At 35.8% G+C, this 60,725-nt stretch overlaps 4 protein-coding genes across 7 annotated transcripts; 2 read left to right on the forward strand and 2 right to left on the reverse strand.

Annotated features, from left to right (window-relative positions):
* The first annotated feature begins 4,042 nt into the window (after positions 1-4,042).
* Positions 4,043-15,613, forward strand: LOC110693257 (MLO-like protein 11). Its single transcript, XM_021870410.1, has 15 exons — positions 4,043-4,916; positions 5,237-5,294; positions 5,442-5,671; positions 5,837-5,953; positions 6,385-6,445; positions 8,732-8,826; positions 10,749-10,823; positions 11,256-11,341; positions 11,558-11,607; positions 11,903-11,943; positions 12,431-12,601; positions 12,706-12,741; positions 13,006-13,073; positions 13,158-13,218; positions 13,799-15,613. Exons 1-15 carry the CDS (start codon positions 4,779-4,781, stop codon positions 14,189-14,191), a joined length of 1,680 nt encoding a protein of 559 aa, XP_021726102.1. The 5' UTR covers positions 4,043-4,778; the 3' UTR covers positions 14,192-15,613.
* A 551-nt stretch (positions 15,614-16,164) lies between these two features.
* On the forward strand, positions 16,165-28,456 carry LOC110693258 (putative nuclear RNA export factor SDE5). 3 transcript variants are annotated; one of them, XM_021870413.1, is made up of 13 exons: positions 16,165-16,459; positions 17,224-17,294; positions 18,298-18,864; positions 19,589-19,614; positions 23,336-23,413; positions 24,674-24,738; positions 24,934-25,175; positions 25,673-25,755; positions 26,115-26,171; positions 27,303-27,370; positions 27,462-27,559; positions 27,645-27,715; positions 28,127-28,456. In XM_021870413.1, the coding sequence occupies exons 3-13, from the start codon at positions 18,300-18,302 to the stop codon at positions 28,241-28,243; spliced, it is 1,470 nt and encodes a 489-aa protein (XP_021726105.1). In that variant the 5' UTR covers positions 16,165-16,459; positions 17,224-17,294; positions 18,298-18,299; the 3' UTR covers positions 28,244-28,456. The 3 variants fall into 3 exon arrangements, with proteins under 3 accessions (XP_021726105.1, XP_021726103.1, XP_021726104.1); XM_021870411.1 differs by having other exon boundaries at positions 16,166-16,459; positions 25,667-25,755; XM_021870412.1 differs by having other exon boundaries at positions 16,166-16,459; positions 17,224-17,275; positions 25,667-25,755.
* Positions 28,457-28,853: 397 nt separating this feature from the next.
* Positions 28,854-40,233, reverse strand: LOC110693259 (choline transporter protein 1-like). Of its 2 annotated transcripts, none has more exons than XM_021870415.1 (11): positions 39,815-40,233; positions 39,029-39,195; positions 36,835-37,193; positions 36,513-36,658; positions 35,641-35,824; positions 35,445-35,518; positions 34,012-34,125; positions 32,851-33,207; positions 31,699-31,959; positions 29,815-30,042; positions 28,854-29,322 (listed from the first exon to the last, which is right to left on the reverse strand). In XM_021870415.1, the coding sequence occupies exons 2-11, from the start codon at positions 39,178-39,180 to the stop codon at positions 29,137-29,139; spliced, it is 2,061 nt and encodes a 686-aa protein (XP_021726107.1). In that variant the 5' UTR covers positions 39,181-39,195; positions 39,815-40,233; the 3' UTR covers positions 28,854-29,136. The 2 variants fall into 2 exon arrangements, with proteins under 2 accessions (XP_021726107.1, XP_021726106.1); XM_021870414.1 differs by having other exon boundaries at positions 39,830-40,231.
* A 13,549-nt stretch (positions 40,234-53,782) lies between these two features.
* Positions 53,783-54,668, reverse strand: LOC110693309. The gene is made up of 3 exons (XM_021870466.1): positions 54,374-54,668; positions 54,166-54,296; positions 53,783-54,025 (listed from the first exon to the last, which is right to left on the reverse strand). The coding sequence occupies exons 1-3, from the start codon at positions 54,666-54,668 to the stop codon at positions 53,783-53,785; spliced, it is 669 nt and encodes a 222-aa protein (XP_021726158.1).
* Between the last annotated feature and the right edge of the window lie 6,057 nt (positions 54,669-60,725).

A 60,725-nucleotide genomic window follows, 5' to 3' on the forward strand; every position in this document is an offset into this window, starting at 1 on the left:
TCCTGGGATAGAGGCCTAGATGTATGTGTTGACTTGACGGGGTTTTCTCTATTGACACAATCTGGGTTGTCTGACTTCGTTCCTGGTCGTGTTGTGTCGGCTGCAGCTCAGCGGAAGCGAGACAAGTATAGGGCGCGTTGTAGGGCTATTGGCTATAGTTTTCTTCCTTTCTCCTTTTCTTCATTGGGGGAATTAGAGAAGGATACTGTTGCATTGCTGAAGCGGGTTCAGGCGTTTGCTAGGACTCAGGATATTGGTGCTCGTGCAGTTGCTCACATCTTCAACGGGATTGGGTTCGCTATAGCTAGAGGGGTGGGGGCCCAGATTGTATCTTGGCTCCCCACTAATTTCTTGTAAATCAATTGACTTTGCAGGTTTTTGTTATAATAATAATAATAATAACAATAATAATAACAATAACAATAACAATAACAATAACAATAATCTGTGAACCAAGAGCCATCTACCTGCAAAGACCATAAAGTAGACCCTTGGTTGAGTAATCCAAGATGAGCTATATAAAAACTAGGCGGGAAGAAGCACCACCATCAGCCGCCGCTGCAGAGAGGCTGCTTCCAGAAGCTTCCAGCGTAACAAAAACTGCATGTGAATCCATAACCTCCGCAAATTGCGAGAAAAGGGCCGTATAGCAGTAGAATCCCTAAAGATTCTGGAATTCCGACATAACCAAAGACTCCAAAGTGTACCAATGAAGGACCTAAGCGAGTACTAGAAGGCCCATCCTGACTAATAAAAAGACGGATATAATCTTGGATCCAATCTGAGAGAGAAAGGTCTCCATTAAATTCTGAGCGAATGCCGAGGCATCCACCCCTCCAAACTGTTCATGCACTAACGCACATCCTAAATAGATATTGTAAATCCTCTGGTGCTGAACTACAAAGATCACAAACACACATTTTGAATCGGTACACCCTAGTGATGAAGCTCCACCTTAACTGCGAGAGCACGATGTGGTAATTTCCCTAAAAACAGCTTCCATTTAGGTTGTAATTGGAGCGACCATAGCAATTTCCAGAAGTTGCCTGAGCTAGGATGCGCGAAAGTAGAAGGAAGTTGTTGTTGAAGCATAGCATAACCTGTCTTCACCGAGTACCTCCCCGAAGGAGTACTTGCCCAGTAACGGAAGTCTTCTTTTGTCGTATTCGGTAATTCCATGGCTAAAATTGTAGGAGTGTCCGCAGGAACAAACCAAATGACAATTTTGTCAGTGTCCTACCCATTTGTCAGAGGATGGAGGAAAAAACTAACTACTGTTTAGTGATATGCCAGGCTTGAACTCTGGAATGCGATCATTGATTAGGGGTGAAAGTTCGGTTTGCGGTGTGGTTTATAGCCCAAACCAAAACCAAACCACATTAATTCGGTTTTGAGATTTTTCAAACCACACTGCACCATATTACTATTGAAACCGAACCAAAGCACACTGTTTTAATTTAAATTCGGTTTTTCAAAAGAAAACCGAACCACACCAAAATTTTTCATCCTCTTCCTTTTTGCTCCATCTAACTGGTCATTCACTCCAACATTGCCCACATTGGTTGACAATCTAGGACATAAGAAAACACAAGTTTTATTATTTTTTGGCTTTATATATGTAGGTTAGACATTAATATTGGGCTAGGATATATTTTGGATATGGGCCATAATTCGGTTTGGATTTCGGTTTTTGGTTTTTCAAATCTTAAAATCGAAACCAAACCATATTAATTCGGTTTTGGGATTCCTCAAACCGCACCGAACCATATTAGAAAAAAAACTGCACCACATTTCCAATTCGGTTTGGTTTGCGGTTTGGTTCGGTTTTAAACTGCATTAGTTTCACCCCTACCATTGACCCATTTAGCTAAGCCGACCAGAGTAGAGCGACCATTACCTATTTTCCAGTTACAACCCTGTTGTAAAAGAGTATCCGCCCTAAGTAACCCTCGAAGGCCGTATGAATGGCGACCAGAAACCCTGGATCGGTTGTTAGAATTGCTTGAAAGAAAAGTAGTGCGCGTAGTGAAGACTTAGAAACTAGTAGCTGTGGGTTTGTAACAAATCTCCACACTTGCTTCATTAGGAACGCCTTGTTGTTTAAGGAGGACAAGCAATGAATTCCCAAGCCACCCATACCACAAGGAGATGCATGGTATCCTGATTAACGCAATGCATACCCTTAGAATCAGAATGCGCCCAGAAGAAGCGCATGAGTAAAGAATCAATTTTCCCTGTTACAGAGATCGGAAGCTCATAGCAAGCAAGAACATGTGACGCCATAGCTACCAGAATCGAGTTGATAAAAATTAACTTTTAAGATTGAGAAACCCGTATAGCGTTTAAGCAATTTATTCTTCCGATAATTTTGTCAATGATAAATTGGAAGTGGTCCTTCTTTTTGCCGACGAAATCAATTGGAGCTCCCAAATGGTAATTGGACACCTGAACATGCTTCATTTGGAATATAGATTTGAAGCTCTCCTGGGTAGGAGGAAAGACATTCGGGCTAAATTAATCAAAGATTTTGAAAGGTTAAGTTCCTCCCCCGAAATCTTAGTAAACCGTTAAATGATCTGCACAAAATTAGTACACGAAAGAGTAGTTGCCAGGAAAAAGATAAGAGCATCATCCGCAAAGAATAGATGCGAGATAGACAAAACTTGTTCTAGACAGTTTGATTCCTTGAAACAACTTCAGATCTTGCCCTAGGTGTAGCAAACGAGAGAAGATATCCATGCAGAAAAAGAAAAGGTACAGAGAGAGTGGATCACCTTGAAGAAGACCACATGGTGGTTAAAAAGCGATAGAGGTAGTACCATTGACAAGGGACTTATAAGAAACTGTCGAAAGACATTATTGAATCATCTCTAACCAACGATTCGGAAATCCATAGGCTCTCAAGATTCGCAAAAGAAAAGGGATGGGCTGGTGCTTAGATAATGATGATCCGTTGGATGGACGAATCATTGGCGGAAGTAACTTCGGGGTTTGTACTTCAGCCTTACATGCAGAGGCGATGGCTTGCATGTATGGGCTGCAATGGGCTTCTGATCGGGGGTTTCATTCCATCACGGCGTTTACGGATTCCTATAATCTTGTTACCCTTCTTCGTGGGGATGGTCAAGGAAACATTGATTACCTTTGGTTTATTCGCAAGATTAAGCAATCCGACTTAGCGAAACCTTCCAGTACTGTAATGTTCACAAGGCAGATTGACAGCGTGTTCATCGTGCTCATCAAATCGCTGCAGAAGCTGCTGTTCATTTAATTTGCTTTAGTATTAATATGTAGTGTGTTTTATCCTTTGTCAATAATAATAATAATAATAATAATAATAATAATAATAATAATAACAAAATAATAATAATAATTAATAATTAAAGATAATAATAATAATTAAATATTTAATAATAATAATTATTTATATTTAATAACAATAACAATAATGCCATAATAATAATTATAATAATAATAATAATAATAATAATAATAATAATAATAATAATAATAATGAAATCTGCTCTGCTTTGCTCTGCCCAGAAGCTCAAAAGAATAGGGCCTAAGCCAATTATCAATCATGTTATTAATATGTAAAAAAAAAAAAAAATTATATAAGTGCAAACCACAAGGTTCAATTAAAAATAAAATAAAAAACTCAAAGAATAACTCAATTTTGGTTTTACAATGGCAGTTGCAGTTTTGAAAAGTCTTTAAATTTTTTTTTATCGATTACACGTCTATAATAGTAGCAATCCGGGGCAACGCCAAGGCTACTCAGTACTCACTAGATGTAGCCCAGTACATACACCAATGGAGTAATACTCTGTATTCTTTAAAGAATTTAAACCTTGATTCACTACGTATGTGAGTATGTGGCAAATTTAACCCATTTGCATGTGACAACGTTCTGGAAATCCGTCATTGACAGCATCACTTCTCTAATATCCTAACTAATAGCACAGAGATCAACGGGCCATTCATTATTCATTAATTATTAACCAACAATTTGATCCATTTTTATTCAAATAAACTAATCTAATTGTAAGTATTATGCACAAATCAAAGGACCTTTCTATAACCTGTCGGGAGATCCATATGGTTGGGTAGTTTCCTGTTGATCCCAACGAGAAGAGAGAGAGCACACAAAATTTTATTAAATTCTCTGCATCTTCTATCAACTGAATCTAAACTCTTTCACATTTTCTGGGTTTATTTTATTCTTTATTTATTTATATTTTAATCACATTGCTCTATGAATTAAGTGATTCATTCTTCAAGAACATTGAGATTATAATTCATTTCTTGGGTTTTGATTGAAGTTTCTGCCACATTTTTGGGAGTTTTTGTTGCACTGTAGGAGAAGGCAAGGGAAAATAGGAAGTGGGTTTGATATATTTCTGGGTTAATATTCTGGATAATTTCAAAATTTTCTGGGTTTTCAAGGAATTTTCTTTTTGGTGGAGGTTAAGCTAAAAAAATTCCAATTTTCTGGGTTTTTGTTTTGGTTGAGAGAGAACTAAAAAATTCCCACATTTTTGGTAATTTTTAATTTGCACCACAAAGCTGTCCATTTCATGAATGAATAGTCGTGTGAAATCATATGTCTACTAAGAAGGAAGAAAAGGTGACATTTGTTTTAAGTGGAAGGGTCCTGATGTTTTGTGTCATGGGTCTTGGAAAATAACATGTTACCTAGCTTTACTGGTACTGTAATGGTGATATTGGTCTAAAACTGTTTCGAGAACTCGAAATAACCGCCATTTTTGTAGGATTGTATGGTCATAGAAATGGAGGATAAGAATGAGGAAATGCGCTCTTTGGCTTTAACTCCAACATGGTCTGTTGCATCTGTTTTGACATTCTTTGTTGCAATTTCTTTGCTGGTTGAAAGATCAATCCACTGGCTGAGTAATGTGAGTTTTCATTCAATATTCAAAATTTACTGAATTTTTAGATTTTGGGCAACTTCTGTTATTAATTTCCTGTTTATGTTTAAGTGTTGGTACTGAAAACAAGTTGGTTTGAATCCGGTTATATGTAATTATAACTAGTCTTGAGTTGTTTTCGCTGTCAACTGATTACATGTTTGCTGACCTGAGAATCTATTTGTTTAGTAGTCAAAAATCACCTTTTGATCGAATATCTAATTTGTTTCAACAAAAAGAGGATGTTTTTCATGATCTTTTGTAACTAACTGCTGCAATTTTCACCTGCTATTGTTCTTATATTCCAGTGGCTTGATAAAACACGTCGAAAGCCGTTGCTTCAAACTGTCGAGAAAATGAAAGAAGGTACTTGCAATAATGAATGTTGGTGCTTTGTTGAAGAGTTAATATTTTCGTGATGAATGTCTGAAAGGCAATGCTACAGAACTTTAGATGCTCTTTGTATAGCTTGGGGCTTATCTCAAAACTTACTAATTTTATCTCTGTATGCAGAGTTGATGCTCCTCGGCTTTATATCTCTTCTTCTAACAGCAACTTCAAGCACTATATCCAGCTTTTGCATATCTTCAAAGTTTTTTGGTGGTGTATTTTCCCCGTGCTCTGAATCTGAAGTCCATGAAGCTTCTGAAGAGGATTTATCCGAAGGACGTAAACTTTGGACATCATCTCCTCAAAATTTCAGGAGATTGATGAGTGTCCTTCATCAAAATAAGTGTCCTGAGGCATGTGTTTTCTTATGTTTATTTTATTTTAAAAGCTAATAGAGTTGTTACTTCACTAGAGCACCTTTCATAAATGATGCTCCTTATGTCTTTTGAGTCACTGATTTCACTGTTTCCAGTTTGAATAATTGGGTTTTGAAATTTATCTGCTTGTTTTGCGTGTAGGGTAAAGAACCATTTGTATCATATGAAGGCCTCGAGCAGTTGCACCGATTTATCTTCATCATGGCAGTGACACATGTATCTTATAGCTGTTTAACAATGCTGCTTGCAATTGTGAAGGTTAGAGTCATTGTTCCTTCCACTTTTCATATACTCTGTTTAGTTTGGAACTAAACAGAGTATATGCACCTAATAGACGTTATGATCATCAATGTCAGTCATTTTAGTTTTCCCTTTCAAAGTAAGGATTGTTTCCTGGGATGTGCTTGGTAACTTTCCATTCTCATCCTACTGTAATTTAGTGTAGTTAAGGCATTTGGAATTGAGTCACTATATAGTTTTCTAGGATGAAAGGTAAGGTTGTCTTATCCAGCTCTTCCCACAGGATTATTGCATGTATAACAGACTCTGTTCTGCTGAAACATGTGTCTGATCTGTTGACTGTCAATTTACTTGCTTTTTAGTGATAACCAATCACTTGATTTACATTATCTTAAAACTAGCCTCTTCTAAAACCTCCCCTTCTTTTCTTGCTGAATGTTTATTGCCAGATACATAGTTGGAGAAAATGGGAGGACCAAGCTCAGTTGGATCGGCATGATGCACTCACAGGCAAGTTGTCTAGTTTCAGCTGAAATAACGACTATCTGATGGAAGTTGAATTAAATGTAAACTTGTGTTAGTATTAGTATATGTAGGCAGCGTGATGTATGTGTCAGAGATTAGCTTTGGTGATATTGGTACCCTATTGTCAAATGGTTAAGCCATCCCAGATCCTATTGAGGTCAAACTAATACTTTTAAATGTAAAACCCATCTGATACCCCCCAATGGACAACTCTTAAGTTCCTCACGATAAGAGTAGCATTTAGCGTAAAAAGTTCTATAGGAAGAATATAGATGTATAGGTTGCAAATATGCAGGCAGCCTGCCATTCCATAACCTGTTTCTTTATTTATCGTAATTCTGTGAATGAAAAGGAGTAAGTATAGAGTTGTAGGAGATGATATCAGACATTAAAAAATGAATAAATGTGAAAAATTACATGGGCCTTTTTCGTATTCTAAAAGAGTTAAAAAAAAAAAAAAAATACCTTCAGTGAACAGATCCCTGATAACATCTTGCAATAGCTGAATAGCATTTCTTTCCCATTGCAGCTTATTCCTTGCAATATCAATATATGGGTGTATCCTATCTTTAGCAAGAACAAATTTTGGATAGACCTGTGCCCTCATTGCGACTGATTGAGCTGTAAGCCCATTTAGTGTACAAATTTCTTTCGTAGGCATTCTAAGATGCCAGAAGAGAAGAAGGCATATGCATCAACTGTAGTGAAAATCTTTGATAAAGATGGAATAAAAGATTTGGTTAGCCCATGCAGAGTAGTCGTTGAAAGAAAGATTTGGTTACATCTGCTCTTCAATCAAAATTAGCCATATATATTACTAAATTATTATGTAGTTAATATGACCTGTTATTTTAAGTAATTACTCATTTACTAATATATATTACTGACTTATATTTGATAAGTTTAGTATATTATATATGCAGTAGAAAGAATACTGTTTAATTTAGTATATAGAAAACCTTTTAATAGAATCTAGCTGCTTCTGTTAGAACTTGACCATTGCTGCAATTTTTTTTCCATGTATCAATCACCTCCATGACTCCACCTAGGATCTGAATTGTCTTTTTAAGTTAGCTAGGATTCTTGATTAGTTCCTGAGCAGTGCATGAGGCTTCAACAAGGCAAAGTGGAAGGACATCTAATATCTAAATTCTTTTCCTCAATCCTTTTGGAGAGGTGATTTTGAGACAAGCTAAACCTTAATTTTTGAACATGACCAAGATCTGGAAGCAAGCTCTTTCAAATGATGCAATGTGTTCCTTATGTGAACTTTAAATTTGAATCTTCATGGCTGAAGATTGTTCTTGGCTTATTTGAGTTCAAAGAATCTGTTTTCTTGGTGATCCATAAGATACAGCCTTGTTACTTTGATTTTACCAGTTCGAAAGACTTAGTAATTTAGGATATGCTTTATATTGACTGATAAATATACCTGGCTAATAGAAAATTCCTCCTATTCATAATCATTTGTCACCATTTGTAGTGCTGAAAGCTTTTCTTACAGTCCTCCTGGAATAAGTTTCTTTTCTGTGTCGTAGGCTTTCCTACTCTCAAAATACCAATAAAGACACACTGAATCATACCTCCTCTTCTTTAATTATTGCCACAATTGGGATTTCATGCATTCCAGTGCTCTAATATAATTCAATTTATTTTTAAGTAACAATTTTAGAATTTTGATATTATGAAAGTATACTTCGAGACGAATTTACCTCACCAGACTATATTTCCCCTTACGTAAAAATCACAATAGATCATCACATGGTATTGTGTGATTAGTGTAAAAATTTAATTGTTACAATAATTAAAGAACAAAAAAAAATATTTCTTATAGCTTTGATATTATGAAATTATAATTCAAGAATAAAATACCTCACCTGACTATATTTTTCCTTACGTAAAAATAGCAATAGATCATCACATGGTAGGCGTGTGAATAGTGTAAAAATACAATTATTACAATAATTAAAGAACAAAGAAAATATATCTTATTGCAGTACTGGCATAGTTGATTCACGATAAGGTTATGGGCTATGCACCTTTTCCATTTGCACCAGTTTATCTTTATGTGCTGACTAAAAACTGACTTCTTTAGCTTTCTTAATAATTGGGACACTCCAAAAATTGGACGCACTGGAGCTGATATGTCTATATTGAATTTCCAAATGCTGAAACACAAACATACTATTATATATATGTACTGATATTGGTATGGCATAGCTTGCTGAAATGATGACATAAACGGATAACAGTCAGCTTGTTTTTCAACAGAGATCACAAGGGAGTTGGTAATGCGAAGGCAATCAAGCTTTGTCAAATTTCAAGCGTCAAATATTTTGACCAAGAGCAATTTCTGGATTTGGGTGGTAAGCATGAATGTTATGCTTGATTTTCTGTTTATGTAGATTTCAACCTGAAATATCTTCTTTGTGGATAAATAAACATGTAAGGCTTTGTACATCTTGACATTGCTCTCAGCAGGATGCACATTGTCTTGTACATATTGGTTGGTGCTGTTTCATAACTTTCTCAACTTGATAGTTCTTGTACTCAGTGAGGTCTCAACTGTCCCAAGCCTTTAATAACAAGAAAAGAAAAGAAAAAAGAATAGAAGCATGGATTCAAGATAGTCACGACCACCATATTCTCCAATTAATCCCTATTGGGAAAGTTTTCAATAGGCCTGGCCTGGCTTTGATGTATTTTCACTGTGTTATAAGCTTACATTTGGCATCATATGTTCTAGGTACCCTGAAGCTCAGTCAATTTTAACAGTCTATTAACTGATTCTACCCAATAATTAGATATCATTTTCTGATCTTAGAAAGTGACATGTTGATTTTTTTCGATGTATGAGCATTATAGGGATACTCATTAGTCCAAAATTGGGTAATAAATCAATATATATCTGCACCATATTTTTTCATGTCTGAAAAGTAGTCTACTAGGATAGAGGGTAACTTGTGAAAAGACTCTAAAATACAAAGAATTAAAGCATGGAATTCTTGATGAGAACTTTTCAACCTTTCCATTTACATAGAGAAGTATATCTAAAGTCAGTATTGTATATGAAGTTTAGATTATCTAGTTTACATGTGTACAGTGTACTATTAATTATGTTACTGTTGTCATAGGGAAAAGTATACTAAGTAGGGAGGACTTAAGATATTTGAAGTGACGTAAATTGCAAATCTCAACTCTCAATTCATCACTTTGGAATTTGTCTGTAATTATGTGCTTCTTTTATACTAGAGATGGGAAAATTTGCTTGCAGTGTTAAGATATATATGTTCTATGTTAATCCGGTGGGATCATTGTTAAGAGAACGAGATGTGGCCCAATTAGTTGAATTGCTGCCACCATTTTAATACATGGGCCTGTGCATTGAATTTAGTTCAAGCTCATTGTTTTGACATAGTTAGGGTGTCTTTAAACTTATCTTAACTGATTACTTGATTAGACTTTTATAGAACTTAATCATATCTATTAGCTTTTGACCAAATTATTTATTAGTTTATCTATCATCATTTAAACAGCAACGAACAAAAATTATTTAATCAATCCAAATAGATTGTAAAGCTTTAATGCATTTGATGGGGAAAAGGAAAAATTATCGGAATTTTAATCTTATATGTCCTTGAATCTCAAAATTGAAAGATAATCAGTTTCAGCTATTTGGAATGACTTATAGGCAGAATCCACAATTCTTTTGTTAGTTGTCCATTCAATTAAAATTAAATAAGTCATATGTTCATTCCTATAAAGTTGCAAGTACATCTTTGTAATAATTAGTTAGATGTAGGATTGAGGAGCTAAGTTAACAATGTGTTTTTACATTTGTTTCTATCTCAACTTATTTACAATTATCTAAATATACATGTCGTTTATGATATAAAAGGCACATCATTGGTCATTATTTTAGGCCAATTTTTCTTTATTTTTATTTTGTTGTTGCCGTAGGTTAAAAATATTGGTAGAGGCTTAGATAATGCTTTATTTACCCGACATGCTTTATTCTAATATGATGCTTTATAATATTTGTGTTTTTACTTCATCTTATTCTATACAATATATAGTTTTTTTACTTTTATTTTTCAAAGGGGTGGGTGGATGTTGTATCAGCATGTCTGCTGATTTTATGTTCTTCAGCAAGCAAGAATTTGTTATTTTGAAACTCCTTGGATGAATCTTCTTGGAGAAGGTTTAGCTAAAACTTTATACTGTTAATGCTAGACTCAATTGTTGGTTGTATCAAATCTTCTAAACTGACTTTTTAATTGTATGCCAGACATGTTTCTTCAGGCAATTTGGACATTCAGTGGTTCGTGCTGATTATCTTACACTACGCAAGGGATTCATTATGGTACTTAAATAATTAAACTGAAAATTTGTGTCTTTCTATTATTTGATTGAAATAGCATGCTATTAGAAATTTGCTTGGAGACAATTAGACAAATAAAGATGGATTGTTGCATGGTTGAGAGCTAAAGATGGTGCAATTTATGGCTTGTTGTTTTTAAGTACACTTACTTATAGTCCTCATAAATTCAAATTTTGCAGTAATGCTCTCTCTTGTCATCCATAACTAATCCTGTTATGCATTTTCTTTGAGCCCACCAATGAAAATTTTAATGTGCATGTCCAGCTCTTCTTGAGCTTTAATGAAATTTATTGGTGCTTTTGTTGTTATTAGGACGATTTCCTGCCAAAGCAATAGCTAATTTCAAAATGTCGAAATTTTCTTCTTGTGCTCTAGTTTTTCAAATATTTAAACTTCTTTTGTTATTCTTGACAGAACCATAAACTTAGTAGAAGATATGATTTTCACAGCTATATGGTTCAATCTATGGAAGAAGAATTTCAAAGAATTGTTGGTGTGAGGTAAGCTAGAAGATGTTTTCCTGCTGCATTTTTTCTTTAATCTTTGGATATCTATATTAAACTTTTTTGGAATTGCATAGACATTATAAGGAGAGTTTCATCGACTTGTGAAGTTATGCCATTTTCTGTTGCCTTTATCTTTATATCTTTTAATCACAATTTTATCAGACAATAATGTACTATCAATTTTCTGAAGCACTGCTCTATCTTTTGCAGTGGTCCACTTTGGGGATTTGTAGTTGCTTTCATGCTGTTTAACATAAGAGGTGAGGATGTTTAATGCATTTAAGGTGAATGTTCTTTATTGTGAACCATTGGGGAATAATTGTTGTAGATTATAAATGTTTACCTTTCTGTTTTGTAGATCTTCAAATATTGGTATACTCTATTATTTTACTGATTACGCCTGTGTACAATTAGATAAACCAATATTTCTTTTACCTCGTTGAACTAAATTGCAGCACCTTTGTGCCATAGAATTATAACAGGAGTGCCTTCCTTTTAGATGGGGCTGACGTCGTTTGAGGAACTATACTAATTGGTTTTCCTTGTTATTTCCAGGATCAAACCTATACTTTTGGATAGCCATATTACCTATAGCAGTAAGTCTGATTTCATTTGTATGTTTAGGTCTTTGCTTTCAATGCATTATTTACCTGTAGAGCTGTAGATGTATGGATGCTCCTGCATCAATACCTTGAAAGTTGCCATGGCATATATCATACTTCTGACTATTGAATAGAGCCTTGACTTTTGTTTCTCACTCCCTTCCAGCCCCCCAAAAATGAAGTGCATCTCATGTTTACTAGTTTTGCTTTTTTTTTTTTTTTTTTCCCCTCACCCTGTGGCAACCACAAAAAGAAGAATAGATCTTACCCAAAGCAGGGTATAGGGAGGTCCAAATGTATGCAACCTTATGGATGATTTGCTTACACTGATGGAGAGACTAATACTAATATGTGGCAACATTGAATAATATTATTTAAATTGCTGTCAAGGGAAAAAGCAAAAGACCTCCTATTCTGGTATCCTTTATTGATTGCTTTGCTTATTTTCATGGATAACTTGGTATCTGCGTTGAAAATGCAGCTCGTTCTTTTGGTGGGTACTAAGCTTCAACATGTTATAGCAACCTTAACGCTTGAGAGTGCTGGACTATCAGGGTTCTTTACGGGAACAAAGTTAAAGCCTCGTGATGATCTCTTTTGGTTTAAGAAGCCAGAATTGCTGCTATCCTTGATTCACTTTATACTTTTCCAGGTAGGAAAACTTATATGCCAGTTACCTTCTGTTTATTTTGTTTGAGTTAGTTATACACTCTGCTGTGTAGCCTCTTATTATTTATTCCTTGTGCATTTTTGCAGAATTCCTTTGAGCTTGCTTCTTTTTTCTGGTTTTGGGTACTTCCTTTTCTCACCTTATGTTTATTTTATTATGTTGTCAAAGATTGTTGCTTTATGATGATAAAGAATGAAAGACAGTTATTTTGAAAGTACTTTTTCTCCTTCCTCAAATTGCATCCCACCGTGAATGTGATTTTAGGATATCTATATGAAATAGATGTATTTAGTTTTGGGCGAAAAGGAGAAGCATAAGTTTTTTTGTCGATTTTCTTTTTAAATGGTTAATGGTTGTCACTGATGATATGATTATCCATTTTACAGTGGCAGTTTGGATATGATTCTTGCTTTATAAGTAACCATCTTCTGGTCTACTTGCGGCTTTTATTGGGGTATGTTTAGCTGTTTACCTTAGCTTTGAAAATACATATTAGCTATTAGGTAATTAAAGGTGTTGCATGGCTATCTTATTACAGATTCTCTGGGCAGTTCCTCTGCAGCTACAGCACTTTGCCACTGTATGCACTGGTTACTCAGGTAAATGGAAGCTGCTTGGAAAATATGGTCTTTTTTTTTCTTTTTATTTATTTTTATTTAATTGTTTTTTTTTTTGGTTGGTACTTCTTCAACTGAAAACTGTGATGTAACTAATGGGGAAGAAAAAGAGGAGAGAGAGAGAGAGAGAGATTAACATTCTTTGAACCTTGAAGGTTATATTTATGCTTATGGCTTCTATTATTATAACCTATCAACTTATCAAATGCAATATTGAATATTGTTATGATGTTGAGTTTTGTGGGACCCTTAAAATTTTTGGTTCCTATGGAACTATGGAAGTAGCGATTGAATATTTTCAATAACATTGCTGATAAATATGGAAATCAGCTACTAATGTGTGATTAGTTTTCTCATATGTAGCTATATGTTTACCCATCTTCCTTATGTTTTTTGATGTATCTTTTCTTTAAAACTATCACTATAATATACTTCCTCATGGTGACTTGACTTTGGCTACTCCCCTTACCCCAGCAACATGTATCATATACTTTAGGTTCGCATGTTTCCATTATCCTCTACTATTTTTCTTTACTTTGTGCTTCTTTTTGGCTTGTCTTAGATGGGAACAAATTACAAGGCAGCATTAATTCCTCATAGAATTAGGGAGACTCTTCATGGTTGGAAGAAGTCTGCGGCAAAGAGAAAGAAGAGGCTCGGTATGTATGGTGATGATTCAACCGTACATACAGATGCAAGCACGGTAATTTCATTAGACGAAGATGACAGTCACATGCTTGATATCCCTGTTTCTGGGGCTGCTACACAGTCTGAAATTGAGCTACAATCACCTTCCACAGCAGATGCAAGTCCACCAGTTGCCAATGAAAGTTCCAGTCGTGTTGGTACTCCTCTCCTCAGACCATCTGCCTCTATATCTGCAAGAATACCGAGTTCTCAGCAAATTGACATTCCACGGTGTTCTTCAATGCCAAATAGAAGAACTGATCAGTAGTTTAATGATAGGATCATAGTATTATGACATAACGGGAGTTTGTAGAGAATCTTCCTGTTTATAGGTTTTCACACGATTTATACAACAAATAAATCAATAGGTTATAGGCTTACTATATTGGATTCGGATCCTCTCCAGAAAGTGGACCGTCTAGTTACTGGTGGATTAGAGAAGGTATGAGGGGTGGAGGGTTTTTTATTTTTTTTTATGTACATGTATTTTTTTTTTTTTTAATTTTTCCTCTCAGTCTAGTAACTGAATGGTCCATTATTCGGAGAGAATCCTGTCTAGATTGTACTTTTGTAACATGATGACATTCTCAAAATGCTAATTGATGGACATGATTATACAGAAACAATTTTTTTTTTTTATTGCAGTTATTGCTCTGTGTCAAATAAGAGAATTGATTCAAAGTGACGGAAAAGAGTTTGTCAGATATATGCAGTTTATTATCAGAGTTGCACTCCAAATGAGCTTTTATATTGTAATACCATTGCTATGAGATCATTTATCACCAGGATCAGGCTCATTAACTACCCCAACATGTCCTGGATGATGAAAATTCTTCTGTGGATGAAGCATATGAGTCGGATTCATTGATTCCAAGCCTTGAGCAGCATTCCCTTTGATGAAATCCAGATGAAATGGAGGGGGGGATTTTGTATCACAGGTGTAACAAAAATCCCCGAACTGACAACACTTGACATTTCCACCGTAGCAAGGTCCACAATTACCATCAATCGAACAACATCCTTCTTGATTTGGATCATGGCGGGGAATGTAGGAAGCTAGAGATACCCTGTGAGCTAATGAAAGGTTCATCCATGGTGAGAGTAGAAGAGAGAAGAAACACAAGTAAAGGGTGTGTATCGATTTTATAGCCATTTTTTTTAGACTTGCTTTCTGCTATTATCGAGTAGGTCTTTGCTAGTGTGCTGGTTTTATAATTATTTATGGAGCATGCATTGTAGTGTGATGCTGGTTGTGTAAATTCTACCGTCATTCTATACTCAAAAATCATGCTACTTGTGTGAGTAGAAATTTTGTGTTTGTTAGGCTTCAAAAAATAACAACCTAGCTTATGCAAAAGAAATTTAGGGCAATAAGTATACTGTGATGGTTTTGTATGTAGGAATTGAAGGTGAAAAAGGAAGTGCAAATTCATGTAAAAGACAATGTAACGTATACAGTTATGTTAAGATCAACCCCATTAACTAAATTAAATAAGGAAAAAAAATTAAGTTACAAATGGTATGTTAAAAAAAATCATGTGTGGAAAACTATCAACTCGTGACAAATACTTGACCAACCCGCATTAGTCGAGGCATATGGAAATCGGAAAAATCGCTAGAGAGATCAAATATTAATGAAATTTATTTATTTATCTATTTTTATTTTATTTTTGAAAGGAAAGATACAAAAATTAGGTAAGTTTTCTCTCAAAACTATACCCTAACTTATCTAAAGAAATTAAATAAGAAAAATTAGCATCTACATTGGATCAATGTTTACATAGTCTGTAATTTTATGGCATACAGTTGCAACATAATCTGCTGCACGATTGATTTCTCTATACAAATGGCACGAAAAAACAACCTCTAAGAGCCAACAACTTCTTGACATCATTCATTAGCAATTAAATTTTCCAAGGACAACTAAAAGGCTATCACCTTCAATAAAAAGTTGTCGTATATTATGTTCAATAGCTACTAAATGACTGTTACAGAGAGCTGTAGCTTCTGCAATAATAGGAGTCGATGTACCAAGATATGTTAATGAAATACGTAGTACTCCCTCCGTCCCATAATACTTGGGACGTTGGGGTTGACACATAGTTTAAGAAAATTAGTAGTGGATCCATTTAAAACATTTGTTTATTATATAATAGATTCTCTTTTGTATTTTTATATTGCAAGAAACAACAAGTGAGGGTGAGGTGGGATTAGTGAGGAGAGAGAAAATGTGAAAAAATATTATTTTATTTATAATCCCATTTCATATTGAGTAACGTATCAAGTATTGTGAGACAGACGAGAATGAGAACTGTGTCAAGTATTATGGGACGGGGAGAGTAGATACGAACTTTCACTGCACACTAGCAAGTCCAAAGTAGAAGAGGAGCGCCAAAAATAGTACTCATACGTACCCCCAAACCACGTCACACAATCTGCCTTCATTTTAATTTCTTCTTCAACAATATTCTTCTCTCTACTTCTTCACTCTCTCTCTCTCACTCTTTCTTCATTGAAGAATCTCCATATTCTCTCTGTAAGTTCTCTTCAATTTCTTCTTATACTAAATTTCAAATCTTTAATTAATCTGCATTGTTCTTTTGTGTTGTTGATAATCATCTTTTTGTTGAATGCTGATTCTTGTTTCTTTAGTTAATTTAATTTTTTTTGATGTTTGATGGTCTAAAAATTGCAGAATTTGCGATTATGAGAGAATTACTGGTTCAATATATTGTTATTTATTACGAATTTTGTCTTTGGTTTTTGAAAATTTTAAATTTTGGGGTGTTTATTATTTTTTTCAAAATTTGTGAAATGTATGATTGAAATAGTTTGTCATTAAAGTTGTTTATAAGCTATGGTGCTCAAGCTCTTCATTTCACCTGAATTACCTGTGTTGGATACTCGACGCTCTGAAATGGGTATGGACACTTGACACTTCATTTGGGGCCAAAATTAAATGAGAATTTCAAAACATTAGCCGAGTTGGAATCTAGATGTTTCTTTTGTATTCAGAAATTGTATTATCATCTATAGTACCGTAGTTTTTGATGTATTGTCGTATGTACTCATGGACAAATTGTCCCTTGATTAATAATATGCACTTGTCTGATTTGTCTCAAAAAACAAAAAAAACGTAGTTTTTGATTTATAATAGTTGAACGAAGTGAGTCAAAGTGACTATTTGGTTAGTTATGTTATGTGGTATTTGAAATGATTAGGGATAATTTTATTTCTCTTTTATGAAAATCTATTTGGTATGACAATTTTAATGTATTTTTCTTGATGTTTACCTTCCAGGTCTCCAGGATACAAGTAGCTGCTGGTTTAGGACTATATTTGGTGATCTTTCGTAAGCCTTCCATCACCATGTACACCTCCTACTGTATAATTGGCCATTTTTGACATTTGTTCTCCCTTGCTTGAATTAGTTTGTGTGATATGATACACAGGATATCTTAAATTGAATGAATTTTTGTTGATATATATTCTGATGGTGCATGGAGATTGAAGAGCAATGAAAAAACACATATTAGCTTGATGTTGATGTTTGGTATTATGGGTTTATTCCGTGATATTTTGGAAATTTAATTACATTCTGACGACTCTTGAAGCTTATGACAACTGGAAAACATGTTTGCTTGCGTTTTTTCCCCTTGAAATGGTCATGACCTCTATGTATTTTTTTAGTTCCATAATTACTTTAATTGTCACATGCTAACATTTGTTTGGGGAGATAGGGAGAAAAGATACACAAAGACCTTTAATTCGTTATTCTAGTGGCTTGCGACTTTGTCAGAAAGGGGCATCTACCCAGAGGGATGATTCTAGTTTTTTTTTTTCTTTTTTTTGAAGGTTTAATGCTTGTGGAAATGTGATTAACTATTATATTCTGCATTTTCCTTACTCATATGGCTAGCTCAAGCCTCAAGGTTATTTTCCTCTAAATTTTACAAGGGGAAGCTAGATTCAAATTTAAACCCTTTTTTTTTGTTCACCCAACGGAGAGGTGAGGCAGCCAGGCAACCCTGTTTTTCTCTTAATTCTTATGTCATGCCATCCAAATGAGATTCTTTTACATATCTTCATGCAAGAAAGGGAAGTAAGTGGTAGGTTAGTACTTGATACACCTGCTAAAATTTGTTACCTGCGTGCATGTTATATTGTGTAACAACTTAAACCCTCCTCACCTTTAGTTAATTCCACTATTAGATTTAGACAATGACACTTTAACAATATCTGGTAATATTTCTGCATTGTTATTGCATGAGCTTTCTTCTGGCTTAGGTTTTTTTAATCTAAAAGACCATTAATGCATCATGCCTTTTTTATATTACTTTTTGAATGGTTTTTCAATTTGTTGTTCATCCCCAGACATGGAGGCGGCCAGCTCTTGCAATTCATCTTCCAGAGATTGTAACAGGGATATGGAGCTGCTGCTTGAAGCTTTCGGTTCCACTTTTTCACTGGAGACTTTAGCTTCTGCTTACTCTCAAGCAAATAGTAATGTGGACTTGGTTGGTGTCATTCTTTACGAATTACAGGGAACTACTGCAGCAACTCATAAATCCAAAGATGGCATAAATGCAACTTCTTTATCATCATTAGATTTATGTGCTGAAGGTACCTCAAAGTATCTATGTATTGATGAAGGAAATGGTAAAGGTGCCGCAAACAACTATGTTACTGGAAATTCTGGAGGAGAATGTCTGAAGTCAATAATGGCAACAAATGAATCTACAAAATTTCAATCATCTGAAGTTCACTCAAATGAATCTATTAGAATTCAATCATCTGAAGTGCACTCAAATGAATCATTTTCTGCGTCATGTAATAATGCTGGGAAGGATGATAGCTTGCATGCAGACATCGAAGACTTTCTTTTCAAAATGCTTGGAGATGGGTTTCAACTTGACACGCAAATGATCCATCAAGTTCTTGGTGAGTTGTGTTTTCAGTTCAATCACTCCTTTTGAATTTCTGACGTATGTTAATCACATGATCTTGTATTCTAGATGCTGCTCTACACAACTCAAATGTTATTTTTTCTCAAATGTTTATTGTATTAAAGGCTGGCAATGGGTGACGGTGGTTTTTTTTCTCTTAAAATTGATTAATTTCTAGACATAAAGTTTTGTCAAAACTCCCATTGTCCCACTGAATATCTTAACTATTCTCATGGCAAAAACTCAGTGTAAACTGACGCTCCTAGTGGGTTAAAGCTTCATATAGATATCTTAATAGTAAATGCTACTTGGACTTGGTTTTTTGGCTAAACACACCTTTTTGAATCCAACACAACAAAAATATGAGGAATCCATCAATTATCCTTTATTGTTAACTTCATGCCACTTTGAATAACTAATAAAGACTAAAATTGATCTGAAGGCTGTGAAGAGATGCTTACAAGAGTGAGATCTAATTTCATGGATTAATATTTGGAAGGCAATCTCTCTCTCGTTCTCATTCTCAACTCTAACCTACCTCTTGTTTATAGCATGAGTACAATGCTATTGTTCTTTCTGCTTTTCCCCTGAAGTGACTTGATACTGGTTTACAATATATATCTTTTAAATTTGTACTTACTCCTCTTTCCGAGGTTCACTATTATATTAATTTGCTTTGTGATGGGGTATATGATGTAGAGAGAATGCTGAATTTGCAGGGCTCTGTGGATATGATCTGGAAAAGGTAGAGCTTTCTTTCATTTAAAGGCAGAAGATATAGGTTTAAACTTCATCTTTTGATTGTCTTGTTAACATATTAATTACTTGTATATCATGTTTATATAGCTGCCTAACCTTGTGGAGAGCTATAGGTTTTGTTGCATCCAAGACCGTATTAACATCATGAATTTCTAAAGCTTTTTTTTCATTTACAGCCTCATCAAAACTAGTGCCCAATGTCATTACCTGAAATTTTCCTCTTTGCAAAGATATTTAGTCAATTCTTTTGTCTTACCCTCCCTTTCCTTTGACTTTTTATAATATCAGTTCCACAGTTAGGATTTATAGCAAATTTCATTACTTAACAAGTCGTTTGAGTAGTAAAATTAAAAATAAAGATTTTATTTCATTGTTGCCCTTTAAAATATGGTATCATTGGTATGTAATACACTCCTTTAGAGGAAGAAAGTCAAGCTGAACTTTTAAGGGAAAATATGGAACTGGGGACATGGGAAACCTAATTCAATATCCCTGTAAAGATCAGAAATACTACCTTCGTTTTCCTAAGTCTTACTCACTTTTCGTTTTCATCCGTTTTCTAAGTTCTACTCACTTTTACTTTATTTCTTTTATGACAATTTTGTATCCATTTTTTATCATCCACAACCCCACTTTGTGGCGCCCAATTTTATTAAGCAAATCTCTTACTTTCTATCTCTCCTCTTTAATACAAAAGTACCCACATGTATGGTCCCTATTTCTACTTTTCCTTGGTTTGCATGGCTACAACCTAAGGAAAACTTTGGTAGTATGATATGTATTATGTATTACAATCCCAAGGGTTGAATAATATATATGGGGCTCATAAATTTAACTGGATGTACTTCGTTTAATGTTAATGATGAATGCTCTTTTATTTATTTCAATAAATAATTAATAAAAAAAATCCAGTTATATATTGTATAAAAGTAATACTTTGCATTATTATATCATAAATTATAATGTGGAAAACTAAATTACAAAGATTGTATGATGTGTACTTTGTCTACTACTCCATATATATAAAAGTTTTTCATCTAACCCCTTCAAAACAAAAACAAAAAAAAATGAGTTTCATTTTTTTTATTTTTTATTTATCCATCATGATAAAATAATTTAATAATACCATGCTCAATCCGTTTCTTATATCATAATTGATTTCTTCACTGAGGGAAATTAATTAATAAAATGTTCAATATCAATATTTAGTCCAAAATGTACACCATAACCTAAATTTTAGGATGTTATTACATAAAAATAGAAGGAAAAATAATAATTATACTTAACCGTATCTTCATTGCAATGGTGACCTAGCACAATATTTGAGACAATAGATAATTTTATTTACTTTTTATTTCACATTTCTTATTGATAGAAATTTATTTTTAAGCATAGATTAAAGTTGTAATATCTTGATGATATCTTATATTATATTGATGGTTTTTTAATACAAATATGGTTTTGTGATAAATGTTATGAAGTGACTTATATTGTACTTCCTCCGTTCTTTTTTACTTGACTTGTTTCATATATCACGCTTGCCAATGCTAAAATCCAACCATTAATAACTTAAATTCCTAATAAGTTAACATTATAGCATACTTCCTTTGCTCTCTTTTAGTAGCAACAATTGGAAATTTGTACGATTCATGTTATCTCATTTGACCATCTTTGTTGATATATGTTGGGCAAAATATTATTATGCCGGATCTTGTTAGATTTGTCTTAATTTTGTATTTTCACAATATCAAATTTTTATGTTTTTTACTTATCTATAACTAGAGATATAAAAGATTAAAAGGTTGAAGTTATGCATTGGCAAACGTTATAGTCAAAATGTTGCAACTAAAATATAACGGTGGAAGTGGATATTATGATACGATTTATTGAGATAATTTTAAATAAACTTCACATGTATATATTTCCTTACTTATGTATACACTTTATAAAGGTGAGAATACCTAAAATTAATAGTAATTTTGCCATGTAGGCATTACTTTCCTATATATAGATTGACATAAATAATCTCAAACTTTCAACCATCTTCCAAAAATAATCCCAATATTTGATTATTCTTGAATAATCCCAACATATTTAGATATTTTATTTTAAAATAATCCAAACTTTTGTTTTTGTTATAAATAATAACCAAAAGGGATCAACAAAAGAAAAAAAAAAAAAAAAAAAAAAAAGAAGGATGACTGAAATTTGGGATTATTCATGTCAAATGTTTCTATATTTTCTGTTTTTTCTTTTCCTTACTTTTTTTTTTATTTATAATTTTTTTTTACTATTACATCATTTGTTACTTGTCCTTTTCTTTTCTTTAATTTTTTTTTGCTTGTTTTCCAAAAATTTGTTTCTTTTGTATTTTTTTAGCTTAGGAAGAGTGTTACCTCTATAAATAATAAGTGAAATATTATTGATCTACTAATCACATTCTTATGTTGTATAGGGTGAGAACTAAGAATAATTCATTATTTTTATAACTCAAAATATGTAAAACTATTGCATGTATTTTGAGAAAAAGAATAATAAACTTTTATTATATTTTAAATATGTTTTTTTTGACGTTTTTTCTTCCCCTACCGAGTATCGTATTTGAAATTTCTCATATGAGTCGACCAAACATATGTGTTTTATAGACTACACTTGCTCCCATACCCATCAATCAAATTAACATTTTTTTTCCTACAAACTATTTGCACAATGTATTAACATTTCTAGCATAAGCAAATTGGTACAAGCATAATGCTAACAAATATGCATCATCTACACATTAACCATAATCAAATTATAACAAGTATTTGGCAAAATTGGGCTACAGCACAATATGTTACAAACTAAACAATGATCATCAACGCAAAGCCCATAAATATTAATCACAAAGTTGGGTTATCGCGCACGATGACTCAACTAGTTAATCACAAAAGGCGGACAAAGGTTAGGGTGTGAATAGTGCAAAAGTTAAACTATAAGATCAGAGGAAGTGTATGAACTAAGGAAAAGAATAAGAAATTGAATACATAAAAAGTGATTGGGGTGGGATTTGTACCCTCAAATAAAGGAGAAGGTTACATCAACAAGTTACCACTAACCAACATGTCATCTATAACTTATCTTAAGATTACATCAATAAAGGAGAAGGTTACATCAATATTGACGAGTCATGATTTGGGCCTCTCATATGTGGGCTTAGCGTTGGCCCAGACAAGAGGTTGTTATGGAAAATGAAAATGTACACAAGATCAATAATACGTGTAAGAAAGGAATCTAGCCTTGTATCATTGATCCTGTGTAAATTTTCATTTTCTGTAATAGCCTCATATATGGGCCAACGTTAGGCCCACGGATGAGAGGCCCAAATTATGACTCATCAATTTCTATAATGATGAGTCATGGTTTGGGTCTCTCATCCGAGGGCCCCAACATTGGCCTAGATACGAGCCTGTTACAGAAAATGACATTGCACACAGGATCAATGATACGTGTAAGAAAGGGATCCCGAATCCTTTTCCTGATTTGCTTCCTTTTTAAAGGGTGGATTACATACCATATTTGAGGGGTCAATATGGAAGAAAATCGTCATTTCTTCTGTTTTGATATTCGGATAACTTGTAACAAATTTCTGTATAATATGAGTTACTCGGGCACTGGTAATATAAAATACATCTACTAACAATTTATGTATTTTGTTTGAAAATCAGAGTATGGAGACACTTGTTGATCTATCAGCTTCAACCCTTGAGAAGAGTGATGATGTTGTAAGCGGGTGTGCCGAAAAAGTAAGCTCTGGCTTTTTTAGAGGAAGAAGCTATGCTATTCTTCCTGTCAATACCTGTGCAAATTTCATGTCTGCATTAACCAATATATTTTTGTATCTGTGCCTGTAGCTTTGAATTGCATTCTGTGTTCATTGGTGTGTAAAACAAATTTAAATTTTGCATGATTTACATCCACATCTCAATTGTATAGCACTGTGCTGTAAATTTAATTTGATAAAGCTTTGATTTTGTGCAAGAAATGTATTCACAATCTGTGATTGAGGCTTTTAGATGTGTGGCTAAAGGCAGAGTATTCTGCTGGTACTTTTGTCTGCTTGCCACTAGTTTTACACATGAAGGTTTATGTTAAGTTCTCGTAGATAGTGCTATTGATTACATGCAAGCATTGATGTTGAGGAATCCTTCATTATTAAATTTGACAAGAGTTGAGATTAAAATGCAATAATTTTTACAATTTATTGCAGTGATGGATTTTTATACTATATGGTATCTATGATCTCAAAGAAGGTAAAATTGTTAGTGTGGATAACGTGAACAGATTCCTACCCTCAACATCGATTTCATTTGCTTATTCCGTGACCCCCTCCCCCCCCCCCCCTCCCACCCTTCGGATGCGGATATGTCACATACGTTTGTTTTGTGTGCTAGTTGCATGCTAAGGTGGCTGTAGGTCTCTAACAGGGTGTGTTAAGTCTCAAGTCCAGTGTGCTTCCTCACACCTCACCTTCTGTTTGTCTGCACTATTGAATCAATTATTTAAGGATGGGAGAAATGCAGTGTTTCAAAATGCTTTGCTATTATGTATGGGAATGTGGGATCATAAGGACTACATTCTAGTGGTCGTCAGTTTTTTAGGCACAAAATAGTCTGGATTGTTACCCTTTGGTGCTACATTGGCTGATGTTTGTTTTTTTTTTTTTTTTTTTTTTTTTTTTTTTGGGGGGGAGGGGGGGGGGGTCAGAAATCTGTCAGCATTTGTGGTATGTATAATCTTGCTTTCCGTTCATGTAAAAAATTATTGCTGTGCTATTTTTTGCTACTGATTTCTGGGAGAAGCACCTTTGTTCTTTTTTTTTTTTTTTATAATTTGAATTTCTTCCTCATCTTTAAAAAAAACTCTTCACTATATACTTAAGAACTAACTGCATAGCCACATTTATTTTTATCATAAGTTTGCAGCCGTTTTCAAAGAACTGTTGGCCTGAAAATCTTATAATGTTATGTATGTCTACTCTCATGTGGATTTTTGTACAATCTCAGGAGATGTACGTGTATCTGAAGAATGGCCCAAATTCCAATAAGTTGCAGTCTGGTTCTTCACTAAGGTTCACTATGTTCCTGCTTTCTTTAACATCATCTTACATCTATTTTACTTGTTACTCTACCTCCTCTTCCTTTTTGTGCATCTTTTTTGTTTTGCTTGGGAGGGGAAGGGGAGAGATGGGTGAAGGGAATCCTGCATTCTAATTTTCTCTTATGGATGTCGATTGCTGATATATATTATTAACTTGCTAATACAGTAATGATGGATTGGTGAAAGAAAACAATAAGGAATCACGTAGGAAGAACAATGCTAATTATGATTTGCAGAAGGAAATTTTGGGATCATTATTTTCAGCTCCTGAAAGAGTAGAGAAGCTACCTAGAAAAACTAGTGTTAGATCCTCGAGAACATATGGGAGAACAGCTGTTGAACCTGTGATCGAGACTAGCATAGAGCAAACATTTGTTGCTTTGAAACCATTAGCAGATTACAATGAAGGTATGCAGCTGGTTATATGTTGAAACTTGATATTTTTTTTCTAAATTACTAGACTAGTAGTTGTTACCTGAGGTCCTGATTGAAGTCTCCAGAAATTGCGCTTTTGTAATGATTTCAGTAGATAGAACTCTTTGTCTGTGCTTTAAAAATGGAGAGCTATGAAATCTCTCTTCGTGGATTTGTGCTTTTGCATTTATTCTAATGAGTTGGTTCCTTAGTTTTATGGGAAAAGTTCTCTTAGGGCCACCTTTGTAAACAAGAGGCTTAACATGGGACTGGATTGCCACTGCATTATACCTTGGTGAACTAATTTTTGTCAAGCGTAAGGTAACCCAGGGTGGTGTTATTGCTTTGCAAGATGTAAACCGATACTAGTTCTCTTAACTTAAATTACAGTAAGGCTATCTGTTTGTTATTAGTGCTGTTTTAAGTGTAATTTCACATTCCTTTCTGTTACTCACTGTTGTATGTACTGATGCTTGATATTTTAGTTATAGACAAATATGATGAGGATAGCTTTCCAGCCCTTCGTCAAGCTGTTAAGGAGTATTGGACTATCATGAAAGAGTACTGCAAAGCTGTGAGTAAATGCAATTAGTGTTTGTAAAGCTTTTATTGTACTTATCCTATGATTTTTTTTCTTTGGTGCCCAATTTACTGGCTTGCTTTCTTGTTACTTTCAAGGAGGCCTTGTCCTCTGTTTACTTTGTGTTTTTCTAGTTTTTATACACATAATTGTTTCTTTAATCTTAAAGGGGTAGGGGTGGGGGACTTAGCCTTTTTATGTCGATGCTTTTTCTTCCTATTGATCTAATTTTCTTGTCCCTTTATTTCTTTTAAAGGCATGCCATTCTCTTTAGGGGGGGGGGGGTGCAATGAAGAATGTGAATGTATAATGAACAAACTTTTTTTTTTTTTACATATTTGATTTCTTGTCAGGCTACTGCTGCATACAGTAAGGGTGATCGAGAGAAGGCCGATAAGCTTATGAAAGAGGTACTGTCCTTGTCCCGGTGTCTGGTTAGTGGTTCTAAATTAACTTTGATATGTCTTAGAGCCTTTTCTTACTGTCTTTGCAAGCTTGCTCAAAACTGTAAGTAGCAACCCACAGCTCCTTTTAATGGCTCAGTATTATCACTTTGTCATAAATTTTTATTTGTTCCTTGAAGACAAATCAATGACTGTTTTTATTGAAGTTGCAATGGAAATTGGTGCAGAGACTGCAGACCCTTTTATTTCCGATTAATCCGATCTTAGCATTTTTTACAAAATTTTCATTAGATTTTAGGTCTTCATGCTGTCTTTCTGTAGACTCCTCTGTTGGGCATTAATATTCAATATATTGTCACATTAGAACACCACCTCAAAAATTAACAATATATATGGTTTGACAGAAATGCCCCTTGCTAATGGTGATAGCATCATCAATATACATTCATAGTTTTCTTGTTGAATCCTTTGCTTATCACAATTATATTCTTTTCCTCTCATTATATTTTTTTCCTCTTGCTAATTCTTGTGCCAAGGTTGTAGATAGATAAAGTAAACTAGGGGTATTAATATTAACATATGGATCCTTTACTATTATTTTAAGAAAGGTGGCATTTTTTTTATTTTTTTATTTTTCTGTTACCCTGAAATGGTATATACAACTATTCTGGGAAAAAGGAGTTGATCTGAAGTTCATGGAAATGCTGACGTTGCTATGCTGCACTTCTGTTCTTCTTAACAGATTCAGAGCGATTAAAATAAGTTTCAATTCTAAGCTGGTCACTGATAAATAATTTCCTGATCCTGCAATCCTGTGAAATCTAGATATGCTGTCTGATTGATTGTAGCATATTTTTGTTACTTATGTTCGTATTAAATGGGACTACATTTGATTGATTGTCTTTGAGGAACCTACACATTTGCCCTCGCTGTTTCTATTTCACCATGCCAATGCAGTCTTTCTTTGAAATTCATTATTAAGAGTTTCATTTAGGGTACTACAGTAAGTTTCCAAATTAGTGGTTTGAAAATGTAGCTTGTACTTACTAGTGCCCTGCACTGATTTATCTTGTATCATGGAGCAGTACTTTATGCATATTATGAATTCTAATTTGCATTTTGCTGGCCGTGTTTTAGTGTCAATTCTACAACAGGAAGGCAAGAGATGCTGATGAAAAGTCTGCAAAGAAGGTTCTGGAATCCAGGTTAGCTAAGATTAAGTTCAAATTGGTTGCTGCTGTTTCATGACACATTACTTCGTTCTTCTGATTTAACAAGCTTAATTATCTGCTACAGGCCAGAGGACGAGGTGTTGCTTGACATTAGTACCCTTGAACTAAAAGAAGCCATTAAACTTCTGAAGCGTCATCTCTCTAATCTCTCAGGCATCCCGAGTAAGTTACAGTTATTACTTACTGCCATTTGTCCTAGTCGATTGGAACCATGTACACTCACACTAAAGAATTTGCATTGTTTCAGCAATTCGCTATCTTAAGGTTTCTGTTGGGGATGATGGTGAGGAGAACAAGAAAAAGCGCCTGAAACGTTTGGTATGTTATATTTTAATATTCATGTTATCCAGTATACCTTGATACAAATATATTTGTTTGGGAAATTTATCATGTCAACTGACTAGAAAATATTCAATTTAAAATTTTTGTTTGTGTATATACTTGTATTGTTAAATGTTGGAAAAGTAGCCACACTGCTCCGCGAGAATATTATATGCAAGGGGAGGATGGCTAACTAAGAGAGTCAGGCCACAGGACCCAAACTAGTTAGCTGCTGTTCCTCTGATACTGTGTAAGCTAAGGGAAAATTAACAATAGATAGTCTTTGATATATGGCCACCAGAATTGCATAAAAAGGGCAGCCCGAGTAGGCAGGATGAATGTAACTTGTGTGATTTTTTTTGTCTGTTGATCTGTTTGTTGACTTTGTACTTATAATCTTGTATACAGGTTTTAAAACTGCTAGAGAATGAATCTATTCCATGCACTGAAGCAGACAATGGAAAAACTATAGTGATTCAAATTGATGAAATCAATCCAAAGACCCTGAGCTTCGCCAAGAAGTAAAAATTTACAATCTCATTCAAAACTTCACTATAATGGTGTTTAGGTCTTTCTTGATGGGGGTACTTATTTTTCATAACTTAGTTGGAATGTATAGCAAATTTTCCTTCATTTTGAAAGTATTTTGTTTTGAACTGAGTTTTTGTGCTGTGGAATCGGCTTATGACCAGATCCAATAATGCTCACAGTAATAGTAAAGAATAGCCAATATCCTCATTGGATGTCTAAAATTTGGAGTTTGTTTTCGCAGTTTTTATGTGTCTCATCTTGTTTATCTCTCTTATGTGGGTTAATGATCGGCCTCCCTTAAAAAATGGGTCGTACTGAGAATTCGCAGAACTTATGAACAATCCAACCAGGCTTGTGCTGTCGAACTCTTGACATAATATGTGATTTGTACTCCTTCAGTCCCATTATATGGCATATTTTTTTCTTCTAACTTCATAAGTATGGAAACAAAGGTAACACTAACATCATATATATGATGATGCGATTGATGCCCCTCACCATTTTTCTCTTCTAGTCAAACAATTTATCATTCGATTTGTGGCACATTTAACTCGCTTCATAGTTATTAGAAACTGTCCAAGCATTTATTGGACAACCAAAGATAGGAGCATTAACTTTTAATTATAATATCATAACACCTATTTCAATTATTTTTTACATCTTAATAGCTTAGTCATACCTCAAAATAAAGCTTTAGTCTTAGCTTTGATTGTATCTAAATTAAGGTTAGTTAACTAAGGAGTTGCTTTTCTAATAAATTCAACATATGTTTTAACAAACAAGTGATGGATAAATGTTAAAAGTGTAAAATAAAAACTTTCTAAATATATTTACAACTAATACATAACAAGCTTCATGCTTCAAAATTCTTGAGAAAAAGCAGATGATCAATTTGTGAGTCTTTGGGTCTCGTTTTTGTCTGTAAGAGTCTCAAGCAGAAGGGGGGGTGCATACTGAGCAGTCCCTTGGTTTTCCTCGGCATCCTGGCAAAATGACAGAATAATACTATCGATGGACATCTCAACCACGCCAAAGAACAGCGTCGCAACAACATAACCCAGGACCCAACATGCCTGCAAAATAGAGAGCAAAAAATCAGGCAGTTGATGCAGCACTTCAACCATTTAGTCCCAGTGAGGTGGAATTACAATAACTTACTGCGAGTCAGCCTCATACAAAATACTCTGTCAGGTTTTCTTGAAGGAAAACAAAAAACTCCGGCTCTCAAGGAGGACCAAGGATATATAATGAACAATTTATTTCATGTTCTATACGTCTATAAGATGGACAGTAAAGTAGAACATGCAGAAAGTATCACCAATGCAACAAAGTGTAGTTTACACACCATCATTAGCAACTAGCAAGATAAAACAGGCAAAACAATTTTTTCAATAATTGGATGTGTTTTTGCAAAGATAATTCGTTTAGGTTTTCCATTTTTCTTTATTTGGATGGAGGTGGGTGGACAACAACTTAAGCCATGAAACATAAAAAATTTCAATTTTGAATCCTTGGCAAAAGATAAAACCTTTATATTGAGCAGACAAAAAAATGAATTTACATACCAGCACTGGGAACAAAGGAGAAGTAATCTTCTTATGGGCAGACTTGTAGTCATAAGTATCCAACATGAGGAATGCAAACATGGCGCTTGATAAGCTAACACAAAATTTTCCAAGAGACAAAATGACATCTCCGACAACATTAACCTTCCCTATTCTCAGTATGTTATTCATAATCAACTCCGTTGCAATAGCGGAAGACTTGAAGAAGCTTTTGCCTGTTATGGCAATCTGCATATCACAATTGCCAAATATAAGAGATCATACCATGCAAGAAGGTTTAAAGATCACAGGTATCAGAAACTATGCTACTCCCTCTGTTTTATAATATTCCCATGTTTTTCAAGGTAGAACTTTGACTATTAATTTCTCTTGACATACTGATATAATAAAATATAAAACAAGTATTCTAAGTACTGAACAAAACAAATTTATCAATATATTTCAGAAAAATTATGGTCAGTTTAATCTTGAAAATAGTTTTGCACCTTAAACCCTAAAATGGAGGAAGTGAATCAATTTTTCATCTGAAGCAGCAGGTGTCAGATAAGGATACAAGGCCACAGGCATCATATCTCAAATCAAGCCAGAACCTACTGGGTGTTCAGATAATTACTGGTCTGATCTCTGGAAAATTAGGGTTTTTATTATTTTTTTTAAAAACAAATTTCCCCTTATTCTCTCCAAAGCAAGGATGTTAATATCCTGTATAGCCACATGCTAAAGTAAAAGGCCATAAGCTACTGCTTTAAAAAATGTCACATTGAGATCTATAAACCTGCCAATTGCTATTGGATTTCATACAGAATAGCCAGGCTGAAAAATATCTTTCATTATCTATAAGGCATTCAATGGAATCAAGAGTAACATCACACATATCGCTTAGCTACATATTAAGATAGCTTTGTAGAACAATTGACAGACATGAACCTGGCTTTAGAGGCTGATCACTAGATATGATCAAATGATGACTTGGAGTTCATGATGTAACAATAATTTATTTAATAATGAATAACATCTAGAACAGTGAACAAAAGCATCTTCAGATACCAAACCTCATTCTAAAGACAGAATATTCATGAATTTCCTAAAGCTATTGAATGGGCCTATTGAATAAAATTGGTAGCTTTTAATTTTTGACTCTGTGATTTCAAGTTATATAATATAAGTTTTTATCATGAAATTAAAATTACTCATAATTATACAAGCCATGTTAAATTTGAAGATGGAGAACAAAACTAGAAACTGCATTTTCCAGATCTGTCTTGATTTTAATTAGAGCTGAAAACTAAAAACTAGCATGAATGCAATTTTAACACAATAAAAAAAAAAAATAATAATAAATAAAGGGATGGTCACTCTTATTTCTACCAAATGAAATAACAGTATAACATAAGACATTCCTATGACCAGCGATAGCTTCAGGCCTTCAACTTTTGGTTTCTGACCCTTCTTTAATGTGTGGTGATCAAGATAAACAAGATTAATATCACCCCAATGCCACTACAGAGGCTCTCAACTATGCGGTGTAGGAGGGTCAGACCGTCATGTGTATGTAGCCCAACTTTTGAGCTAACAGGAAGGTTGTTTCCAATTGATCCTTGAGCTATAGGCAACCTTTTGCTACTTATTTAAACACTGCAGACTGTTTAATGAATCAGTTTCATTAGGATCATTCTACTAAAAAAAGTTAGAGGATTAGTCTTGAGCACTATCAGTGGTCTTTCTAGGTTAGGCTGACAACTTAACAGCTTAAATGAAAATTAGAAGTAAACTAAAAGAAACATGTACCACCTTACCACTATCAGTGGTCTTTCTAAGTTAGGCAGACAACTTGACAGCTTAAATGAAAATTAGAAGCAAACTAAAAGATAAGTACCACCTTACCATTATATAGGCATTACGATTCACTGACTTGATGGTCCACTCAACGCACTTTAAGCAACAATTGGAAGAATTATGGACTACCTTCCCAAACCAATTATCTGGCGTAGTATAGGAAACCTTGAGCTTGCGTCGAATTGCTTCTAGTATAAAGCGGATTGACTCCACAAAAGATAGAACCAAAGAGCCAATAGCAACAGAACCCAAGTTGTATCGGACTAGCCTTTTCATTGAGGCAAAAACAGGTAAAAATGGGATTCTCGACTGCAAAATGCATACAACAGTGAGTCCAAAATAAGTTTACTACAGAAATTTTAGGCTATCAGGTGAGGGGATATCCCATGATGCAATGCAGACAATTTTATATTTTTCATGCAATCCAGTCAGAACTGATTTTTTCTATGCAATTCATCTCATATAACACACATTATACCAAAGCGGAATGGCCAATGCGATGTGCACAGATTGTCAGGCATATATAATAAGAAATCATTTACAGCAAAATACCCCCCTCAATTGATAAAAGAACATTTTCTGAAGTTACAAGGTAAACCATAGCGTTTATTGGCGTATATCAACTCCAAACAAGTTAAAGCAATGAATGTAGAACTATTAATACCAATTTGTAATCTCAATCAAAACAGGCAAAACTACTGTACATCTTAGGAGACATCCTTCAATAGCACGCAATGCAATGTGTGCTATGGTGGAGATAAACTCCAAACAAGTATAAGCTATGAATGTAGAACTGTATAATAGTTTGTAATCTCAATCAAAAGAAGCAAAACTACCGTACAGCTTAGGGGACCATCCTTCAAAAGCATGCAAAAAAATATAATCCATACTCATGCTTGTTATCTAGCACCCAAAAATACTATTAACATATGAATTGAGCATCCCCCCACCCACCCCCTCTCCCTCTTTCCAATTTGCATTAGAACACCACAAGGGCCCTTCCAAATTTAACTTATTAAACAAAAAAGAAAAATAACTGAACATGGGAAGTGTAATTAAAAATTTAAATAGGACATAAAATTGTATGTAGGAAAGGACACGATGACTAGTAATTTTCATAGGGCATTCATATGTTCAAAGAATCACAAAACCACAAGTTCATAGCATATGCCTAAAAGAATTTAGCAATTAATTTCTTACCGATGAATCACCACGAGCCCAATAATAAGAAGCAACAGAACCGGCGATGACAGTGGATGAACATGCTATAAAGAAATGTGTTGCCCAATAACCACCAAACAAGTGAAAGAGGATGGAGACTCCTATGTGAGGGGTATAATGAATGCTATAACCACAACAGCGCTCACAGCTGACCCGGCTTGAACCAAGGTTGTAAGCACAACAGTTGGATTCGCAGTTATTCTGATGAACCTCACCAGAACTGAATATATGCAAAGCAGCAGATACCCATATCATGTAAAAGATGCCAAGTATGGCATATGGTATGACCGGAAAGGTCATTAGAAATCGAACTTCCCTTATAACCTTTGCAGCAACCTGGAACAAATTTAAACATGTCATCAGATAGAAGTGCAACTACAGGCATCACCTATAATTTCAGGTTGGCTTAGCCTAGGTTAAAAAAAAAAAAAAAAAAAAAAAAAAAAAAAAAAAAAAAAAAAAAAACGTGTATAAACTACCCATCGTGTGATCTTTAAAGTTTGTCATCTGCTCACCTAATCAAGTAGGCCACTTCCAGCGGAGTAATCTTTGGCAATAGAAGCAATGCATGCATATTGAAAGTTCCTACTCGGATTACAACTTGAGTATATATGTAAATACTTACTGTTATGATAAAGTGTATATATGTAATTATAGTTCCCTCAAACTTGATGAAGATGTCTGATAATGCAGCGGATCTTGCTATTTTGAAAGCTTCCTTCACAGTGAAATCTAATACCCACCCACCCGAGATATAGCAAACAGAATAAGGTGCATAATCATTAACATATTCCCTGAGGAATATCATGTGTCTGCATACACTACATTCTTTAAACTTTGGCACGATAACCATAAACCCAGACCTCAAAAGTCTGACTTTAGCTCAGTGTTCACAATTTCTTTTCAGAGTAGAGCAAATAATGACAAAGCCAAATACATGTTAGAGTCTGAAGACTCAAATTTCACAAGAGTGATAATTCTCCGAAAATTTCATAGTAGTTTTGCATGAGTTTTATTTCTGGACCTCTGTGACCCAAATATCCTTCAACAAACTCAATCTTCAGGATCCAAGCATATAAATCAATGGCTAGACAAATAATAACTCAATCGTAGCACATGAAAGCAGGTGTTTATACTTGCCTTTAGGACTGCTGTTGCCATAAGGATGCGTCTAACTATGGCAATTGATGCCAGGATGGCCATTCCCATAATGGCAGTCATCAAAATTGCAGCAACACGTAGGTGAGTCAGCTCCTGGTGCACAAATAAAAAAATGTTCTATTAAGAAAATTATGCAAGCAACAGTAAATTGGTAGTTACGGAATAACCCATATAGAGAAACAACAGCTTGGTGCATCCTCCCTATTTTAGGCAACCAGAAGTTTGTAAGCCATCTAACAAAGCAATTGATAAGTCTTTATGCACAGAAGAAGCTCTCTTGTTACCTTTATTCTTCCCTAGGTAGTATAGTATCAATGTATCATCAATAAATTTTTGCAATTTGCTCGTTGGAAAGACCATAATATACAACATGAAACCTTTCCCCCTAGTCAATTAGTTTGGTAATTATAGTTCAAGTAAGAGGCAAATTTGTTACTTATACTCTTTTAGAGGCAACAAATGACTATCAAACCCAATTTTTATTTGAAAATTTTAACACCCAATTCCCTTCCCAGATAATCCTACTCGAAATTAAATTCCAGAATCATTGAGTTGCATAGTGAGCTAATAATAAGGTAAACACACTAAGTTTTGAGTTTGAGTCATTTCATTTTCCATATACACTACATAAAATACGAGTTCGTATTGTTTAAAACTTAGGAGTATTTGACAAATAAAATTTACTTTGCTCACTGTGAGTGATAAAGTAAATTGTTGTAATTATGAGAAAGGGATGAACCAAGCTACAAAATCATGAGAAGATCTCATTGGAGATTAGTGAGAATGGACAGTTTAAAGAGATTGTTCCCAGGGGTTGAGTCAAAAAGTGGACTAAAGTATTAAACAGAATTGTTTGCCCAATCTTAGTGGAAGATTTTGGAGTAAACATCTCGTGTAGTCGAGGTTCTTCACTTCCTGATTAAGTCTAAGAAGTTTTCCTTGAATAAATCTCTGACATTCTTTACCGTATCAATTAATCCTTTTAGTTTTGCGAAAGTATAGAACCAACATTTATATCTACAATCCACCCCTAACTTGTGGTATATCTTATGTTCAAACAGTTTCTCTATTGTAACATTTCACTTCTTTCCAACAACTGTCAGCTCATGTTCTAATTATCTTATTTGACAAACCCCTATAACTTTTTACGCTTGACCAAGCCACATTGTGGTAACTTATTCTTGCTTCCACCTTATATGCCTGGTGGTGACATGCAATCCCTCTGAATTGACAGTGGTCGATCATTTGACAGTATCATCTGATGCGATCCCCAATCCCCATTATTCTACAAACCCTTTACAAGAGGAAAGATCATAGTAAAAGCAATTTAACCAAATTCTCCAAGGGATTTGCAGCTCAAAACTCACATCTATAGGCCCAAAGTAAAGTCAGAATTTGGTAAAAGAACTTACCCTTCCATATACATGATCATATGGGTCATGAACGCCAACAATGGGTGTAACAGCATCATTTCCAATCCATCCAGCTGAGAACGACAAAGTGTGCTAATTAAATGTACGTAGTAATCAACAATAAACCCCCAATACAAATATAAGAGTCCAGAATGTATAATTTGAAATATACGTTTTCTAAAGATAGATCTCTAACCTTTAAGATAAAAGAGCATAGTAACAGATACTACGAGAATGTTGAAAAGTACGACTGTTATCCATGGCATCCCAGACACAAGATATCGGATCAACAGCAGCCAAATCCCTGACAAGAAAAGTGGCAGGACCCCACCACAAACAAGGAGTACAAACCATGACTTTCCAATGTCAGCCATGTATCTCTGCACAAAGCAGATATTTAAAAAATTAATTTTGACCAAAAAAGGCCTGAACTATAAGTACAGCAGTGGTCACAACTCACAAGGCATATATTAAACTATTATATACTTTTAAGCACACGTGTGGAGCCATCCACTACAAGCAGATCATGAAGACAGTCTGAAGTATTCTGATTTCTGAATATACATTTCTGTCGAAAGGTCCAAGGGTCACAAACTCACAATGTCAGGTTCATGGTTCACCTATAATAAGCAGTTTTTGCTTCTTTTTTTTTTTTTTTTTTTTTTTGGCCAATAGGCTCAGACTGTCAGTCATGTCACATTTTGGCATCCATCAGACACAAGGAGCTTTCGCATGAAAACAAGAATACAAAAGTCCATGGTAATTTTACTAATTTATCTTGGCATTCTTCATTCATAGACCTGATTAGCATTATTATTTCGAATCCAAACACTTTTACACAAATCATATGGAAGATGTTCTACAAAAACAATATCAATACCCACAGGTACAAAAGTTTACTTAATGGTTTTTAAATTAAAAGTACGATGTAAAGATAATGAACGCTGAGGAGAAAGCCTTAAAACATCCTCAAGTCAACAAATTGTGATGAGAATAAGGTGACTTTAACATTGTCACGAACAGTCAAAAAGTTCCAAAAATCTCAGTAAACTATAAAAGGTCCCTCACCTTTACGACAGCAGATCGTGAGTTCATTGTTTTGTGAATTGACTTGTCAATTTCAAGGCCCTCGTTGATGTTTACTCCCCCCATCTGCTGCCAATGCCGTAAAGACATGTTTGACGGACGAGCAATAAATTGGCAGCTCCAGAAAACTATAAAGAAAGTAAAAGCAAGGAATTTAGAGAAATATCCCAAGTCCTTATCCAAGATATCTACAGTATCGGATAAAATGATCTCAACCATAAAAAAAATAAAAGGAATACATGACTGCATGAACAGTAGAAAGGTTACACAAATAAAAAAAAAATAAAAAAAAAGATTAACATACCATTAACACTGGGGTATATGACAGGGTAACAAGGCCCTTGAAGTTGAAGTGAACTGTTTCTCATATCTGGGGTAAGGAACTCAAAATAATCGTAGTTCCTGTCAATCCATTCATCTAGAGTGAGATGTATATCTCCATCAGGGTAATCACAGACCCAGTTAAGGGAATCTTCAGCTGGGATAGGGCAATCCAACAAACAAATGCTCCTGGCATCAGCTAGCTTGAACGCGGAGTTCTTTAATCCACTTTCATGCACCTGGTTAGGGTTTACCCAATATCTGAGTTCTAGTTCACGGAGATTTCGATGGGCATCTTTGTCACCACATAGATTTCCCTCATAGTCCAAACCATAGACTAACCTGAAATTTTAAAGTAACTACCACTTAAGGAAATAAAAGGAAATTGACAGGTTGAAACAATATACCTAAACATATAGAAAACAAAGATCAATTTACACCTTGTACACCTTTACAAGTAGTTACAGATTGGGGGGGGGGGGGTATTCGAGACTGATAAATTAAAGTCAATATGAGTATAAAATGGCATAGTATGAGTACAAAATGGCATAGTAGAAATCAGACTTTTTATTTAACAATATTCCGACTTTTTATTTTATTTAACAATATTCTGACTTTTTATTTTAATAAAATGGCATAGTAGAACTCAGACTTTTTATTTTATTTTCTGTTTGAACCTTCCGACTTTTTATCTAACAATATGATAACCTTCCGACTTTTTATTTTATAATATTCCGACTTGTGGTATCCATAATATGAGTATAAAATGGCATAGTAGCTGAGCATTTTTGTTAAATAAAAAGTCGGAAGGTTCAAACAGAAAAAAATTTGATAAATTAAAGTCAATATCCACCACTGACACTTGCACGGTTGCACCACCTTAAATCAAAGACAACATCATACAATAATTCTAGATGGGCCAATTCTTCCCTGATTACTTCCCATTCCGTAGGGTCCATCTTTCGTACACTTACTGACTTACAGTATCTCATGCTCATCTTACACAACATACTCACCAGAGCATCTGCGTACTTTTTTAACATGCACAAACCATTTAAGCCTACCTTTACACATCTTTTCCATAATAGAGGTTCACAACTACAATTCATTTCATTTTCTTTGATCTTCATAAGGATACCTAATCTGCTGCATAAAGCTCTTCAATTCTTATTTCGTGCATGAATATACATTTGCTCCTTGGAGTTGCTACTGAATACTGGATTTTACACCAGATATATCACCTTCAAGGCTTCAAGCTTATTTTAATTATGTTGAAAACTTTGTCCTAGTGCACATGTACATTCCATCCCACTTATCAGCTCAGCAACTCTATGAGCGCAAAACAAATTTACTTATTATAAAGGCTGCATAAAACTTTTATAAAATTCAAATCATTGCCCCTGATGCAGTAGCTATGAGTCCACTAAATTTTGTGTGCGTCCTTCCTACAAAGCAAGAGCCCTAACAAATTTGGTGATGGCAGCTTCATTCCAATGTACCAAAGTAGCGGCATTACTCCAGCTTCTTGAGTAAGCACACTGTATCTTTCTTGGTTTCCTACAGATTCTGCCAATTGTTATCCGGTTATCCCACACAGCCCTTCCACAATCATGAATACTTTGATAGGCAGCAGGAAGATTTGACCCATGCATGTTTGCATAGAAGATAATGTAGCATCAAAAAGTTAGTAGTCCAAGTCTTGATTCTGTCCATAAACAGATACCAGGGATTGGCACTTTGCTATTGTCAATTTCCTTTAGGAAGAAAAAATCAAGGTATTTGATAACAACCTAGAGGAATGCATCTGATTGCAAAATTAGAATCATGATTTGTTGCCTTAAACTAGATTTTACAGATCAGAAGAATATCATAATAAGAAAACTGGGCAATGGAATGCTATAAATTCCCAATCTCTCCAGAATGAGAGGTGAATCTCACAGACCGTAGCTCATTCAAGCCAAGGGCACAAAAGTTCATTTTTTACTCAAATGAGCAATGACAGATAAACAAATGAGATCTAAGCAAATTCAACAAAATTAAGGAACTTTCCATAAAAACTAATAAAAGGTCACATGACTCACATCACATGCATATCTATATTAAGTAAGAAATATATAGAAAGTAACCCAATGAAAATATAAAAATGAGAAAAGTATTATGATAAATTTTTGTATTACCTTTTTGGGTTACCTTTGTTGAACCCAAAACTTGAATTGACAATCATGGCAATCCAGAATACCACGAAAATAACAAGGAACACTATGTCTCTACATTTCCTGTTCTTCTGTATAACTCCACCCAGTTGGCCACCGTCGCTTGATGGGTACATTTTAGGGAGAGCAATCTGCTTAAGAGAGAATAATGGAGGCAGATTGAGAAGGAAGCAAGGAACTATTCAATATTTGGACTAAAAAGCACAAATGAAAGTATTATTTTATGCATTCTGCCTTTACAATACTTATATTTCAAGAGCTTCCATAAACAACATGACTTCAGTACAAGTACAACCAGTAGTAGATTTTAGAAATGGTAAGGCACGACATACCAATCGACAACCAATTCATTAACCATTCCGAATTTCCAATTGACAATGACAAATAATTAACAATTCCTTGTCAATTTTACACTAGCAAAGAATGGGTTTTAATAAAACACTTCATTTTGACAATTAAAGAAACAAATATAGTCTAATTTCAATTCACAATTTGACAAACAATTTCAAATTACATACATCCTAATTTCAACATCAATTCTTATCTTAATTCACATCAATTTCAACTTCAACTATAAAATGCAAGCTAAAACTCAACAAAATCAAGTAAGCAAACAAATCCACAATTCAACATACCCAATTATTAACAATCATCTCAACAAAATACTAAAAACAACAATCAAAATCAACAACATTCCACATTTCAACTCCAAAGTGACTCAAATTCAAATCAAATTGTAGAGCTACTAACCAAATGAACACTAACCCTTTTACAATCAACAATCCAAGCGTTGGCGGCGGCCGAAGCGGCGCAGATTGAAAATGGGTAAAGAACAGCTCAACCCTTTTTTTTCCTACTTTTTTACAAGGGTTTTAGCTTTTTAAACATTGTAGAAAAGGGTATTAATGGGGGAAGAATTTAAGAGATGGGTTTTCACTTTTCAAGAGAAAAAGCTCAGTTTTAAGAGAGAGAAAGCTCAAAAAACTGGAGAAAAACAACAGTGGAAAACAAAGAAGAAAATGGGGGAAAAGTAGAAGAAAAAGATTCTTAGCTTGGCTTAAAGAAGCAGTGTTTAATGGGTTCTTACTTCTTACAATGTTACAGTAAACTACCAGTGGTAGTAAGCTAAGTGTAGTGTGAAGACTGATGTATTACTTTTTTCTATTCTTTTAAATTAATTTAATATATTTTCTCTGTTTCTTTTTTGTTGCATCACTCTAAAAATAAAAATTGCGTGTTTTTAGTAGATAAGAGAGATAGAGAGAAATATAAAAAATAAACTCATATGATATGAGAAATATAGAGATTTTATTAATAAAAAAAAGAAAAATAATATATTTAAAGTGAAGTAATCTTTTTAAAATGTGTTGTATCTAAAGAAAAAACGGAGAAAGTATTTTCTATGTTTGTTTTTAATTTGTGACAATTGACAAAGACTGTTAATTTTTTTAACATTTTTTTTTTTGTTTTTGTAATTTTCTTTGTTTGTTTTTCCTTGTTATTTTATTTATGGAGTTCATTTAAAATTTTGTTGGGTATTGATCTTGATATTAAAGACAAAAGATATAGGGAATATGGGGTTGAGGAACTATGGACGACCAAAGTCAGCTTTGACAGGCGAGAGGTGGGCAGATTTGGACATTTTCACTTTTTAAAATGAGTTTGATTGGTATTGATTTCATTTTTGCTAGATTGGTTTTATTTAATTAATTTTGTGATTTCAAAAAATATATATTTAATTAATTTTGAACTTATTTATTTCTGTAATAAAATTTACTGCTAGTATAAACCAAACTTACCTTTTTTTTACTAGTTAATAGTTAGATTAGATTTTGATACAAACCCATAAGCTCAAGTTTAGATTTGGATTTTGAGTTAACATTTTTTTTTTCTTTTAAATGTTATTTGTGTCATTTAGGAACAACTGAACAAGTAGGGAGAAAGAAAGTAGGGACATGTAATTGATGAATTATTTTGATCAAGTGGAGTGTTGTTAATAATTGTGATTCAAATATAGTTTCTCCACTTGTTCTACTTATCAGCCCTTAAATTTATTTATTAAGTTTCATATTAAGTACATAATACACGAGTCATTGTAAGTCATTAGGGTTGAAACTCTTTTAAGTAGAAAGACGCTGGTAGACTAGCTATAAGAACACTTATACCAATCTAGCCAAGGTTGGTGGAGTATTACATGTGCATTAATAAAATCTATAAAAGAATTTTTAATTAAAATAATAGATAATTATTAAGGTTATTTAATGTTGAGCTATTTGTTCATACTGATTAAAATCAAATGGTACTAGTATAATATAACTTTGAGTGGTAAATTTTTCTTCAAATTGTTAAGGTTTTTTTTTTCTTAGTAAGTATAAGGTTTTTTCGATTTGCTAATTTTTCACAAAAAGTTCATTATTTATTTTCAAAACTTTGAATGTGATGTCAAACTAGCATAGCATGTAAAGTGTTAACCTATTATACAATATAGAGTATGAGAGTTATTCCCCCCGTCCCTTTATTTTTGCCTCATAAATGTATGTTCACTTTATTAATTTTTGGTTGTGCAAAGGTAATAAAAGAGAATAATGGTGGGTCCAAAATATTGTGTGTGAGAAAAATAGTGGTCTATAATGTTGATCACTTTTAACATTGAATATAATAAACTAACTTTAGTGTAACCATATCAAATTAATATTAATGGATATAAATGGTAGAATTATTTATGAAATATATTAATAATAAACCTCACCAATGGCTTCGTGAGACCAAGACAAAATAAGGAAAGCTCAACCTTTAAAAATGTTAAATTAATTAATGATCTCATCCAATTAGTTACTAATATTATCCAAACAATTAACGATGTCATCCAACCAATTAATCATACCATCAAGCCTAAACATTAAGTATACCATCCAAGTAACTACTCATATCATCCAAACAATTAACTACGTCATCCAAGCAAGTAGTTACTGACATCATCTAAACAATTAGCCATAGCATCCAATTAGTTACTAATGATACCATCCAAACAAGTAATTGTTTCGGGGTTTTTTGGAATCCCTCGGGATACATGTCTTGAATACAGCCGGACGGTCTTGGACACCTATAAAATAACGAATATTCCGTTTGACGGAATATTCGCCTCCGACGATCAGGTTAGAGATTGAAAAATGAAGTAATGTAGAGAGAGAAAGTAGAGAGAAGTTGGAGCTATTTAGTGCTCTTGAATGATGTCTTAATCCACCCCTCCCGTCATAAATTATTGGGGTATTTATAAGGGTGGGAATGTGTGCCACTTTAGGGTTTGTGCCCTAAAAAGGTGGATTCTGATTGGCGGCACAATCAGGTAAGGTCATGCGTGATGTGTCCTTTGGGGGCGTCGTTTTGCGGGTTTCTCGGAATTTGGGCCTCCTGATGTAAGGAGGCCTTTTCTCTCATTCAGATGCTCTTAGAGTTGCCACGTGTCATCTTCCTATAGGAACACGTGTCGCCCTTTAATTAGGCCATGTGTCACTATGGGATTGGATCACGTGTTGGGGTATTTTTTTTTTTTACCCTAAACATTTGCCCCTCAGAGGGGGAGACTCGTACCATACGGGTCGCCTCCTTTGATCTTTATTTGTCTAATATCGTCCGAATGTTAGACTGATGGAGCATCATCATTAATAGGAGACGGACAGTACCGTCCGTCCATCCATGGGTTTTTTCCTTTGGGCTGGCTGCCTTGATCGGTCTACCTGATTTCATTAATGGACTTGAGTCTTAAAATCAGGCGGAAGGGTTGTGCCGACTGGCTTTAAGTGGAACACCTGTCCTCCGTATTTTCCGGAATGACAGTTCGAATTTTGCTGACCTGGCCGTTTATTTTGACGCGCCGTTTGGGTGGTCGCTCATCTTCCCGTCTTAAATGACGGAGTGGTTTTTTAACCGTTCTAGCTTCTAGGTTAAACTTTTCAAAAGTTACCGTTTGAACTTCTTGGCGGGAAAAGTGGTTTTACCATTTTGCCCTCATAAGTTTTGCTTATAAATAGGACTTGTTTGACGTCATTTTGTCACTTTGGAACTTTGCGTTTTCTAAAGAGAAGTTAGATCTTTTAGAGAGAGAAAGTGTTGCTTTTTTCCAATCTTCGAGAGCTCTGCCGCGTTCTTGAGTTTTTCAGTCAAGTTTTTGAGTTTTCCGGTCAACCTTCTAGATCTTTAAAGACTTTCAAGATTTTCTACACGTACAAAGGTGACCGCCTGCCCTTCCCTCTTTTTTTTATACTTGTTTTGTTTTTTAAACACGAACTGACACAACACTCGACTTCGTCCGTTTCTCCTCATGAGGTTGGTCGTTCGCTTGGGACTTAGGAGTCTAGAGTGGACGGGGACGAGTCCTCCTCTCTATGGAGTGAGTCCATTTCTAGTGGGTATCAACTCACCCCCACCTATTCTTCTTTGTCCCTGCAGTCGAACATGGCACGTACGAGACAAACGCACGAACAGGGTGTCCCCAGAAATCCAGACGGTAATATGGTGGACCCCCTAGTCCCTTATGATTCGAGTAATATGAACAGGGAGAACACGGACACCACTGCTAGTGGTACTTCGTGTTCCTTAATAAAAGTGATCGCCTCCTTTTCTGAGCGCCAAAATCAGCAAGGCACTTCTTCTCCTAGGTAGGCGTCCGGGCAAAATCCGGTACAACGCCTCTCCCAATATACCAGCTCGGTCTTGATGTCGTCCGAGCTTCCATCTTCTGAAAGGCATCCTTCAAGAAATCAGGCGGACGCTAGGTCCGGCCATGTGGGATCGTCCGACCAACAACCCTCAATCCAAACTACCAGGTCGGTCAGGCCTAGAACCGGCATTCACATTGCTAAGTCGGTCGACCTGCCCCCTTGCAGCGCTCCTCCTGTTGGAAATCAGGCGGCCGCTGGAGGAGAACAAGATAAGGGCAAGAGACCCTTGGTGCCTGAAGGCACCATTATCACTGAAGGCACCCAGGGCTTCAAGGGATGGAGCTCGGCCGAAGCTGCTGAATTAGACACAGTGTTATCCTCTAAATTTGGCTCGGTTAGGGTCCCTGCACCTCAAGTCGCCGAGAGAGAAGCTGAGAACCCGGACGCCAATCAGGCAGCCGAGGAGGCTAACGTTGATAATTTTAAGGATCCGTACGCCTGTACAGTGGGCGAAGTTGCCTTGGCTTTCTGCATCTGAACTTTGAGAAGTTCAGAGAGTTCGTCCACTGGGAGAAGGCTACGAAATCATGGCGCCTACCTGATCTTACTCAGTGGTCGCCTGGGAGAGTAAGAGGCAGCGGAAGAAATGTTTTAGTGTCTACAGCGCCACCTTGGAAGTGGGCCTTCGCTTCCCCCTGCACCCGTTTGTCCAGGCACTGTTGGACGAATACAACATTGCTATCTTCCAGCTGGTGCTGAACAGTTGGGTAAATATTTTTGGCTATCTGGTGATGTGCCTTCGGCAAGGCTTAAACCCGGACGTCCTAGTTTTTTGTGAAATGCATTCTGTGGTTCGTCTGGATTCCAAGACGGACGACTAGTTTATCTTGAGCACCCAGAAAGAGTATCTGGTGGTTCTGAACAGGTCGTCTAAGTGGCAAGATTGGAAGCACCGATTCTACCGCATCAAGACCAGTGACGAAGAATTTAACTTGCGGATGAATCAGTTCAATGCCGATCCAATTCAACTCGGCCGCGGGCAGCACCGACCCTCAAAGCCACCCGTCCACCCTGTCAATTACTTTCAACTAGACTACATCAAGGTCAAGAAGGTTGTTAGGGATGGAAAGACGGTGACCGTGCCGTCTAGTTGGATACCTCTGGCCGACTGGCTTAGGAGCCCGATATTCATGTCGGCCTGTGGCCTATACCGGAACTACCCTCAAAGTGGAACCTCGTGACTTAGCTGTTCGAATGCTTTTAACATTTTGAAAATATTCTAACACTTTTTCTTCTTTAGACGTAGCTCTTAAAATGCTGGATCCGGAACAGAAAGGGGAGACTGACATGTCCGAGCTGGACATGATGCGGTATAAACTCCGCCAGCAGCAGCACACGAACAGGCCAAGGAGGTACTATACTGAGGTTCTTTTTTTTTTTTTTTTTTTTTTTGCGCCGAGCTGGTATGTTGGGAAGGGTATCCTTTCCAGGTTTGTTCGGACATCATCTTTTAACTTTGTTTGTCTAGTTGGTATGTTAGGGAGGGTATCCTTTCCAACTTTACTCGAACATTTGTTTCACTCATTTTTTTATTGTCTTATTTCTTTCATGCGGCCACTCCTACCCCTCGGACGAAGAGGAAGCAGTCGTCTTCTACTTCTAAGGACGGCCAATCGTCCAAAGTTAGGAAGACAATAGCCTCCAAGGCTAAGTTTTTCCCCAACGCGGCCAAGGTCACGCCACAAACTGCTCCAAAGCAGTCTAAAGGAGAGGCTCCCTAGCTGTCACCTAGTGGGGTCTCCAAGCCCGTGGAACCGCAAACTGAGGCGGTCCACGATGAGTCTGTCCATACGGACGATAGGGGTAAGTCGTCCCCGGCTAAAAAGACCGACAACTCGACCTCGACTCCGCATGTCGAGGTAGTGGACAAGTTTGAGTGGCAGAAGGCTGCTTCTCAGTCGGCCGGAGAGCAAATCGACTGTAATCATGAGGAAGGGGATTAGCCACTGTCCCCTCCTTCCTTCAACCTTCCAACTCCTCCATCTTCCTCGGACGGTATGTTGATCATTCGTACGCTTCTTACTTGTGTTTTCATGAACTTGTTTGATCAATCTAACACCCTTCTTTACTCTGCGTAGACATTGCCGAGGAGATGCACATGAAACTTCACGGCCAGTCGCTAATAGGCGTTGAACAAAAGGCTATTAGGGAGGTCATGCTGCGGGCCGTCCCTAAGGAGCAGCGAGACAAGTTCTGCGGCATTAATGGGGGCTTCCTCGGCCCTATAATAAACTGCAGCACCGAGGTGATGCCTTCTATCAGCACTCGACTTATTTTATTTTCCCATACTAGATTATTTTCTCATTTTGCTCCTACTAACTCGTTTCCGTCCGAATGCAGATCTTCCTCAGGCTCAGTTCCTTTGTGGAATGGAAGGACAAAGAGAACAAAAATATCAAGGCGGCTGGGCCACCATTTAGCGGATATAGGACGAAAACATCGGCACACTGGCCATGTAGGAGATTCGGCACAATGCGGCCCTTAATGCTCTATTAGATAAGGCGGCACGGAAAACCGAGGACATCGTCAAGATAGGCGATGCTCTCAAGCGGGAGCAGCTGGCTAAGGAGGCACTTCAGCTGGAGAGGGACGAGGCGGTTGCAAACGCCACTTAGTGGATGGAGAGCTTCGAGGCCTATGAGAAATTGAAGAATGAGTTATCCTTATCTTAGAAGCTCTTCAGACTTGACGTTGAGCGTTTGAACAAGTCCATTGAGGACTTGTGTAAGCAACTGCAGGCTCCTCGGCCAATTGATCCTATGGAGGCCATCCGCATTGAGCACAAGGCCGAGGAAAAGCTGAAGAGTGGCTTCTACAGAGCCTTCTCCATGATGGTCGAGGAGGGAGAAGCGGCCTACTATCAGGAGTGCTTCGCTCGCCGCCTTAACTACGTCTGCCTCAAGGAGGAGGCCGAGGCTGTCGGCAAGCCCCCTCCCGAGTTTGTTGAAACTTCGTTTGACTCTGAGGTTGAGGAAGATGATGGTGGAGAGGATCAGAGCAGAAGCCGACCGGCGAGGAGAAGTCAACCGAGGAGAAGGAGCCTGCCAAGGCTGATGAGAAGCCGGCTGAATGAAGAGCCCAAGTCCTCCTGCTGTTATTTTCAAGCTTTCTGTACTTAACTTTTATTTTTTTGTTTTGAACAATCTCAACTTTGGCCGCCTGTTTTGAGCGGTCTTGTAATATATTCATTTTACTTTTGACTTCTGTTTTGTACAGCTTTAATTTATGAAGTTTTTCTTCTTTCATCCATACTTAGCATTGTTTGAGGAATTTTTCATGCCTTTATCTACTTTTGTGTACGAATAATTTTTCACTTAATGGGGGTATGCCCCTTTATTCGGCATTTCGCCTAGTCCATATTCGAAGAGGTTTGATTAACTTAATAGACTTTATACCTAAAAGAGTATGACGCCTAGTAAGTTTATCAAATCATAATAATGATTTCCCTTGGACTAGGTGAATGTCGAATGAATTTTAGCTATACGACCGTTTGCTTGGCTTGTGCCAAGTCGTCCTTTGATACTATCTCTCGGACGCACTCGTGAAATTTTAGGTATTATTTAAACCTGATTATTTCTAAGTGTTTGTAGGGCTTGCGAGCCTAGGTATGCCCTTCCCCTTAGGGTAAAAAATACCTTAGGCAATTTTTGGACTACCTTATGTTTCGTCCGTCCGACCAATCTATGGCCGGATGGAGTGATTAGCCATTTTGACCTTTATGGCCGAGCTGCCTGGCTGGGGGATGCCCTTGCTAGGAATTTTACTCGACCGCTTGATCATGCCCCTTTAGGTCGGGCTGTATGTTTTAAGCAGCTTCGTTTCTCTTTTTAGGCGGCATTTTCGCTTCTTCAATAAATTGCAAGAGTTTAATAACAATGTTTGACTTTTTCATTAATATTGTCAAGATTACATTGTTTTTTGGTCGTACGACTTTAATTACATTGCTCGGCTGTTTAGACCTAGTTGTGTAACACCCCCGATTTACTAGCTAATAATGAACAAGAATTAAAATTAATTAAACAAACTTTAAATAAAGTTGCGGAAGCATAAACCTAAATCGGAGATATTACCGCCACACTCAACAACTTGTCAAGTGCTAAGGCTTACAAAATCCCAATATTTACAACTCAATAATCTAAGTGAGCTATTTATACAACTTTACAAACTTGTTATAAAATACTAATCGAAACACTTGAGCTCCTTTAGCTACGATCACTTGATTAACCTGTTTAGACAAACTTAATTGCTCACCATTAAGGACAAATTCCAAAATAGATCGTCGCAGGGCCACCATAAGAAAAAGACATGGCCGCAAACACAAGTAGCACAACAAACAAACACACACGTCAGCAAAAAGCTGAGTAATCACCACTGATCAAAATACAAAGAACAATAGAATAATTAATATAATTAACCCACTTAAAACAATGTAGTTCGAAACTACATTACACATATACACCTCAAGGGTAAAATAACTCCGTACTCAGAAAATAACCCCTGTCAAACTCAACCTCAAATAATAATAAGTCAAAATCAAGTTGTCACATAAAATTTATTACTTTAGTTAAGAAAGGGAAAGAGAACGCCAGTAAGACGGGACTAGTCCCTGTCACCACCTACTTTACAGAGGGCCGCACGTAACCCTAAATGGCCATAAATTAAACAGAATGTCCCTAGTGTGCACACTCCTCACTAATACCCATTGATTAGGAGGAAGACTAAACAGCAATATACATCAATTTAAACCAACTAGTAGCAACCATAACCACTAGTGGGCAACCTGTTCTTCACCCTTTCAGGTTTCATTTCCCTTCTTAATTTAATGTACATTTAAATAGATTAAATTGTCCGATCACATTGCACATGAGTATTGCACAAAATCAATTTAATCCCAAGTAACAGTATTTCAATTTCAATATTATTAGAACATAGTCATTTAACATGACATAATAGTTACAACTCGTTTCCCAATAAGCCTTGGAGACCATCAATCACATATAATCAATCATCCAAATTCCCAAGATTGTAATTTTATATAAAAAAAAAACTCATACGATACCAATAATCAAATTTTCAAAAATACTATACTAGTACACAATTATAGAAAACTAGTATATAATATGATTCCATAATATCATACGGTAACACATCCATCACATATAATTACGTAAGCACATAGTTGACACACAATAATACGTTGTACAATCAATACAAACAATAAGTTATAATTAAACAATTTCAAATATTAAGATTGGTGTGATTACATAAAATAAATAATACAATCAAATTATAATCAAACAATACCAAAAGATTGATAGTGTGATTACTTGATAATAGATTATAAACATACAACTCAAAAAAAAAATTAAATTAGTGTGATTACGAAACAATAAATTATAAATATACAACTCCAAGATTAATAAATTCGTGTGATTACCTTTCCGGCTAATTAATCGCACATACTACAGCCTCGACAAAAATAAAACGCCAATGCCTAGTAATTGACTTGCATCATGATAATAATGGAATCATGAGTATAAATTTTGCTACTTGCATGCTCTGATGATCACGAATTGAAAGGGTTGACTTCAATTATTGAATACAATTACTCAAGATTTGCATGATTTTGATAATAGGCAAAAACTCACGGCCAAACCACAATATATGCAAATAAAGTTAATAAAAGAAATAAAAGGATAAATAAAAGTGACGGCTGATATATATGTATATTTAAGGTTTTACAATAAAATATATTTAGTGGATTAAAGATAATTTTTATAGGATAACAAAAATAGAGTATAAGGTCGAATTTATAAAATAATTTAAAATATCATATTTTAGCCATAAAATATATTTGATAAAATGTTAAAATATTCGGGTATTACAAGTTGTATATACAACTTTTGGCTAAGTACAAAAAAGTTTATACATAATATTTTTCAGATTGTCCGTATTCCACGTACGGGGAATAAGACGACCATCTAAGGCTTCAAGACAATAGGTACCATCTCGTACTTCTTCCTTAATCTTGTAGGACCCTTCCCAGTTTGGGGTTAGCTTGTCATCCTCTTTTGCTCGGCCTACCGCTTCCATTTTTCTTAGAACTAAGTCTCCAATCTTAAGCGGCCGCTTTGACACTTTGCGATTATATGCCCTTGTCATCCTTAAACGATATATTTCGTGTCTAAGCGCCGCATTGCCCCTAGCTTCTGGAAGGAAGTCTAGTGCAGTCTTCATGGCCTCCCAATTGACCGATTCATCGTATAGCATCACTCGTAGGGTGGGTTCATACATTTCAATTGGGAGCACGGCCTCAGCACTATAGACCAGAAAAGATGGGGTCTCCCCTGTTGAACTCTTTGCCGTCGTTCGAATGGACCATAGCACATTAACTAACTCAAGCTTAGGTCGCCCGCTTTCTCAAGCTTTCGCTTGATGCCATTGGAGATCAATTTGTTGTACGCTTTAACCTGACCATTAGCCTTTGGGCATCCGACGAAGGCAAAGCAGTGTGCTATGCTCTGTCACTTAGCCAATCCCAGAGATGATTGGTCTCAAACTGTGGTCCATCTTCGAACACCATTGATTGCGGCACACCAAAACGTGTGATTATGTTCTTCCAGATGAAGGCAGATACATCTTTCCATTTGATTCCTCGGACGGCCTCGGCTTCCACCCACTTTGTGAAGTATACAACTGCTACTAACACGTACCGCCTCTACCTTGATGCAGGAGTATACGACCCCAAGATGTCCATGCCCCATTTTGCAAAAGAGAGTGGACAACTTATGACCGACAAGTTTTTTGCTGGGCAATGAATAAGGGTTGCAAATCTTTGGCACTTATCACATTTTTTCACCATTTCCCTGGCGTCTGAATTCATGCTTGGCCAGTAGTACCCCAGATGGGTAACTTTCTTAGCTAAGGCTTGTCCGCCTAAGTGATCCGCAATGCCCTTGGTGGAGGTCATCCAGCACCTCATGCCCCCTCTCGGGCGTAACATACTTCAAATATGGTTTTACAAATGATCTTTTGAACAAGTCCTCCCCCTTCATCTCAAATCATGCCGCCTTTTTCTTCATCAGCCAGCTCTCTTTTGGGTCGTCCGGAAGAACTCATCTTTGAGATAGGAGATTATTCCCTCCATCCATGTGGAGCTTCTGTCAATGATTTGCACGGGCTCGACATCAATGCTCCGTTTTTCCTTAACTTCCTAGAACACAGATCTTGGAGTATCACATGATGTCGAGGAGGCTAGTTTGGAGAGGGCGTCCGCCTGATGATCTTCAAACCGAGGGACTTGTTGTAGCGTGAAATGCTCTAGGCTCTCGGCCTCAACCTTCACCATTTGTAAATACTTCATCATTGTCGGCTCCCTAGCCTTTTAGTCACCATTCACTCGGTTGACTATCAGCTGAGAGTCCGAACAGGCATTAATTTTTGTTGCCCCGGCCGCCTTACACATTCTAAGGCCGGCTAGAAGGGCTTTATACTCGGCCTCGTTGTTGGAGGCTTAAAATTGAAATCTCAAAGCATACTCAAACTTGTCTCCTTCTGGAGATAAACATATGATATCGCCGCCGCATCCGGTCGCCATTGCACTTCCATCCACAAAAACTTTCCAAATCTGATCCCCTGCCGGCTGTAGGTCCAACCGTGTCATTTCAGTCATGAAATCTGCAAAGGCTTGGCCCTAGATTGCTTTTTTGAGTTCGAATGTGATATCAAATTCTCTCAACTCTAAGGCCCATTTAAGCATTCGGCCACTGGCCTCCAAAATTGTGAACGACTTCTTCAATTGTTGGTCCCGTGTAGACCACAATCGAATGGGCAAGAAAGTATGGCCTTAGCTTTTTAGATTCCATGAATAATGCCAAGATGAACGTTTCAATGGGTGGATACCTAAGCTCGGCATTGTGCAGAACATGGCTAATGAAATACACAGGGATCTGATGGCAGTCCCTTTCAGCAAGCAGGACGACGCTCAAGGAATGATCTGAAATAGCCAAATACATATACAACTTCTCATATTAAAGTGGATTGACGAGCCAGGAAGGGTATACAAATGATTTTTCAACTGTACGAAGGCTTCCTCGGCCTCCTCTGTCTACTCGAACATTGCTTTCTTCTTGATAGTCTGGAAAAAATAGCAGCACTTATCCCTAACCTTGACAGAAATCGTTCGAGTGCGGCTAAGCAGCCGGTCAATCTTTGGACTTCTTTTATGATACTGAGCGATTTCATGTCTAACATCGCCACCTATATGTACCTTGGTCATGAGAAAAAATAAGGTACAACTACTAAACTTGTCCACAATTAAAATAACCTTAATTAATACTACTTCCGTTTTTTTTAGTTGACACATTTTGACTTTAGCACTACTCACTCACTCCCCTTTGACCGTATTTTGTGCTTTATACGTAATGAAAAATATAGTCATGTAGCATCTTGTTAGATTCGTCATGATATATATTTTTAAAATATCAAATTCATAATATTTTCTTATCGGTAATTAAAGATATAAATGGTTGAAGTTGTGCATTGACAAACATGACTAAAGAAATGTGTCAACTAAAAAAAAATGGAGGAAGTATAAGGTTAACAAAAATAAACACAAAACTATAAATTTTACTCTACTTGTGCATGAACTACCAAAATATTAACTTTTAGAATTTAAAACTTTCAACAATCTATGTTAGTACGTAGCATACTATTATTATTAGTATCAAAATTTATATTATTGTGTTTAAATTAAGTAGCATTTAATATTTTTGGTATCAAAATAATATAATAGTAATCATAATAATAATAGAAGAAAAAAGAGATTTTTTTTTTTTTACAATATAAACATGCATGCATGCGGTGGCAATGGTGGCGGTACAGCAGGTCCGAAGTTAGTAAAGGGTTGTGGTGTTTGTTTGAGCAAAAAGAATGAAGGAATTCTTGAAAGATAGAGAGGAAGAAGGAGAACGTGAGTTTAGGTAGTAGAGGGAGGAGATAATCTGATTTTTGATGTGAGTAAATGAGAGGGAGAACGTGAGTTTAGGTAGTAGAGGAAGGAGATAATCTTATTTTTGATGTGAGTAAATGAGAGGGATTAAGGGTCTAATTATAGTATTTAGAGTGTAGAAGGATAGAGCTTAAGGTATGATATGATTACTAGAAAATATGATAAGTTTTGGGGTTTGTTATTTTACTTGAATCAAATTAAGTCTAGGTTAATAGTTGGGTATAAAAGATGAGTAGAAAAATTGGATAGAAGTTCATTTGATTAGAGGATTGGAAGGAAGAAGATAGGAATAAGAATAAGATATTGAAGAAAGTTTACTGGTTAAGTTAAAAATAAGATAAAAATCACAAAATAATAATAATAATTTTTTTTCCAAGTTTTTCGGCCAGCTATTGATTTTTATAAAGTAGGAAACTAATTTTTATAAAACCTGAATTTTATTTTTTAATTAATATGAAAATTATAATTTGATTTAAGAAAATAATTAATTTTTGATACTTATCCAAGTTTATCATTAAAATTACAAATATATAATATATTTAAGATAATATTAAAACCAAAATTAGTTGTAAATTATAAGATAGAATATTAAAATAGTTATAATTAAACCAAGATAATTAAATATTATTAATTTTGAAGTCCAAAAATAATTAATTTTTCAAATAATTTAAATACTTATATTTTGGCGCCAAAATTTAAATTTATTTTAGCTCCAAATTCAAATAATTGAAGAAATAATTAAGAAATTATTTTTCAAAATTTAGGGTATTACAGTCTACTCCCCTTAAAAGAAGTTTCGTCCCGAAACTTCGGGACATTGAATAGCTCCAATTAATACTCTAAATTATCATGAATTAATTAAAATTTAGTAAGTTCATGCACAACCTAAGGACTCAACTCAAAAGACTCACTTAAAGACATAAACAGAAAAGCGCGAAACTCTATGGCATTTTACCCCCCTTAAAAAGGAAGTTACGTCCCCGTAACTTAACCACTCACCATGAAAAGATTAAGGTACTTTTTACGCTTTTCTGCCTCAGCCTCCCAAGTTGCTTCCTCAACCTCATGGTTTGACCATAAAACCTTGATTATCTTCACATCCTTGTTTCTGGTGTTTCTTACTTTACTATCTAAAATTCTCCTCGGTCTTTCTTCATAGGTTAAACTCTCATCTAGCTCAATTGCCTCCGGTTCTAGCACATATGCAACATCAGGAACATACTTGCGAATCTGACTCACATGAAACACATGTGTACCCTTTCCAACTCGTTGGGTAAGTCCAACTTATATGCCACTTTCCCATCTGAAGAATCTCATAATGGCCCAATGTACTTTAGGCTCAACTTCCCCCTATTACCAAATCTCATTACCCCCTTTATAGGAGATATTTTCAGCAACACCCTCTCTCCTACTTGGAACTCTACATCTCTGCGCTTCTCATCAGCATTACTTTTCAGTCTATCTTGGCTGCTTTGATTTTCTCCTGGATCAACTTCACTTGCTTAACAGTTTCCTCGATCATTTCAGGCCCAAGTACAACAGTTTCACTTATGTCACTTCAACAAACTGGGCTCTTACATTTCCTTCCATACGGGGCCTCAAATGGGGCCATTCCAATGCTTACGTGATGACTATCATTATATGAAAACTCAATTAAGTCTAAGTGATCTTCCCATGAACCTTGATACTCCAATACACATGCTCTCAACATGTCCTCCAAGGTCTGTATGGTCCTTTCATTCTGACTATTAGTTGCAGGGTGAAAAGTTGGGTGAAAAGTTGTACTCATCAATAACTTAGTTCTCATAACTTTGCCATAAGTTGGATAGGAACCTCGAATCACGATCTGAAATGATATCTGTAGGCACTCCATGGTACTTCACCACAAACTTCACATATGCCCTTCCCAACTGATCCATAGACCAAGTGCTTTTCATAGGTATAAAGGTTGCAGACTTATTCAATTGATCCACAATGACCTAAATAATGTCGTTCCCTGTGGTAATGCCCTCACGAAATCTATATAGATCGAATCCCACTTCCACTTTGGTACCTATTCCTTGTGGCCTTCGATGCTCTATCTTCACGTTTTGACAATTTAAGCATTGTGCCAAAAACTCTGCTACTTCTCTCTTCATGTTTGGCCACCAAAAGACCTTCTTCATATCCTTATACAACTTATCCCCTCCAAGAATAAGGAGAACTATGGGCCTCCTCCATCAGTCTCTGTTTGATGTATGTCCCCAAGATGTTGTGGAACACACCATTTCCCTTCGAATCGAATACTTCCTTCATCTGCAATAGTAAAGTCCAAAACCTGCCTTCCTCAATATTCTCTTTTATTGCCTTCAACTTCGAGTTTCCCAACTGACTTTCCATAATCTCATCATAAATAGAAGGTTGCACTACCAAGGCATTCAACATCTTACTAACCTCTCCATGCTCCTTCACTTCCAAATTCATCTTCTGAAATTCCACACACAGCTAGTTCGGCAAAATCATCATATTCATCGAATGACTGGTTTTCCTACTTAAAGCATCAACTACCACATTGGCTTTCCCCTCATAATATTGGATACTCACATCATAATTCGTTATAAACTCTAACCATCGTCTCTGCCTCAAGTTTAAATACTTCTGAGTGAAAATGTATTTTAGACTCTGGTGATCTGTGAAGATTTTACAAGTTACCCCATATAGATTATGTCTTTAAATTTTCAAAGTAAATACAACCGTAGCTAACTCCAAGTCATGGGTTGGATAGTTCACCTCATGCGGTTCAACTGCCTCGAAGCATATGCAATGACCCTCCGATTCTGCATTAAAATACAACCTAACCTGAACTTTGATGCATCACTATACACCTCGTATTGCCCAATTTCATCTGGCAAAAACACTGGTGCCGAGGTTAACTTGTCTTTCAAGGTTTGGAACGCCTATTCACACTCTTGGGTCCAAACAAACTTACATTCCTTCTTCATCAAATTTGTCATGGGCCTCAAAATCCTCGAAAAATCCTTCACAAATCTCCGATAATAGCCTGCCAATCCCAAGAAGCTTCGAACATCTGACACACTCTTGGGTGTCGGCCATTCACTCACTACATTGACCTTAGCGGGATCTACTGAAACTCCCTCCTTAGAAATCATATGACCCAAAAGGCTACCTTTTCCAATCGAAACTCACACTTCGATAGCTTAGCATACAACTGGTGTTCCCCCAAGGTCAACAATACTTTCCTCAAATGGTCCTCATGCTCCTCCCTATTCTTGGAGTAGATTAAAATATCATCAATGAAAACCACCGCAAAATTATCCATATATGGCCCAAAGATTTGGTTCATCAATCCATTAACATTGCAGGTGCATTAGTTGACCCAAATGGCATAACTGTGAACTCATAACGACCATAACACGTCATGAAAGCACTCTTGGGAATGTCTTGCTCTGCAATTCTGACCTCAAATCTATCTTGGAAAATATACCAGCCCCTTTTAACTAATCAAAGAAATCATCAATTCTAGGCAAAGGATACTTATTCTTGACTGTCACGTTATTCAACTACCGATAGTCTATGCACAACCTAAACTTCCATCCTTCTTTTTCACAAACAACACTAGAGCACCCCATGGAGAAGAACTAGGTCGAATATATCCCTTGTCCAACAAGTCATCTAACTGAGTTTCCAATTTCTTCATCTCGGCTGGAGCCATCTTATATGGAGCTTTCGAAATTGGTCCAGTCCCCGGTACCAAGTCAATGGTGAACTCCAACATCCCTCACTAGTGGCATACCTGGTATCTTATCAAGTAAGACATTTGGGAATTCCTCAACTACTGGAATACTCTCATTCTTCCCATCTTCCTTTCCCACTTCTGAACATTACACATGTAAATAGGATAACTCTTCTTGACACAATTCCGAAATTGCAAGGCAGAAATGATTTTGATCCTGATCCCTGAACTCTTCCTTTCCTTCCTATAGGTCATTATCACTTTACCCAGACTTACCAATTTCACTTTCTGAGGAGCACAATCGATGCAAGCCTTATACTTTCCCAACCAGTAAATCCCTAAAATCACATCTAAGTCCTGCAACTCGAACTCAATCAAGTCTAAAGGAAACTCTACTCATAGGTACCCCTTTATATAACTTGGAACAATTCTTCACCTCCCCAGTTGGAACAGAAACATCTAGAGACACTAACACCGGACTCACTAACTTTAATCTCTAGACTAGAGATTTTGAAACAAAAGAGTGAGACGTACCCGAATCAAACAGCTAGGACTCTAGAATTCAAAGAACAAACAAGGAAAGTGTCAATTACCACATCATTAGAAGCCTCGGCCTCACAACGATTCATCACGAACAGACGACCTTTAGAAGTCGTTCCTGCACCGCTACTGGTTCCATTTCCTCAGCTGATCCATTGGTCTGGGATGGTTTGGGTTGGTTATTGGTCTCCTGGACTTTCCCTATCTTAACATCCTCCTCTTTGGTGTAGCACTCATACTCTCGATGCCCAAGTTTCTCACAGTAACGACAAGTCATAGGGTTTCCCTCACAGTCCTTCCCGAGGTGGTTTTTCTTACATCTCTTACAGAAATAACTTCTCTTGGGTCTAGTGTTATTTCCATTCTTACAGTTATTATTTTCCTGTCCGTTAGCTCCCTTCCCAAGGTTCCCCTTATTGTCCCTCCTGTTGAATTGCCCATTTGCTCCAGAACTCTCCCCAATCCTAGGTCTCTTGGTAACTCCCTGCGAACCCCCATCACTCTTCCTTTTCTCTCCGGCTCAGTTCTCTAACTCTCTCCCCCGAATCCCATAAAGGTGGGCAGCTCTCCTATAGACTTCATCTAATGTTTCAAAGGTTACCCTTCCTAACTTCCCCTGAAGGCTTAGGGTCAAACCTTGCTCGAACCTTTAGGCTTTCAACTCCTCCGTGGGTACTACCTCCGGTGCAAATCTCATCAACTCAATGAATTTTTTATAATATTCACTGATGGTCATATTCCCCATCCTCAGGTTTGTAAACTCCATGCATTTTTGTTTCTTCAGGTAGGCAGGGTAAAACTTGTCTCTTATTGCCTTCTTCAGTTCTTTCCATCCGGGGTCCCTAAAAGCCTCTCCCGGTTTTGACTCCACCATAGTTTAGCTTCTTCTCTCAAGTAATACAACATTGTTAACCTTCAATTCTTCGGGACAGCTAATGGCATCAAATAACTTGTCAAATTCTCTTATCAAATTCTCCAGACTTGCGGGATCCTCCTTTCCAAGATAAGTGGGTGTCTTTGCAGCTAACACCCTCTTGAAAACTTCCCAAAAATGGTCTAACTCGTTGCTGCAGTTCCCTTGATTCACCAATTGGTTCATGTTTTCAGCAATGGTAGTTAGCTTCTAAGAGTAGCACTCATTCTAGAATTAGTGCGTCTATTATTTTCGGCTCTTAGAGACATCCTGAATAACTTTGAATAACAAATACACATTTTATTATAAAAGAAAACTTCATAGAATTTTTATTAATAAATTAACCAACTTCATACTTAGCCACATAGGCTTTAATAAAACATATAATGTATGTTTGTCACTAAAAAATTCATAAGGGCCACTAATTGGCTTACAAAATAAACAAAATAACTTGCCACTAATGGAAAAAAACTAATCAATTGCAATTCTGAAGTCCTACTCGTTGTTACTTGACTTATTTCCTGTTGGATCATCTTTCGTAGCCAATTCCCATGTGTTTAGCCATGTAGGTTGGATTTTAGTTAAGTTCAAGTAAAAAGGTGGGATTGTACTCACTATAAGTTGGGCTACAACACGAGCCATAACACTAGAGTTACAGTTCGGGCTAACATATGGGCTAAGGTTACGGTTTGAGCTGTAGTTTGGGTTAGATACTTGGCCACTTGGAACAGGGGGTTCGGGAGAATGAGGTGGGGATTCAAAGTCATTTGGATGAGGAATTTCTAAGTCATCGGATGATGTATAGTCAAGATGGTATATAATGTTATAGTGCACTATAGTATATAGTATGTGGAGGTGGTAAAGGTGGCATATCATGGTTTAGATTATTTAAGGTTTGCACTTCTCGAGGTGTAAGTCGAAGAGGAATTTCAACAACTACTGGTCTCGGGGGTAGGCACCAATTAATTTCAGTGAAATGTAGGTCTGCCTTAAAATTGGTCAAGGTTCCTAGCCACTTTCCTTCATGCATATAGGCTTCTGTATTCCACAAACAATTAGGTGTAATTAAATCCTTTTACTTTTTGAGTAATAAATCATATTTGGGTGTGTTGGATAAGTGGACTAAGGCTAGAAGGATGATCCATGGTTCTTCACCCATAAATTTCATATTCCTTTTTCTTTTTATATTAATAGCATGCCAAACAATATCTGTTCTAAAGTCACGCACACGTATAACATCCGATTTGACTAGCCTCTCATCAAAAAAGTGCCTTCTAACAGTTTCCATCATTTGTGATAAAATAAACTATTTAAGTAAACAATTCAAATTTTCTCAAGGATAAATCCAAAATAAATACCAATGGAATTTGAAATTCCATAAACACACAAATAACCAGACGACTCTACTTACACTTAGACTAATGCACATAAGTTGTTTCCAAAATCAAATAATTTCAATTCATTTTGATTTCGAAAATAATGATGTACTCGATTCATGATATTAAATGGTCGAGCCCGCATCTCCCAAGAAAGTTACCTACAACGTCAAGGACAGCCTTTCCTAGACAGAGAGTCGTATTCATTATAGGGTTCCGAAAAGAACTCGATAATCTTTTTCTCAATCATCTTTCCAAATAAGAAAATAGTTTTTATTGAAAATAGTTTTACTTTCAAAGAATGTGAAACTCTATCTATCCTATATGCTCATCCTAAGTCTTCCCACAGATTTTTATTTCTCAATTTTAATTTTTCTTCGATATTGGCTCTAATACCACTTTGTAACACCCTCAAATCTCCCTCTACGTAAATACCATATTTATACGTATACAAATACCGTAGACATATATTTGGGCGTATTAGCGTCACGTGAAAACGTAAGACTTATTTAATTACTCAAAAACAAGCATCTGAAAATAACTAACTTTTATTAATAATAATACGAATAACCATAATAATTGTTTCAAATACTCAATTTAAAAACTTGTTTGACTTTTGAAATAGTAAATTCCTAACTATGTGATCCCAATCCCGACTCAAGCATGCGCACGAACAACTCCACACCTGAAATCAAGACTGCTTACCAATAATGGTGAACAGGGCGAACCAAAATAAAAAGGAATACGGGTTAGCAAAAATGCTAAGTACATAAAAGTGCAAGACATGTTAATACTTTTATTAGGCAAACATGCTTTCGAAATAATTACTTAAATTTAAACCTGCCAAATATCACTTTCTAAAATTAAACCTTCCAAATATAGTAATGCCCATCAATAAAAACTTTCCAAACCAATAGGTTTCCAATTTATAAACTTTCCAATTTTAGACCAATTTCCAAAAACCAATTTTTTTCACTTAAGTGTGCACACCCCCAAGCAAGTTAAATTATTTTTTATTTTTTTTAAATTAAAAAAAAAAATATCTGAAGAGCAGGTAACCGGTCAACTTGGCCTAATAAAATTGAAGACCTCCCAAAGCTTGTATTATTCAGAAATAATCTAAAGATTGAATTATTAGATCTAAATGAAGCAAAGGTCGGAACTTTTAAATCAATTTTTCCAAAAAAAAAAAATATAAGGATAAAATTGGTTTCAACATTTTAAACTACCGGTCGAGTGTACCTACTATCTCGAATTTTCACTAGTCACTTGCACACCCCCAATTATTGATTAGGGTACAACGGACGCCATTAATTATCCTTTTAGTTACCATAATTGTCTCATTTTGAGTGTCAAATCCATTAGTGG

This window comes from Chenopodium quinoa, unplaced genomic scaffold (assembly GCF_001683475.1).
Source record: "Chenopodium quinoa cultivar QQ74 unplaced genomic scaffold, ASM168347v1, whole genome shotgun sequence".
In the NCBI taxonomy this organism is placed as follows: Eukaryota; Viridiplantae; Streptophyta; class Magnoliopsida; order Caryophyllales; family Amaranthaceae; genus Chenopodium; species Chenopodium quinoa.

Coding starts and splice junctions, on each gene's coding strand:
- LOC110693257 (XM_021870410.1), top strand. CDS start 4,779: ATGGTCATAGAAATGGAGGATAAGAATGAGGAAATGCGCTCTTTGGCT. Junction 5,954..6,384: donor TGCTGCTTGCAATTGTGAAG/GTTAGAGTCATT, acceptor GTTTATTGCCAG/ATACATAGTTGGAGAAAATG. Junction 11,608..11,902: donor CATGCTGTTTAACATAAGAG/GTGAGGATGTTT, acceptor TGTTATTTCCAG/GATCAAACCTATACTTTTGG.
- LOC110693258 (XM_021870411.1), top strand. CDS start 18,300: ATGGAGGCGGCCAGCTCTTGCAATTCATCTTCCAGAGATTGTAACAGG. Junction 25,176..25,666: donor ATTAGCAGATTACAATGAAG/GTATGCAGCTGG, acceptor TTGATATTTTAG/TTATAGACAAATATGATGAG. Junction 27,716..28,126: donor AAAAGCGCCTGAAACGTTTG/GTATGTTATATT, acceptor TCTTGTATACAG/GTTTTAAAACTGCTAGAGAA.
- LOC110693259 (XM_021870415.1), bottom strand. CDS start 39,180: ATGTACCCATCAAGCGACGGTGGCCAACTGGGTGGAGTTATACAGAAG. Junction 37,194..39,028: donor AACAAAGGTAACCCAAAAAG/GTAATACAAAAA, acceptor TTAAAATTTCAG/GTTAGTCTATGGTTTGGACT. Junction 35,519..35,640: donor TATGCTCTTTTATCTTAAAG/GTTAGAGATCTA, acceptor TGTCGTTCTCAG/CTGGATGGATTGGAAATGAT.
- LOC110693309 (XM_021870466.1), bottom strand. CDS start 54,668: ATGGAGTGCCTACAGATATCATTTCAGATCGTGATTCGAGGTTCCTAT. Junction 54,297..54,373: donor GGCCCCGTATGGAAGGAAAT/GTAAGAGCCCAG, acceptor GAAACTGTTAAG/CAAGTGAAGTTGATCCAGGA. Junction 54,026..54,165: donor AAATATCTCCTATAAAGGGG/GTAATGAGATTT, acceptor CATGTGAGTCAG/ATTCGCAAGTATGTTCCTGA.